This window comes from Podarcis tiliguerta, assembly GCF_965153285.1.
Source record: "Podarcis tiliguerta genome assembly, chromosome: 1".
Classification (NCBI taxonomy): domain Eukaryota; kingdom Metazoa; phylum Chordata; class Lepidosauria; order Squamata; family Lacertidae; genus Podarcis; species Podarcis tiliguerta.
In genome coordinates, this window is record NC_139534.1 from 33,165,355 (window position 1) to 33,237,443 (window position 72,089).

Below are 72,089 nucleotides of genomic sequence, written 5' to 3' on the forward strand. Positions count from 1 at the left end.
AATATGAGAACAGAACTGGTGGGAACGGTTCCCCCACTAGATCCATTTCTATGCAAGATCCATAGGTTCCACTGGTGTGTAAATTCATAGCAAGGGCTGGTTTTAAGCCTGAAGGTCTTCCACTAGGTAGCTCCTTCTTGTTGTTGAAACCATGTGACAAACATAAACATCATTGGCAGAGCAAATGCCCCTCCCCCCGTGTTAATACAATGTCTTCTTCCTTCGGAGGCTACTTGAGACCATTTAAATGCTAACACTATTAAATGTGAGCCAAAACCCAAACATTCAGCCTAAGTCATTAACATTTAATTATAAAGGGGCAGCTGAGCCCAATATGAGGTTTTGATTCAGGAACCACAAAGGAGAGAATACAAACACATAAAACTGAAATTGCCCCGCCAAACCTGGAACCAGCTATCCATGACAACCCAGTCAGTTGCATAGTCATTGAAATAATATTTTCAGAAATGCAAGATACCCATCCCCCCAGCATCCGAAATTCTTTAAACCAAATGTGTGGGCTTTTTTTAAAAACACACACACAAAGAAAAGTGTCATACAAAGAAGTCTCAGTTTAAAATTGTAATGAAAGCTGTGAAAAACACAAGGGTGAAATGGACACCCTGGTTGTGTGTGTCTGCCTTTAAACAGAATGCTATTTAGCCAGCCTGCAACGTATAGACTTCCTCTATAGAAACATATCACTGTTTCTGTCTCTTTCCTTGAATATTAGTGCTGAAATCAGAATGATTTTTTCAAAGATTGGTCTCTTTCCTCAAATCCTCCCCTCCTCACCCCACCCCACCCCGGTGTTAATATTAAGATGCTTGATTGGCAGGAAAATATAAGACCCTTCTGAGATCTCCTTTACTATAGTTGAGCCTTGATTTTACATTATGTACCCCTTTAAAAAAAATGCCTCTGTCTAACAATCTTGTACGCTGCAAGATGCTACCTTCCCAGAGAATGAAGACAGAAATATATTTTACATTTCTTGTCAGATTGAACTTTAAGACATCTTGACTGCTTTCTCTATAATTTAAACATCACAGCCCAAATGGCAACATGCTTTGTTCAGTTCCAGTTGTGTGAAGTTTTAGTGCTTCATTGATTCCAAGGGAGCCTATAGCTGGCACGTCCGGGAGGGCGCCGGAATAGTGCTTTCCCGCTGCAGCATGTCAAACCATTATAGGAGGGACCAGAATGTCACCATGGTCTCAATGGTTCGTCAGCTGAAGGATACGGCTAACAAATGTAAAAACCAAACTTCAGAGGAGCTGCTTTTCTGTGCTAAGTGATCTGTATTCCCTCTGAATTTACTTTCCCCTAACCCCGTGAAATTAACAGTACTTTCTGACATTCGACCCCCTGACCTCACATATAATAAGAATTTAAAAAGCACCATGCATGAGTGTGCTTGTGTAATGCAAAACTGGAAAAAATGACCATGTCACAGTTTTTATTATACAAAAAAACCTTCTCCATCTCCATTGCATGCTTCAGATGGTGAGTGCTCGGTTTAAAGTTATTATAAAGGGGAAAACACAGTTTTAACTGTAATAATTCACTCCTTGTGACTTTTATAGACAATAAATTGTAGCAAATACATATTGCTAACCCCCCCTCTCCTCGCAGACCCCCCTTTCTCCCCCACCCCCAAAAGGCTTTGCATGCCATTAAGGCAGATGTTTACCAAGATAAGTGTTAAAATAGGCTAGGGAGGGCAGGCTAGGAGACGGTTCAAAAGGAAGTCGCTTCTAGGGAGCCGGTTGCCAAGGGTGCAAGGGTATTCACAATGCGAAGGTCTCGGGGTTTAAGAGGCAGAGGCAGGGAAGTGTTAGGTGGAAATGATTTTGCAGTTATCAGGCTCAGGGGATGACAGCGTACAAGAGTAAGAACAAGGTGCTGTGTGGCTTTTTCTTCACTGTGAAGTAAAGATTGGCAGCTGGAAGTAAGGCTTACAGGCAGACCTGCACACAGGACCTCTTCACCCAGGACTCATAATCACTACTCAAAGGAAAATGCATTTACCAGTAAAAAGCGGCTGTAGCCATCAGAAGTGTGCTTAAAACACCACTTAAATATCACTTTATACGCTATTACTTGCAAACTGTGGCTTGGTATTAAATTATACTTGCATAGGCTTTTGCTTAGGTGCTGATAATGCTTTCGAGGTTGCATTGGTGAGGAAGCATTTAGGCTGCTTTACAAGAGACGTGACTGGAATATCCCACCGCGCTGACAGTGACAGGGTGAAAAATTGCAGAACTGTACTTTCTTTCCCCATATAGATTGTAATTTTAATTGTCATTGTGGCCCTTCTGTTTTAATTATGGGACTTCTTTGATATATACCAGGACATCGTATTGAATGAAAATATGGTGCTATAATAGTCTCTTTATAATTAATGACCACATGTAGATCTTCATGCATAAAAGGAAAGGAATAAATGAACAATTTATTTAACTAGGTTTTGGATTTCTTTCTGTCTTCCAGTGAATATAAAATGATCCTAGTGCTTCTGAGGCTGTTTGATGCAAGGGCTGCACACACACACAAAAATGAATAAAATTACACCGGAGCAGATTACAGAACATTATGTGATATATGCAAATATTCCACTGACAATTGGAAACATTTATTTATTTGTGAGGGTCTATGAAATAATCATACTTGTATTTGTTGCAATCTTTAAAAAATATATATATATTGGGGAAAAACGACCATTAAAAATATTTTATTCCTTACATACTGCAAAGCAATAACCTGGCACTTTCTAACATCTCTTCTTAATTTGTTGTCCCCCCCCCCCTTTTTCTTTTTCTTTTTTTTGGCAAACTACAAATAAGAATTTGTCTCCTTCACTTTTGCATTCTGAATGTGATGGATTTATATTATATTAGTCTCCTGTGTAAAGGAAAAAAAAAACCCTCCTCCTCTTCATTCTTAAACAGGGACATTTGCAGAGCCAGTCAATTAAAAACATAAAGGGGAACTAATTTGAATCGTCTGTGCAGCACAGGACAAAACATTTTTTTAAAAAAGCACACTGCAGTTTTAACATTACCCTGGAACTGCTATTTTTGTTTTTTTGTTTTTAAAAAACCATATCGGAATAACACTGACCTGCAAATACGGTAGGATCGTAAGTGTTTCAGGAGAGTATAAACCTCTGTGGATTTCTGAAAAGCAGACATATTTGTCCAGTGTCTGTCACAGTAAAACTAGAAAATATACCCTGACAAGCTTCTGCTAATTTTATTGTGGCGTGGAGTAGTGTGCATACATCGTGGGTTGTATGACTGCAGTTCAATTGCAGAGCAAGATAAAATTGGATCGGCAGAGACAAGGACTACCCTGGGGTCAGCTGCGACCATGCCACTTCGATGTGATGTCTAGTTGGGGTGATGGTGTGTAAATAAACGTAGAGAATTGCAAATCTTGTCATGGCCACGCAGAACAGCTCAAGCATTTAAAGATGGTTGCCCGCAAACCTAACTGGAAGGTGGTTGCTCTGTGTGGTGGCTCAGGGAGGGGGGGGGGGCGGGCGAAAGGCTCAATCCTTTTGCTGTAGTCTTCTCCTTCTTGACATATCTGAGATCATTGACCCAGCAATTTACTGCTGAAGGGATTAATCACCAAATTGTTTTTCATTTTAGTGGAAAGTAAAGCAACTAACTAACCACATTCTAATATTGTTCTTTTAAAGCTCAGCTGCCCTGATGTGCACAGATGCCTTTCTATTTATATTATCCGTGATTTATTTGTGTGTGCATGTATTTTTAAAGAGGGTGATGAATTTTACTACCCTTGCCGCGGTAATGAATTAAAATACACAAAAAGTTCCACGAGGTCTTTTCGGCGAATAGTGAACTTTCCTAATGGTGGAAAATAAAATATTATAGAATTCACATTTTCGACTTATGAATCTAATTTTATTTCAGCACAGCCTGTAGTGCTCATTAAAGTATGCTTACAGCTTTCCTACTTTTGACCAATAAGGCGCATTTTTAACCAGTTTGTGTGCTTACACATATCTGTTTTTCTGTTCTTTTCCCTCGCGCGCGCGCACACACACACACGACAATTACATTTCATTACAAATTTATAAAATCATTTACATTTTAGCAGTTTAAATGTTTCTGCTGACATTTTGTAACTATTACCCTCTTGTAGAATGGCATATGTTCAGGCAGTTAATAAAAAATTAAATGGAATAGCACTAGACAAGGTGAAGCTCTGTAGCGGGGTGTTCCGCACATCTCTGAAAATACCATCTTTGTGTTGCAAACTGTGAAGTGAGGTTAGGGCGATGCCAGTATATGTATTTGTCATAACTGTCACAGGGTCCATGAACTAGCCAATCATTCTGCTCCTAATTAGACAGTTACTTTTCTCTCTCTTTTTCCCTTTTGCTTTTTTTAGAAAGCATTCCCCATGTAAGATGATATCTAAGGTTCCAGAAAGGCATTTTGTGCATAAAGGAAACAGGCAGACTTTTTAACTGCTTGTGTGTCTAATTAGTGAATGCATATGCATTCTATATTATCGAGGACAACCTCTTCAAATTAGATCAGAGAGAATATTGTAGAAACTCAAGTGAACAAGGGTTTTGCCAAGTAACCACTTAGATTCACAACGTTTACTTCTGTTTTTCCTGGATATTTTAAAGGAATGAGGCTACTCATAAACATTTCCAGCAGTATAAAACTAAGCATGCTTAGTTGGAAGAAAGCACCTCTGACTTATTTGATAATAAGTGTTCTTGAGATTGCCGTTTCAGAGTTTATTAGCTAATCGCTGATTGTACTTCAGGTATTGGCATATCTGAAAAGGATGTGTTTTCAAATAAAACCCTTGACAATCTGTCACAGCCTGATTTTAGTTCTCGAATCTATAGCACATTCTTTTTTTAATACCTGCAGGCACTCTAAGCGGAAAAGGGTTAAATGATCCTATTCCTATCATCTTATTTGTTTATGCATCTATCAGCTTATAGTAGAATACTCGGAATATGTGGTTGCCTTTATTTTATTATTAAATAATAATAAAGAGTTTCATTGTGAGTGAGCCTAAATTAAAATATTGCATTATGGCATCCTAACAAATTTGATTAATCAGGCCTAGAAGAAGGCAAGCTGACATAAGTCTTGTTTAATAAGGACCATCTTCCCATGCAGATCTCACAGTATCAGCACAAAATATTCACCACAAGAATGTAGTGAATTTCATAGGTCACAGCTTCTTATTAATCCAGAGGTTTTGGCTTCAGTCCCATACACACTTGTCCACGAGTAAGCCCCATTGAACTTAATGGGACTTACTTCCGAGTAGACACATATATGATTGCTGTTAGAGGAACCTCAAAGCATCTCCTTTTAGTGTGACTGCTTCAGTTATGCTAGGAATTTCTAATCATTTAAGATTCTAAAACTCATGTGATAATTCACTGGCAATGGCCTGTTGATACCTCTGATGGTTAAATGACAGGCTCATCCCAGAATAAACAATTCTTTGTGAAGTTAGCGAAACAGCTGTTTAGCTAGATCTGAGATCTCCATTTGATTTTAAATAAAGCGAAGTGTTGGGTCTCTTTTGAGTGAAGGGAAGACAAAAGAGAGATTTGGAGCAACTTGGTTGCTTCAGTCCTGTTTTTGATTCTTCATTCAGTAAGCGCATCCCAGAACTTTTAACAGTCATAGCAGATTAACCTTGCCTGTGCTTTTGGAAGCTAGTCATCTGATGAATTTACACGCAGCCGGATGAAAATGCTATTTGGAGAGAGATTGAGAGTTTATTTGATTAAATCCCTTTCTCCACTACCTTGACCTCTTTCTTGTGAAATAATCAGAACTGTTTAGCAAGAATATTCAGACATTAATAATGAATTGCTTTTGAGCTGGGTTCTCTTTTGCACTGCAGCTAACCTATTGGTGTGCACCTCTCCTTGTATTTATTTATTTATTTATTTGTTTATCCCTCCATCCATCCACCCATCCATTCATCCTGGGCCTGGAATGTTGGCGGAAAAAAAGACAACAGCTGGTTTGTATGGTGATGGGAAGATTTTGTTTCAGGCAGAAGTGGACATTTTAAGAGACACAACTGCTCAGGATCTCTTTGTTCTCTCCTCCTTATCATGTCTGATACAGCACAACAAATGATGTGATGTTTGTCTGCTTTGTTTTCTGCTACTCCTGCCCTGCTGGTGATGTGAGGCAGGATGTATGGAAAAGCATCACATGATGTCATCTCTTACACTGCGTTGTATTCGATGCCACATGGAAGTGAGGTGAACAGTGGCATTTGATTTCTAAAAAAAAATGTACCAGTTTTTATGTTTCAAACAAATATGCAGCACGGACTAATTAATCTGATTTACAAGTTAAAGCAATGATGGTGATTTTTTTATATATATATACCTTGCCCATTTGACTGGGTTGCCCCAGCCACTCTGGGCAGCTTCCAACAGGGTATACAAAAACACAATAACAACAGCCCAATAGAACATTGCACATTTAAAGCATCCCTATACAGGACTGCCTTCAGATGGCTACGGAAGGTTGTATAATTGTTTATCTCTTTGACATCTGAGCATTCCACAGGGAGGGCACGACTACTGAGAAGGCCCTCTGCCTGGTTCCCTGTAACTTCACTTCTCACAATGAGGAAACAGCTAGAAGACCCTCGGAGCTGGACCTCAGTGTCCGGGCTGAACGATGGGGGTAGAGATGCTCCTTCAGGTATACATTTAGGTAAAAAATGACTTCGTTTGGCTGGGTGAAAATTCTGTGTTCAGGCCCACCAGGGCCAGTCAGAGGCAAACAAGCATGGATTTAAAAAGTTGGTGCTCAGAGTCGACAACAGGAAGAAAAGGATCAGGCAAGGACCCAAGATGGATGATGTCTAAGGTGGGATGCAGATCAAATTCTGGAGAAAAAGCAAGACAATTCTGTCGCAGATGAGTTGCTCAGACTGAGGTACCAAGTTTAAAAAAGCAACAGTTATACAGAGCTGGCAAAGCACCTATTGGTTCCTGGGGGGACCAGATTTGGCAGGAGTAAGAATTCCCTAGAACTGTCTCTAACCATTATAGGGTGGCAGCTGCAGCTCAGCAAATATATTTTCTATGCCTGAGACCTACACCTGGTGCCATACATTCTGCAATATTGCATAAACCAGGGATTTAGGGCAATTATGTTGGCCACTTTCAACCAGTCCTACTCATAACTGTGCCTAAACCTCAGTATGCATTATTATAATACTAATCAGCTAAATTTTCGTTGTTTTGTACATTGTGGTTGTTTGTCATGATTACTCAAGCGTATTTGAAATGCAAGTGATTTTAAAGAATTTACTTGACTCTGTAATGGGATCACTTTTAGGAAACGAAGGGCTCAATTCCATCACTTAAGCCTCTTTCTATGAGGTATACATCCATTGGTGTAATAGAACAAGAAGACAGCATATTATGTTGTCACCTATGATAGGGCTCCAGTATTGTGTCTCCCAACTAAATTAAGCCTTGTTGTGATTTGTTTCTTAATAGCACTTCATTGTAACATGTAAAATGCTTGCCTTAACTCTACTGGAAAGCTGTACAGTATCTCATTTGCATTTGGCAATTACACTACAATATATTAAGTTGAACAAGACCCAATCTAGAATTGTAATCCACAGTACTTTATAACAAGCATGCAAAAGAGGTTACAATTACTTATTTATTTCCTACATAAGACAGAGAAAATTATTTACTTGTAGTCTTTTTTTAAGGGGTTTCCAGTTCCTAATGTACTGATTTGCTTATCTTAGAGATGCAGAAAAGGAGCCTAGGTTTTCACTCTCAAAATATACTCTTCTCTGATGTAATGAAGGAGGCAGCGACTGTTGTACTAACTCTTGTGATTCAACATTGATACTGCCACTCAGTCACCCACAGCAATTAAATCCTAGAGTAGCGAATCAGGATCAATCTTTAAGAGGAGTTTCTGCAGGTTGTGACCTAGCACTTGATGAATTATTCTTTGTGCTATGTGTGATACACAGTGCCTAACAATGCTTATTTGGGAAGTTAATTTTGCATTCTCGGTTTACGAGGATACGGAACACATGGAAATGGAATATACGCACCCTCTTCAAATGTCTATGCAGTCTAAACCATGATCACAGTTTTCTCAAAGATTGTGGCAGCTTATTTAGTTCTAGGAACACAGGTGTTATAGTTATATTTCAGAACTAGAAAAGCGTCTCTGAGGGAATCTGTATTTATTAGAGACACGTGAGCCCCATAATGGGCAAATCATTCCTGCATTGCAGGCGGTTGGACAAGAGAACATTCATGGTCCCTTCCAACTCTACTGTTCTGTGATTCTGTGTGTTCCACCAGAGAACTCAAAGATGGCCTCATGGTGTTATTCTGTTTGTCTTCAAAGCAACCATGCACAGCTGATTAAGTTAAGGTGGTGATGGGAAACCTGCACCCCTCCCCCAGATACTGTTGCACTATAGTTTTCGGAGGCGGAGTCCAACAACATCTGAAGGGCTGCAGGTTTCCCATGCCTGTCTTCACCTAATCAGACAGTGCATGGTTGCTCTGAAGATAAAACAGCATAACACAATTAGATCACCTTTGAGTTCTTTGGTGGCATACATGGGTGTCTCCACCACTCCATTGGCAGCAATCAAAGGCAAGTTGGCCACTGAGTTGCAGCTCCCATTTAAGACTTGGTTTGAGGATGGCTGCTGCTGAAGCACCATCCGAACTCTGCTTTCATGGAGACGCTAGGCTGAGCCTTCATTGAGATGTCCTTTATACCTTTGCCTCAGCTGAAATCAGCACTCAACACAGAACAGTGATGTTCAAGAGTTTACTTGGTCTGAGGCCAAAGTTGGCTGCTGCTGAAGTGCTGCGCCAGCAGAGACAATCTGTTGATACCACAGCTTTTTATCCACCCGCTTGGGACTTACGGAGTCCTTTCAAGAAGAAGGCCCCTTTCACTTTTCTGCTCTGTGGATCAGTTTCCTTCCCATTCCTGCAAGATGGGTGGAATTTGCTGCCACGCCAGGTTCAAAGTTCTTGTATTGATTTACAAAGCCCTGAACAACTTGGGTCCAGGATAAGTGTAGGGATGCCATATTTTGAAGAGCACATTTGCTGACTTCTGATTTTAACTATGGATTACTATGACGACTCTGCCCATGAAAAACAGGACATGTCCTGGAAAAAGAGGACATATGGCAACCCTACCACAGGGATTGTCTGAGGTATTCCAGTGTATATTCTAGCTCAGTCACTGAGACCATCTGTTGGCGCCTTGGTTCATTCCCCAAGTTGGTGAGGCTCATTTGACAACAAGGAGAAACCAAGCCTTTCATGTTATCGGCTCAGTCCTGCGGAACACCCTCTCAATAGAGATTCAGAGGGTGTTTTCTGTGCCAACATTTAAACTTTTCTATTCCACCAGGCCTATGCAGGCAATTAAAGAGTACATTCTCCCCAATAGCCTATTTATGTTTGTTTTCAATTTCTTTTGCTTTTAACTTGTTTTAAACTTTTTACGCTTTTATTGTCTGGGTTTATATTTTTATATTCCTGTGATTTTTTTGTGATACAGCAGTATATAAATATTTTGTATGAATAGATGGATAAATAAATTAATACATTTAATTCCAATCGTTTGATGATGAAACATCAAGCTATAACTATTCCTTCTGGGTGAGGGACCATAGCTCAGGGATGGAACATATGCTTATCGTGCAGAAGGCTTCAAGTTCAATCTTTGGCATCTCTAGTTACTTGTGTCATCCAATGAGCAGCTGTAGTCCAGCTAGAGCTGGCCCAAGGCATTTTTCTGCCTTGAGGCAGAGCTCCAAATGGTGTGTCCCCTCTCTGCCAATATATGTGGCATCCAACGCCAGGCAAGTTATTTAAGCATCTGAGGCTGAGATTCCCATAAGCCTCTCTTCCACTCCACCCCAGCTGTAACTCCCCAAACCAAAACTAAGCAACCCAGTAATACCAAATTAAACAATGAAGAGCTTCTTGCCCTTTTACGACAACCAAAACCTGCTGTCTGAGATGGTTGCCTCACTCTGCCTAATGGTAGAGCTTGCCTCTAGGTTCAGCCTTTATTCCTCATGGAGCCACCATGAAATGAAATCTGAAAGGATTCTTCTGGGTAGCTCACCAAATAGCTCACTCCTTTAACTTCCTTTTAAATGATAGAGTGAAGCAGAGTCAGGGCACATGGAGAGAAGCAGTTCAAGGAAGCGGCTGCAGGAAATTTGAACATGTAGACTGTAGATTACTACGCTACACTATGTTTTGTGAGGTGGAGAGAGGGGGTGCAGGATAAGAACATATGCATATTAGGGTTGCCATATTTTGAAAAGCAAAAAGGGGGCCACATTTTCTGACTTCTACTTTTAACGATGGATCGCTTTGACGACTCTCGTTTTACATGCCCATGGAAAAGAGGACGTGTTCTGGAAAATGAGGACTAACAAATGAAGAGAGAGTATGTGGAGAGGGAGAAGCAGGGCTGGACCTGTATGCCTGTTGCCTCTGCCTCATCTCTGCACATTCATCCTTAGTTCTGAAGGTGGGCACTATGAATACACAGTGGGAAATCCATAGGCTCCGTCATCCAAGCAGGTGAGGGGTTTACCTGGAGGAACCTACAACTCTCTTTCAGAACTATTGCTAAATTCAGGAAGATTTGGGGCAGAACTGGCAGGGACACAAATGTTGGGGTGAGGGCCACGCACTTTGCACTTTCTGAACATGTTCATGACTGACGAGAACATTAGTTAAGTATGCAAACAACTTAGAATAAGGCACCTTAATACCATAGATCATGGCTGCGGGCCTGATCAGGTCCAATTGCCTTCTGGATCCGGCCTGCGGATGCTCCAGGAATTGCCACGTGGATCGGCAGTTCTTTCCCTCTCCCTCATACGGTGGCGGTGCCGGTGGCTCCCTCCTCCTGGCTTCTCCCTGCCCTGCCTAGAGGAGGAAGGGGGCTGGGCTTTGCTGGTGCCAGCAGCAGCTGCACTCAAGCAGCTGCCATTTTAAGCAGCCCCTCTCCGTAGCCCTTTCACGCATAGACCACTGGCTTTCTTGGAAAACATGCCTGCTTGCCGTGTTATCATTGTGGATGTCCTCCTGCTTTTTGTATAGCCTGGCAAGTGAAAATTTCTTGTTCAGAGCATGTATTTAGTTATTTTATCCTATGACTGTGTCCCCTCCAGCTCCAGTTCTTTATCTCCCTTCGTTAAAGGTAGAGCTCACCATGTATGAACCCTTTTCTACATGTGAATGGAACAGTGTGGACATAAAACAGGGAATAACTAATTCAGAATGGAAACATGCCTGTATTTAGGAAGTCAATCTGTCTGTATATCCGTACTTTCTTCCTCCTGCTTCCACTGCACTCCTCCCCCCCCCCCACAGACCCCCAAGACAGTAAACTATATAGTGATGAATTTACCTGTCTTAAAAGAACGAAAGGCTGTGCCTTCCCAACTGGGACTTGAACCTGTGATTCCAGAGAAAGTAGATATTTCAAACTTGATGCCTTAGACCACTAAGCTTTCCCTTATGACTTTTACCAGCATAGCAGCGCTGGGATTTCTAAATGCCACCTTAACATTCCTACTGAATCATGTACCGGCATATTAATTGAGATAAACCTAGTCAAATTTAAATGACCATGGGAGCAAAATTCCTTTTCTGTGTAGCATCTCTTTGGGGAAAGTATATATATTTTTTTCTGCACAGTTTCATGACAGAAAAACACACACACAAAATCTGACTAATTGGGAAGAGGGATTTAATGAACAAATCAGGGCAACACTTAGAACCACACAGAATCATATCGATGAATCATATCTTTTAGAGAGGCTTTGCTGTAGTGGAGTTAACTGCCATTCATTGCCAATTTTAAATTGGAATGCTTTAACCTTATGTTTTCTTTCCTGCATTTTATTTTATGCTTTATCCCCAGTCCATGCAGTGATGAGTTCTGATTCACGAGGGGGGTTTCACTTGAAGGATTGAGCATCTTTAAAATGTCTCCCTTTATTCTTCCTAGTCCTTACACATGTAATTTCCCCTTTAATTTGACATCATTTAACGGCACATTACACGTCAATGATGTGATCTGTGAATATTTACAATGTTCATGTCATTTTTATTTTCTAATCCAATTTAAGTGGCTCTGCTTTTTTTATGACATCATGAATTCTTCAGCCTTTTTAGTCTTTTTTTAGGACTAATTATTCCATTAGTTTCTTTGAACTGCTTCAGTTTTTGTCAGTCATTTTCTTGCCTTTCCTGCCTTCCTTTGCATGGAACCAGAGTAAGAACAAAATGTAGCAATCCTCCCCCCCCCTTTTTTTTTACTGGCAAAATAAAATTATTAATATGCCTTTAAAACCCCACAACTTATATACTGTAACTTTCCCCTTCTTCACACTGAGTACAAGAAGGCGAGTGCCCGGAAGTCACACAGGAAAGAAATATTTGTTCAGGCTTCTATGCATATGTTACAAAAAGTTCTTTTTAAAAAGAAGTATGGTAAAGTGTAAGTAGACATTATTGCACTGCCATATGGCCTGGTACATGACTCATATTTTGTGCTTCTTATTTTTGAAACCTGGGATTTATACATTGAGAGAATGAGCTAGCTTAACTTTTTTAAGTGGGTCTGGTTGCTCTTAACTCTTTTGATTACTAATATAGAAAGGATTAAATTTATGATAAGCAAGCATTTGTTGCATTCTAGAAAATTCCCTACTCTGGCTAAACTATTAGGCTACACCCGCTTTGTAGAAATATATACCCTTGCCTGTGCTGTCTGTTGCTGCCCTCTGTAGTGGTGTTGTAGAGACCACAACTTTTCTCCTATGCAATACAATTCAAAACGTGCTTATTTTGTACAGACTTCACCCACATTTTCTTAATGCTTCTCTCTCCCCCCCCCAACTTTCTGTCTTATATAACTTATATGGTTGAGGAGAAGCATCCTCAAATCTGTTCCCTGCTTTTCTTCCAAGTAACAAGAGAATATTATTTAAAGTACTCTTTCTGAGGTAAAACAACAGCAACTACTACTGCTACTCAGAAAAAGGGCTAGGCAACCTAAGACCCGGGGGCCAGATGCGGCCCAATCACCTTCTCCCACGGACAGTCCAGGAATCAGCATGTTTTTACATGAGTAGAATGTGTCCTTTTATTTAAAATGCATCTCTGGGTTATTTGTGGGGCATAGGAATTTGTTCATTTTTTTTTCTTTTCAAAATGTGGTCCGCCCCCCTCCCAAGGTCTGAGGGACAGTGGACCGGCCCCCTGCTGAAAAAGTTTGCTGACCACAGGCTAGATTTTAGGAGAGAGTGGAATATGCATTACAACTGTTCTACATAAAATCTGTGCCTAGGGAGAAGAAACCAAAAACAAAGGAAACAGTGAGCTATTGACACATCTGTAGTTATTTGGGAGCATGACTATAGCTGTTGCAGATCAAGACATTCTGCAGGATCGGGCTTTGTAAAGGGATATTGTTTCAGGCAGATCTTGCCAGAGCTGAAAACAGAGGCAAGCACATAGTTTGGCTGGCATGCAAAGGACCAGGTTGTCTGTATGGAGGAAGACTGAACCCAAGGAAGGCCAAGGAATAGCTCCCAGAAATAACAGTGCTCATTCCCTCCAACTTTTCTCTGATGAAAATTGTTGTCGTTTAGTCGTGTCCGACTCTTCGTGACCCATGGACCAGAGCATGCCAGGCACTCCTGTCTTCGTGAAAATAGGGACGTCCTAAGGAAAAGCAGGACATTCCAGGATCAGATCAGAAACGGGGATGGCTTCTGGAAATCCAGGATTGTCCCTGGAAAATAGGACCACTTGGAGGGTCTGCAGTGCTACATAGTGCCATTGGGGCAGCACTTTGGGGCAGAAATCCAGGGACCCGTTCAGCAGAATGAACAGGAGAGCCCCTAAACACAGGAGAACTTGTCAAATTATTTTGAAGTCAAGAAATACATATTGCCACCTAACCCTCCCTGGCTCATGAACATTAAATCCACTGCCTAAAATTACTTGACTGCACCACTGAAAGTGCTGGTTTTCTGTGTGTGCTGAAAGCTTTTCCTGCTTCTTCTTTTGTGTAAGAAGAGAATGAAAGATAAAGCCCATGAAGAGAGCACGTGTCTGGGAGCATTTTGAACTTCGATCTAGTAGGAGTTCAACTGAACAGTCAAAAAGCAAGTCCTGAGAATTCCAGTGTGTAGGAATAGCTTGTGCTAAGCAGTGTGGGCCAGTGACGTAGCGTGGGTTGTCAGCACCCGGGGCAAGGCAAGTAATTTGCGCCCCCTAACCCGTGGATTTACGTCGCCTAACTCATGGATTTGCGCCCCCTAACCCTAACCCCCAGATGTTGCGCCCGGTGCGGCCGGCCCCCCCTGCACCCCCCACGCTACGCCACTGGTGTGGGCTTTGCATCTAATGCAACTTGGAAAACTTTTCTCTCATGTTAGTGCAGAGACTACACCCATAGATTTTGGCAAGTATGGCCTTTTCTGTTGATTGCAACAAGGAACCGGAAATCCACCTGCAATGATTTCATGCTCGCTTCAGGACCCATGCAGACAAAATGCCTTGACATTAGGGCATCTCTCTGTGAGTGGGCCAGCTTGGGATCTCCTTTGGCTAAGCCCCATTGAAGTGCCAGCGCTTTTGGCATTTTGCCACCTGTCTCAGACCTGTTTACAGTGGTACCTTGGGTTAAGTACTTAATTTGTTCCGGAGCTCCGTTCTTAACCTGAAACTGTTCTTAACCTGAAGCACCACTTTAGCTAATGGGGCCTCCCACTGCCGCCACGCCACCTGAGCACGATTTCTGTTCTCATCCTGAAGCAAAATTCTTAACCCGAGGTACTATTTCTGGGTTAGCAGAGTCTGTAACCTGAAGCGTATATAATCTGAAGCGTATGTAAGCCGAGGTACCACTGTATTTTACCTGGGCATTTGCGCGATAGTAGTCTGCTGTTAGGTTTTATATTGGCTACCTTAACTCTGTATTTTTACCTGCTCTTATTTATTCAGTGGGATGCAGGTGGCGCTGTGGGTTAAACCACAGAGCCTAGGACTTGCCGATCAGAAGGTCGGCGGTTCAAATCCCTGCGAAGGGTGGAGCTCCCGTTGCTTGGTCTCAGCTCCTGCCAACCTAGCAGTTCGAAAGCACGTTAAAGTACAAGTAGATAAATAGGTACCGCTCCGGCGGGAAGGTAAACGGCGTTTCCGTGCACTGCTCTGGTTTGCCAGAAGCGGCTTAGTCATGCTGGCCACATGACCTGGAAGCTGTACGCTGGCCCCCTCGGCCAATAAAGTGAGATGAGCGCCGCAACCCCGGAGTCGGTCACGACTGGACCTAATGGTCAGGGGTCCTTTTACCTTTATTTATTCAGTGTGCATGTATTAATGTTTTAAAACTTTGTAATCTGTCAGAGCTTGGTTGGTTAGAGCGTGACGCTGATAAAGCCAAGGTTGCAGGATCGATTCCCATATGGAAACAGCTGCATGGCCCTGCATTTCAGGGGGTTAGACTAGATGATCCTCAAGGTTCGTTCCAACTCTATAGTTCTGTGAACATGAATGGGTTATTGGGGCAGTGGCGCTATAATGCTGTGCAATAATTAAACACGGAGTAGAGCTGAAGGGGTGGACATCATTGCCAAGACACCCATGTAGTCGAGCTTGTTACATGGCACAGGTGCAAACTTTTCTCTGTGTGTTACCACACAGATCGCCTCTCAAGGAACTTCAGTGACTAGTGAGCAACTTGTCCACCTCAGCAATTATTTCCTCTGATTTCCTGCAGTGCAAAGATGGGGAGCTGTGAAAGGGAAACTTCCCATGGATATATAGCAACTTCAGAAGCCCTGCGTAAAAAAATGTCTTTGCACAATTAGGACATCTGTTTTTGGTGTCACATAAGGACTTGAAATTTAACAGGCATTTCCATGTGTCCCTTGAAGTGCAACCTGAAGAGCTGTTGGGGACTTTTCTATAGCTCATATGGCTGATGCTGTATATATTTTTTTGCAAAATTGATGCCTTTTCTGAAATGTTAAAAATGACTAATCATAGTCATAGCAACACTATAATGGCACTAAATAAAATTCACTTTTTAGTAAGCTCTGTACTGCAAAAAAACACACACACCATGGTGATGCTTTTGCAATGGAAAGAACAAAATCTTTGCTTTATTTACCAATAAAAACGACTCTGTTTTCAATTAACAGAATGCTGTAAGTTCTTTAACAAGCCTAAACACATTTCCCCTCAAAATACAGAATGTATGAAATCCACAGCCCTGACCCTTTTCTGGAATCAGAAAATGCCTGGATCTCAGAAAAGTGAATAATTGAGTATACCTGTGGTCCAGGTCTATGTCTAATCAGTCGTCTGTATTGCCTGGTAGTGTCAAGGGCCATTCATCTGGTTCCCCTGAGATCTGTGGAAGCAAGAAGGAGGGGCAGAGCTGGGACAAAGATATATAACCGTGTTGACCACTGAAGTACATGGTTAACGGCTTAATTATCTGGGTTCAGCTATCAGTCAGCAGCCAACTGGCACCATTTAGACATTCTTTATAATTTGCTACAGAAATGGCATAATGATAAGGCCCGTGTTGCTGGAATTAGAATCTACATTAAGCCTGCTTTAATTTTTCTAATTATATTTCTAATAGATTAAATATGTGCACTGATAAAATGGTTAGCTACCTGAATTTTAAATGGCAGCTGATGCGTTTTATTTGGGAAAGCTTGAAAATTGCTATGCTTGGAGCTGGGCTTCTCCTGAACCAATCCTTAGCAACTGTGTATTCAGATGATTACTCTGAGCTGTCGGGCTAGAAACTCTGCAAAGGAGTTGGTGTGATATTTATTTACTTACTTACTTACTTACTTACTTACTTGGAATCTTCCTCAGAAATCTCTTGCTGGCTTTTGTTTTTTACTCAAAGCTAAACAACAATCCAACCAAAGCTAAGCACTTTTAACTTCATTTTTTTGGGAGGGGGAGGGGGCAAGAGACAGTAGAACTGAAATTTGCTCCTAAGGCTGGGATTCTGATACCAATTTATCTGGGAGTAAGCCCAGTAGGGGCTTACTTTTGAGCAAGAAAGTGGAGGACTGCAGGCTTCGGTGCGGTAGTGCCGCTTCCCACATTTGTTATAATAACAATTATTTGGAGAATCTCCTCATTTTTATTTGGTGTGTCTGCTCCTTTTATTATTGAGATAGTTTTCTTCGGTATTAATAGTGCTTTAGCAATATAACTAAAAGTCTCTGCCAATGAGCAGCTTTTTAAAAGCTGGTTAAAATATATGCATAAAAGCTTTTTGAGCCACATAGCTTTGGATCACCTCACAGCCTATGAAGAAGTCTGCATTCTTCTACCAATTGCTCAGTTCAGCATGCTATTAGTTCAAGGGGCATCAGCCATACTGGGCCAGTGCGGATATCTGAAATGTCAAGAAAGTGTTGTGGCCTGTAGTTCCAAATGCCAGAAGTTGGTGGAGTCTGAACCAAAAGTGAGTAGGGCCAGAGTCACTCCCTTTCTTTTGCTAGCCCACCTTTCTGTTTCTCTCTCTTCCCACCGCTGCTCTCTCTCTCTCTCTAAGGAAAAGAGGGACATTCTGGGATCAAATCAGAAACTGGGATGGCTTCTGTATATAAGGGACTGTGTCGCTGGAAAATAGGAACACTTGGAAGGGTCTGCAAAATGGTTTTTGTTTTTGTTTTAATGTAAAGCATAGATAGACTTCTCCTGAAGGATGAAAATAGCTTGGCAGGAGCACGTGAATTAATGTGAGGGATTTCCTTCCCCTCCCCTGGTGAATTGTTAGAAACTGCATGCAAATTCCAACAAGAGTGTGGATGTGAAGCTGAAGTTTAGATTAAAAACAAAACAAAACAAAACAAAAGCATGATTTCCCATTCCTGTGCATCGTTGGCTCATTGCCCATTTCTGGTTCCAAAGGGAATATATATCGTATGTAAAGCTTTTTGGCTGAAGTGCAGGTGGAGGTGTGGCCTTTGCTCCCTCCGGTCCACTTTGCTCAGATCCTTAACAATACGCTGCGGACACTTTAGTCACACTCTGCAGTCCTTTGGAAATGCTGTCACTGGCCTGCTTGTTAGGCTGGCCTATCGCTGCACTTCCGTGACAAACACTTTTATAATGCTTCATTATAATAGGCATCTCAAAGACAAGTGAGACGTGTGAGGAGAACAAGAAAATGGAATCAGTCTTTAATTACAAAATAGTCTACCTCTAAAATAGGAAAGGGGAAAAAAAACCTTAAATAATTCAGTTTGATTTGGTCTAATTAGCCTGATTTCCTAGTATTTAGCCCTAATTATGTGATACATAAGCCCTAATTATGTGGTACGTATACAGTGCGCTCTCTAAAGTTAAAGATCAGAACGGATACTGACTTAAACGATAAAATATGTTAAATTATTAATTATAATTAATCTTACAAAATAGGCATAATTAGATTAAGCACTTTGGATATTGTACTTAACAGTGTCACACTTCCACCCTCCCCCCCCTGCAAGCATCAAAGAGAGAAGTAGAAATACCAAAGGGAGAGGTGGGAGGTGGGGGGCAGAGGGAGACTATTGCTAGATGCTTCAGTTTCTCCAACCAGGGCTGAGCCTGGGCTTCAGTGTTGTCAAAGCATCTCTTCCCTCCAGTGACAAAAGGCATGTTTTCTTTAACTCATTAAATCCTGCGCTGCAAGGCAGAAGGAGGTGGTGCCTTTTTAAAACAGCCTTCTCTACTGTATAGTCTCTCGACTCTGTTATAGAGTGGTACCTCAGGTTAAGTACTTAACCTGAAACTGTTCTTAACCTGAAGCACCACTTTAGCTAATGGGGCCTCCTGCTGCTGCCGCGCCGCTGGAGCCCGATTTCTGTTCTCATCCTGAAGCAAAGTTCTTAACTTGAAGCACTATTTCTGGGTTAGCGGAGTCTGTAACCTGAAGCATATGTAACCTGAAGCGTATGTAACCTGAGGTACCACTGTAGTGTACAACCCAACAGAGACATGCGAATGCCCCCACCCCCTTTTATATTAAGCATACCAATATGATAACTTGTTTACACATTTCAGCTTAGAAGGCACCCACCTGCCCTCAGTGGCGGGGCTGTTTTGTTTCCGGTTTTTAAAGATTAGATCTCCTGCTGTCCTGAGACAACGGAGCATCTTGAAATCAGCGGAATCGAAATATATGGTCCCGTGCTCCAGTCCCATTGTAATTTAAAGAGCTACACATGCTGTTCCCTTGCCTGTGGCGCAAATAAAAAGTCCTGTGTTTAGGAAATCCTGAATTTACCCAGGACAGATAATTTTTGCTTAATACTACTTTAGTCATTTTGTATGGGCTATTTTTAACAAATTTCAAATCCGGCTGTTTATTTTGCCAGAATATTTTGTGTAAGCATTCACCAGGATGAATGAAATGTGTAGCAACCCACAAAAAGGAGCTTCTCAGGCTATGGGGAGTTTTACAAGGCATGTGGACAGTTAGCAACCACCGGTAATCCTGCACCCCCTCGGTCTGCTATCTGGTGATTATCCACAGCCTGCAAAGTGTGTTGGTGGAAATGGTCAGGTGCGTGCCTGTTGCATGTAACACTGTATGGGTTTTCCCCACCACTTTGAGATGCCCATGCTCATGTGTACCACTGACCTTTGGTATTAGGGATTTTCATAATTACTCAATCTTTACTTTGTTCTCAGATGTGAAGAGAAAGGTGCTTAGCAAACTGTTGAAAACTATTGAAAGGCATGATCATGGTTTTCTTCCAAGTTTCTTCAGAAATTGGAGCACCTAGGAAACCTGGTTTCTGCTCCATTTCTAGACTATCTATCATCTATCTATCTATCTATCTATCATCTATCTATCTATCTATCTATCTATCATCTATCTATATCATCTATCTATCTATTATCTATCTATCTATCTATCTATCTATCTATCTATCTATCATCTATCATCTATCTATCTATCTATCTATCATCTATCTATCTATCTATCTATCTATCATCTATCTATCTATCTATCATCTATCGATCATCTATCTATCTATCTATCTATCTATCTATCTATCTATCATCTATCTATCATCTATCTATTATCTATCTATCATCTATCTATATCTATCTATCTATCATCTATCTATCTATATCTATCTATCATCTATCTATATCTATCTATCTATCTATCTATCTATCTATCTATCTATCTATCATCTATCTATCATCTATCATCTATCTATCTATCTATTATCTATCTATCTATCATCTATCTATCTATCTATCTATCTATCATCTATCTATCATCTATCTATCATCTATCTATCATCTATCTATCTATCTATCTATCTATCTATCATCTATCTCTATCATCTATCTATCTATCTCTATCTATCTATCTATGTATCTATGTATCTATCTATCTATCTATCTATCTATCATCTATCTATCTATCATCTATCTATCATCTCTCACTATATCAATCTATCATCTATCTATCTCTATCATCTATATCTATCTATCATCTATCTATCAATCATCTTGCTATCTTGCTAGCTAACAAGCTAACTAGCTATTTTCATTTTTAAAAACCCCTCAAAGTGGTTTACAAAAGATAAAACAGCAAAATAAGAAGAATTCGCATACAATAATTAAAAGAGATTAAAAGAGAGATTGCTAAAAGAGATTAAAATTAAAGTACTGGTTTTTCTCTTTAAAGCCCTATGCTTCTGGGGACCTGGGTATCTGAAAGAGTGCCTACTCCGGGGTTTTTCTTTTCTTTTCTGGAGGTCCTCAAGGTTATGCAGCACCGGCACCTTTTTCTCTCGAAGAAAAGCACTGGCCTGTTCCTTGTGCATAGGATGTTGCCATCTGAAGAGAGGTGGGTAGGATCTTGCCTTTATGGTTGCATGAAATTTTACAAATGCCTTCTGCTGAATAGCTACAGTGCTCCGTGTACATGGTCTCTGTTCGTGGAGGAGTGTAAGACTGTGTATGAACCCCTCCGACCCCAGACCTTCATGCGCTGAGTGGGGAGGTGTGAAGGGGCATTTGAAGTATATTTGACTACTTTCTCCTCACAGTCAGGAGCCCTGTGCAGTTGACCGAAAGCCTACTCAGCCAGGCACACTTAAATTCCTCATTGCAAACATCACGCACCTGCCCCCCCCCCCCCAGGTAGAATTTAAGGGTGGCAGCATTGGGTTCTGGTTGTTTGAACTACGTCTCACCTCAGCCTTAGACCACCTGGAAAGTGGTCAAAACTTGTGGAAGTTGTTGTTCAGAAACATCTGGAGGGTCAAATTTTTATTTGCACGGTCACACACACACACACCGCTCCTGAGAGGTTCCTCCCAGGACAAGGGCAGAGAGAGGGAGGAGGGAGACAGGATGCTGTGCCTAAGTTAAGGGAGAGTGCATAGTTAACTGTTTTTGCCTGAATAAGGTACTAAAGGATTTTGCACTGTTGTGTCCTCAGTATTTCTGTAGCTTAGCAAGCAAGAAGTCAGGCCAGGTTGCAAACATAACAAACAAATCCCTAAGCATTGTTCTGTATACTAAGGAAACAGAAATACCAAGGATTAAACACACAGAGGAAACTCTGACAGTACTTATTTGTAATATTTATATATCACTTTAAAAAAAACACCACCACCACTTTATATAATTAAAGATACTTGTGGGGGTTTTTTTAGTGCAAACTGAAAGATTGTTGAGCTGTTCTATATTCCGTGTAATCACATCAAAGACAGAAAATGCATTCCATTGTCCGTGCTATATTTTCTTTCTTTGTAGTGATTATGCGCTTGAATAATGGAAGAGACACCTTAAATGATAATGTCTTCAAATATTATGTAAACCAATGGGATTTGCCATACCAGATTAGACAGCTAGTCCATCTAATCCCATGTTCTGCCTCCAGCAGTAGCCACTAACTGATACTACAGACTAGGGTTTTTCCTTTTCAACTACTTTTAGCACTGTAACACTGCTTCGTAAAGCAATATTTGAAGATAATTACCTTGGGGTTGGATACATAACGGTGTGTGAGAGAACGTATATCTGTATCTATATACACCTTTACAGAAGTATGTATGTATTAATATATATAATGGTTTAGTCATGCTGGCCACATGACCCAGAAAGCTGTCTGTGGACAAACGCCAGCTTCCACGGACTGAAGCGAGATGAGCACTGCACCCGATAGTCACCTTTGGCTGGACTTAACCGTCCAGGGGTCCTTTACCTTTACCTATATCACATATAGCATATTGCATAATATATAGCACAAATACACAGTGAGTCTATATAAATACAAAGTGTGTGTATACGTACAGTGGTACCTTGGGTTACATACGCTTCAGGTTACATACGCTTCAGGTTACAGACTCCGCTAACCCAGAAATAGTGCTTCAGGTTAAGAACTTTGCTTCAGGATGAGAACAGAAATCGGGCTCTGGCGGCGTGGCGGCCCCATTAGCTAAAGTGGCCCCATTAGCTAAAGTGGTGCTTCAGGTTAAGAACAGTTTCAGGTTAAGTACGGACCTCCGGAACGAATTAAGTACTTAACCCAAGGTACCACTGTACATGCAATTGTGTGTGTGTGTGTAGATCTGTGTATCGTATTATGAGAAGCAGGGCTTTGTTGCAGCTGGAACTCACTGGAACTCAGTTCCGGTACCTCTCAGGTGGGCACCATTGCCTTTATAAGAGAACAAGGGAGGTGTTCATGGTGAATTCTGGCCCTTCTTTTTCTCGAAAATAGCACTGATGAGAAACCATATAACACACATTTGCAAATATGTGAACACACCTCACAAAGTAGCATATACTCGTCCTGCTCCCCATTTATGTATTTATGTATTTAAAGGATTTTTATCCCACTTTTTTGACCAAAATGTTTTTCCAGATTGGCTTACGGATGTCAACTGATGTGGCAGTCCCTGCCCTCAGGCTTACAACCTAAAGACACGACACATAAGGAAAAGGGACTGGGAGGGGGAGGGGGAAAGAAAAAAGAAAGCTTAGGCACAATTTTTAATTTCCCTTTTTACCCTGACATGATGATGATCAATAGAGCCCGTGCTATCAAGCCATTTTTCGAGCTTCCTATTAAATAAAGCTGACTAAGGTAGTCAAAAGGTACCATGTTACTTTTCTTACACTTATATTACACTGGGTTTCTTAAATTACTTGGAATAGGAAAGAATACCTTCCCAATTTTCCAATTGATATAAAAGCTTGTATCAGTTTATTTGTGTATGTTGTTTCCAGGAAGAAAATGTTTTCAGATCTCCCAGTATTAATTGATAAGTAGTGAAGAGTGAATCTCAAAGTATTTGCAAGTTCACCTCCATTCTACTTACATCAGCTGTCTTACTCTAAAGAACATGCCAACCCAAGCCCAGTTTGCAAACCAGAGGATCTCCAGCCATCCAGAAATTATCTACTGAAATCAGAAAGTTCTGTCTTCAATGTGGAAAATTAGCAGCCAATATTTTACAGGATTATCTGCTTGTGCAGGCCTAAAAACTGCAAAGTGATTCATCGTTTATTATTTCTAGAGCACTTAACATGTACTTAACATGTACATGATGAAAGGCAATTATTCTTAGGGCTTTCTAATTCCAAAACATTTCTGTGCAAATAGATGAATATTCCCTGGCTTTACAAGATGCAAAATTCTGGATGTTTTCTAGGCATAAAACGGCTCCTAATCAGGGTGTTCAAAATTTGAGTGCCACTGGCACCTAAGCGAGAAAACTACTATTCATACCAGTGGTGTGCAGCAATTTCTTTCCTTAAGGGAACACTTTGTGCCAGGGGTACCAGCTTGCGAGGGTGGTGGGGCAAGGGGTCAGATTGCACATGTGTTGTCTTGATGTCCCGTGCATGAGCATCATGTCTCGTCTCCCTCCTTAAGCTGGACAGAAGCTTCCTGGGCTTTGGGAAGGAGACACCAGGCTATAATACTCTGATTTACCAGGAACATGTAAGGAACTAGCCACGTCCCCCTAGTCCACTGGAAAAATTTCACAGCATACCACTGCCTTCTGCATTATTGGGTGTGAATGTTGTGCACTTTGTTGCCTGTATTTATTTAGGTAACACAATATATGGGATGGCAAACATGTGGCCCTCTGGTTGTTGTTTGACTACAACTCCCATCAGCCCCAGCCAGCATGGCCAATGGTCAGTGATGATGGGAATTGTGGTTCAAAAAACATATGGAGGTACACAGGTTCCCCATTCCTGAATCAGCAGGTGAAATCAGCAAGGGAGCCACATCTATTGAATTCAGTGAGTCTGCTCTGAAACTGCCTTGGTTGGATACTCCCCTGGATGCTTAACAAAGTCCAGCTAAGCATATCTTCTTTGTTCTGGGGATGCACAACCAAAAGGACTTCAGTAAATGCACAAAGGACTTTGAAAATCATCTTTTTTAAAAAATCTACATTGCACTGCTAAAAAATAAATAAATTTCTCCCTCTGTCTGACTAATGTTGGTTTGATGATTATCTTGATATTAACTGCTTTACTTGAGTAAGCAAAGAAGAAGTAAAATACCAGTCAGACCAGCTGTTAATTCACTGAGTGTTGTACTATGGTTATTAAAAACACCCAAAAGATATACCTTTGTGGTTCAGTCTTTTGAATTGGAATCAGAATATTAATTTAGGCCCGAAGCATGATTAAACATTGAAAGGCCCCTTAAGAATTTTCACCAAATTTTCTTGGATTTCTCTTTATTGGGTCTTCCCGGACTCTGTTTAGCACTATAATTGCTTTGTTCCATTGTTGATAGGTTAAACCACAATGTGATTTTCTCCATGTCATAATATTAAGAGGACGGCTCAATGTTCCATTCATGATGTGCAGCTGAGATGTGGGGGGAACATAAAGGAAAAAATTCTTTATCTATAGCTTGGAGAAAAATAGGGATTTTTATACTCTGTTTAGTTTGATAGCATTATTCTTCATCTTCTTCATGCCTGCAACAAAATGAACTTAGAACCAAAATTAGGTTATACCAATTAATGTAATTATAATCTCTAGCATATCATGAGATGTTCACTATACACCAGAAATATGCACAAATCATGTTAAAAGCTTAGTCGCTGAATAGCTGAAGGATGCTGTTTAGGAGTCCTGCATAAGAAAGTTGTTTGTAGGTGTGAGGTCCGGGAATACAAATTTAGGTTGTGGGGTAGGATGCTGAAAGCCAGAACCTCCAAGGTAGCCATCTTTGAGATGATACTGGTTCCACCCACAGGGCCAGCTAGACAGGCACAGATTTCTGGTATCAATGGATGCCATGAATGTGTCATTAGGAAGGGTTTTGAATTTATTCGACACAGGGGAACATTCTGGGCAAGCTGGGCCTGTATAAAAGGAAGGGGCTCCACCTGAACCAGGATGGAACAAGACTGTTGGTGCTTAGTATAAAAAAGATGGCAGAGCAGCTTTTAAATTGATTGACGGGGGAAGGCTGACAGCAATTGAGGAGGCTCTGGTTCAGGGTGAATGTCCTCCTAGGATGACAATGATAAAAATGATGAATGCCACGTGCCACAGTGGATGCCACGCTCTGCATTTATTGCTGTGCAAGCCTGGAGTGGAGGTGGCATTGCCAAAGTAGAACCTAGCATTTCCGATTTCCTAGAGAGAGGCAAGGACTCACTAAACCAGGAATAGCCAGTGTCAGGCATAGGCAAACTCGGCCCTCCAGATGTTTTGGGACTACAGTCCCCATCATCCCTGACCACTGGTCCTGTTAGCTAGGGATGATGAGAGTTGTAGTCCCAAAACATCTGGAGGGCCGAGTTTGCCTATACCTGGCCAGTGTGGTGCTCTCCAGAAGTGACTGGACTACAGCTCCCATCAGCTCCAGCTATTATGGCCAATGGTCTGGGATAATGTGAGCTGTAGTTCAGCAATATCTAGAGGACCACAGGATAGCCATTGATGGACAATGTGTGTCACCCTCAGTGCCTCCATTGTTTTGGCAGCAAGGCTAAGACACTACACCACTGGAACATAGTGGGTACGGTTTTAAGCTGTCTCTTTTATTGCTGTTATTTTAATGGTTTTTTTGTGATGAGAGAATTGCGATTCTAGTTGTGCTATAGTTTATGAAGGTTATTAGCCATCCTGGCTGGGCTCCCTTGGAAGAAATGGTAGGGTGCAAGAAAAATAAATAACTATTTTTGCCTGGAACATTTTTTTTTAAAAAATGAAATCTAGATAACAGTGAAAGTCAGAATGATCTTTATGTCCAACTTCTGTTACTTTCCAAATATCTTGACAGTGCCACCATGCAACCCTAAATGCCAATTCTGCCTTTACTTTCAGCAGCTTTCAGACTATTATCGTCGTCATTATTATTATTATTATTATTATTATTATTATTATTATTATTATTTGTATACCGCCATATACCAGTGGATTTCAGGGTTGTTCACAATATAAAATTGCAATACTGTTGACAGAGTGAAAATCTTGTGGTGTGGTGTGGTGTGTATCTGAGTCTGCCAATGGCTATTGTGACCTTAGACTGTCAGAGGAATTTGCTGCTAATTTAACGGCATTCTTTAATTTGAATTTTAATTGGTATAGACTGTAATTCCATAATGATCACACAAGCTCACACTTCATACCTTCTGTTCTATTATCGCTCATTTCATTAAAGACCAAGAGAGTGACAGAGAAGATAGTAAAAGGCCCTGCATACATATAAAAAAAATCTAAATGCAACAATATTGTTATACAGTATTTTAATGCATGGGTGCCATTATTTATTTAACTAGCCACATTAATTATCAAACACTTGATCCCGTGGGGCGCTTGCAATTATGTGCCGAAGCGAAGATGGTCCTCGAAGATAAAGGAAATGGAGAGCGCCAAATCTTCTTGGAAACCAACAACTTGAGGACTTTTGCCAACTGCAAAATTAACGCTGAGCGTTGTGAATATGTTATTAATACAAATGATTCGGGAGGCTCACTATTTTCTCCTTCCTATGTTATCATTTCCCCATATGTGAACTGGAAAATTGTTGTGAATGTGTCGGAGCAGATAAATACGCCAAGCCTGGGTATCTTCTTGAGATTATTTGCAAAATGCGCAGATTTTCATCTCTGGGATCTAATTGACTCGCAACAGTGTGCGGCATCAGTATGATTATTTGGCGAGTTATCTGTATGAGACTTCCTGCAAAGAAGACAGGAGGCTATAGATTGATGGTGATGTCCCTGCCACTTCAATTATGACCCAATGGCTTACTTAGGATGTATCTGCACTTTCATATTCTTATTTGAACGGGCGCCAGCACAGCATGGCAGTGGTCAAATAAGACAGAGAAACTCCGAGCAGGGCCTACTCAGCAGGGGAAAGTCCTACAAGCCCAGTGGCACAGGTCTCCTGCTGGTAAAGGTGTCAGGGTGAGGTTCACTCAGAGCACCTGAGCTGTCACTCAGAAGCCTTTCCAAAGGTGGCAACACTTAGCTGTGGTGCAAACCGAAGCAGAGCCATTCCATTATCATCACTATTATTTTTAAGGATAAGAGTTTTAAATTAATTAAGAGAAAGAGAGAGAGAGAGAGAGAGAGAGAGAGAGAGAGGGAAATCTGGGAAACATGATCTTTAAGTTGCTCTCATGTTGTGCTTCCGATCCAGAGACGCCACACTGAGATGGGCTTTTAAGCAGCAGCTCAATAAGGATGTGCTTAAAATGTGCCCAGAGTTAAGCAGAAGCCTAGCAGCTTTGCTGAAGACATTGATCCAATCAATATCTGTAAACCAAACGCCGTGTCTGCTGCGCTGACGGCCCATTTCTTGGTTCTCCGAGTTGCTGTGCTCTGTGTACAGCAAAATGTTTGATCACTTTAAAGGTACAATGATGCAATAGCGAACAAGATTATATTTAAATATATCTGTATCCAATGCACGCATAAATTTTTCTTGCTAAAATGGAGAGAAGGGGATGAAAAAGTCCTCTTAGTCAAGCGCCCTTCTGTCTGTGTTACTTGGGGTCCAAGCCTCTGGCCTACTTGTCACATGACTCCAAACCATGGTTTATTAAACTATAGTTTATTAAATCATGGCTTAGCATTATGTGTGAACCTTGCCCAACAACTTAACTATGGTGAGTTTACTGCCACAAACCACAATCTAAAGTCATGGTTTGTTGTTGACTTGCAAACCTTGGTTTGCGTTAACTGTGGCTTGGTGTTATGTGCTAATGCAGTACCTACATCTAAAGCTAGCCCTCTGAAGACCGATTCATTGATTGAGCCCTTGAATCGAGGGCCAGCTCTACCATTGGGCAGAGTGAGGTGTCTGCCTCAAGTGGCAGATGCAGAGCAGAAAGCAATGGCTAGGTGCACAGAACTGAGTGCCACTTGTTCTTTGACTTTTAAATTACACTGCTGCCCTGGGTAAGATGGAGGTTGTTGTCCGATTGATAGTATTAAAGTAAGATTCAGCAGCCAGTCTAGTCAGCTCCTGAACATGAAACGGGGTGGATACCATTTTGTATTTTACCTCAGGCCGAAAACTGTCTACGATCAGCCCTGCCTGAATCCCTGATCACACTCTATTCTTTATCAACACGGCCACTGGAATCTCCCAAATAATTACACCACAGCAGACTTCCCTGTCCGGACAGTTCCTTACCTTGTGCCATAGCTCACTTTCTTAATCTGGCTTCCCAGGTTGAAGCCCAATAAACTAAGAATTCAAATGCATAAATATTTACCCACTCGACATTAGCTATACAGGTAGGAACACTAAATACAGATTCCTTTATGCCAAAGTGATAAGATTCTTGTAAGTGTTGAATAATGTACCTTATTACTATAGATATCTCCTTTTGGAGAAAACAAATTAAATCAGATTTTAGATATATATTTATTTAGACTAATTGCAGTCTGGGAAATAAAGTTTATCCTTTGCCTTCTTCACGCTGTTCAAATTGCTTTTTGTATCTCTGGTATAAACACAGATTTAAGAAAATCGTGAGTGGAATTTACTAGGTATGCTCTGGACTCAAGAGCAAAGCATAGTTGACACTTATTCCGTGTTACCCATGGGCTCCAGTTTTGATTGGAGACTCTGTAGATTTTATTTCTGTCAGCACTCATGTCACAGGTAAAGTTTACCTTTTTTCCTGCATTCTTCATGTGCATTTGAAATACAAATGAATTCAGTTATTGGGTAGGAGTTCTAGCAGGTGGGACTGGTCAAAGTTGTCTTCAGATGTGTGAGGGTGTTTAAATCAGTGCAAAGCACTGGCATGATTCTCCAGTGGAAGAACACTTACTAGGTTGCCATGCTGCTCACGTAAGAGAAAAATCTCCAATGGTCACTGGGAAGACAATGGAGGCAGTGCCAGTTTTGTACACCTTTTTTGCAAGAAACCTCCCTTAATATAACATATTTTATATGCTGTTTTCACTAATATGTGCACTTTAACGCATGCTTTCTCCTAATATATGCACTTTGTACACTTTTTTGGGGTGGAGGTGGGAAACCGTGATGCATAATTCAGAGAAGTTTGAATTTCAAATGATAGCTGTGTTTCATTCACCTGCAAATTAGATGATTTCTTGTTAAAATGCAATCAGATTTATCCCCCACCTCCATGTGCCTTCCCAGCACCTAGCAGGAGCCCTGCTGCTCAGGGCTTCAACCTCACACCAACACAGAACACTTTGTAGTGCCTATGTGTCCTAGGAGTTTTACTGAGCATGCAGAAACCATTGAAATATAGTTGGGTAGTCTCATTTCCCTTCCAGACCGATGGGCACGGACTTCCAAAATTCAGTATTTAGGGACATGGCAACAGGCTCGAGCCCTGAACCATAGCTTAGTTGATAGAGCATGACTCAGGGGTGTGGATAAGGCTAACCAGGGTTCTGCCCGAAATCTGGAGCCAGGCTTGTCGTGCAGGTAGCCTGACATGGTAACATCCAGGAAGAAGAGTAGCTGGGGGAAAGCGTGATTTTGAACAACTGAATGGTGGGAGCTGAAATAGGTAAGCAGGCCCTCTCTGTTGCTGCTCTGCAATTTCAAAGCACAGCCTCCCAAGGCTGCTTTTCATTTAAAGCAAAAAAACCCTTAAGGAGGAAGAGAATTTTGACATCTCGTTTGGCCCCAGCTGATCAACCCGGGTTTGCTGTTGACTTGCGCCATCTCTCAATGGTCCTTAGTGTTGATGACCTGATCCAGTTCTTTTGCTGTTGTTGTTGTTGTTTAGTCAATTAGTTGTGTCCGACTTTTCGTGACCCCATGGACCAGAGCAGGCCAGCCACTCCTGTCTTCCACTGCCTCCCGCAGTTTGGTCAAACTCATGCTGGTAGCTTCGAGAACACTGTCCAACCATCTCGTCCTCTGTCATCCCCTTCTCCTTGTGTCCTCCATCTTTCCCAACATCAGGGTCTTTTCCAGGGAGTCTTCTCTTCTCATGAGGTGGCCAAAGTATTGGAGCCTCAGCTTCACAATCTGTCCTTTCAGTGAGCACTCAGTGAGCACTTTTGCTGTTAGCATGTGCTAAAAGAATATCCCATAGCCTCTTTCATGTTTAAAAGACTTTTAAAACTCCCAGAGCTCTTTGGGTGCCAGTTGTCCTGGCTTTGAATTTTACAGTAAAAGTGTATTCTGATCGTAAATTCTCAAGAAGGTTAAACATAAATTAGTCATAAAGCTGGCGAAACTGGAAGGTTGTGAGATGATCTCAAATTTTCCAACGGTTTTTTTTTTTTAATCCTTTCCGTGTTTGTTTAATTAAAGAAGGTAGAGGGTGGGGGTAGGGGGGAAGGAAAAGAGCTAATTTCTTTTAGAAAAATGTGCCTCTTACTTATAACCTCAAACTTTCATGTGCAGAGCACTATGGAACGCTGCAGATCTGAGCTCCATTTAAGACAACAAAGTGGTATTTGATAGTCTGGCTCTTCTGTAGAACAGCTCTCCTTCCTGTCTTTGATGTGAGGATGGTTTATTTAATCAATTATTAATCAAAGTTATGGCATTCTTCTTATATATTTAGGTAAAACTAAAAGATGCTAGCTTCTCCTTGCTTTCTTGTTTAAATAAATGTTTAATCAGATTTTAGAAATACTGGTTTTTGATTATATATATATATATATATATATATCTCGGCAAAAGAATTTCAGAACTCCCCCCTCTCTCAATATTTTTTTCAAAGTTTGGAATGTGTGTGCTTTAGAATAAAAATGTTCCATTAATTGTACGATGAGGTGCAGAAGTGAGCTTTTTCTTTCCTTATTTTTTTTAAACTTTATCGAAAACTGTAATGAAAATAGAGGACAGGTTGTTTTATTAGTAACTCCTTTGCACAGGTGTTTGAGTTTGGAGGCAGCCACTTGAATGGCAACACTGTAGAAGGACAGATTGATCTTTCGTGCAGGGAGAATTTTGATCAGTTGGTAACATTTGCCGGTTTAATCCTGGGTGGTGGGGGTGGGGCATGACTGCAAGAAAAAAACCTCAACTGCAGCTAATTAGTAGCAATGAACTGTGGGTAAGGACAGTCCATTTTAACGTGAGAAGAAATTTTACAGTAACCACCATTTGAGAGGAGGGGGGGGGGAGTGTATAGAAGGAAACGCTCCCTAGCTGACCCTTGTGGCAATCTCTGTTTCATGTTGCAATAATCCTGTAAATTACTATGCTTTCTTATACAGTAACTTGGAGTTAATTAGTAATTTAACATGCCTCTACACTACTAAATGTCTTCCTTGCATTATATTATGTTGTTTCATGGTCCTACCTTAACACTAATGGGGTTTTGTTATATTTCCTCAAAACACTAACAGTAAAACAAAAGTGAGCGGGAAAATTAATTAGTTTCCCTTTTACCTTTGATTTACCTGTTATTAACAATTAAAGTGGTGGTGCGCTTCTCCCCCCCACCGCACCCGCCTGCCCCGAGTGCCGTACGAGGCTACGGAGGAGATTTCAAAGCTATAAATGATGTAGGTGGGTGCAGCTGTGATTCAGAGAAAGGGGCAGAAAGATGACTGGAGAGGCAGCCTCTGGGATCGATGCTGCAACCTTGAGATTGGACACACGAATACCGTACCAAGCTGAATCGCTGGGGGACGGCCAAGCCTGCTTTCACAAGGCTACAGTTTTGTTTACTTTCAAAAGTTTGTCGGTGCCTTCTCATCTATGCCCAGTTTCCTAAAGAAGGAATGGAAGGTACTACGAGCATTGTGATATTGTGTTATACCCAGTCGGACTGGTAGTGCAATCGATTCTGTTCTGCCTCCCTGGACAGGAAGAGGTCTCTATCAAACATCTGCATGAGCTTCTTCAGCAGGAGAAGTCTGGGAATAGACTGGGGACTTTCTGCATATGTATTGAAGCTGGACTATTTTTCAGGTGGACTCTGATCTTTTGCAGCTAGAATAAACATTAAGAAATACAGTGGTACCTCAGGTTAAGTACTTAAATCGTTCCGGAGGTCCGTTCTTAACCTGAAACTGTACTTAACCTGAAGCACCACTTTAGCTAATGGAGTCTCCTGCTGACGCCTCACAGCCAGAGCACGATTTCTGTTCTCATTCTGAAGCAAAGTTCTTAACCTGAAGCACTATTTCTGGGTTAGCCAAGTCTGTAACCTGAAGCGTATGTAACCTGAAGCATATGTAACCTGAGGTACCACTGTGTGTGTGTGTGTGTGTGTGTGTATATATATATATATATATATATATATATGCAGGTTTTGGTGTCCTCGGGTGTCTTCCCGTGTAAAAGTTGGGGTGTCTAGGCGACGTTTCGACGAGGTCTCACTCGTCATCTTCAGGCTGGTGCTTTCGGCTTCTTGTTACTGGAACAGAGCAGGATCTCAGTGTTTGAGTTCCTATAAATACTGTTGAGGAGGTGTGGTGTATAGCCTCCAATGTTCTGGGCAGAGAGGAGGTTCCCAGGCTAGTGTGCCTTTTCTTCTTTTGTTCCTTAATTACTTGAGGGATATCTTGAGTGATTTCTTGAGTGATTTCCTGAATCCCACTTAGGTGGGTCATTAGGTGTGGATTAGTTGCTAAAGCCTTCGTGTCTTGAACTCTTGAACTTTGTGAAGAGTTTTTCTGAGAAGATGGCTGTACTGCACTTGGTTGTGCTCTGGCTTGGCTTCGTGTATAGGGGCGAGCTGTGGTTTTGTGGCCTGTGCCAGCCAGATCTGTGTAGGGATTGCAGGGGGGTGCAGCATCCGGAGGTGCCACCCTGGTTTGGCTACTGGATGGTGTCTGTAATTTATCTGTGGAGAGGGTCTGGGTTTGGGTCTGGTGTGGTTGATTGGTGATGGCGTTCTGTGTGCCTCTGGATCTGGTGTCAGATTTTGTGGGGAGGGCTAATTTCCAGATGTCTGGCAAGCGGGATGTGTCGTCACGCTTGTTCATGTTGTGAGGGTGTTTCTCTATCTCGATGGCTTCCATGATTATTCTCTTGTGGTGATGTTCCATGTTAAAGAGCAATTTGGAATCTGCAAAATTAATTTCGTGTCCTGTTTCTTTCATGTGTTGGAAAAGAGAGGAAGTTTTTTCTTCTTTTTTGACGGCATTCTTGTGTTCTGCGATACGTGCATTTATTCGTCTGTTTGTTTGTCCAATGTACGTGGCTGGGCAGACTTTGCAGGGTATTTCATAGACCCCTTGGTTTTCCAACTGAATTTTATCCTTGGGGTTTCTGAGGATATTGGCTATTTTTTGGTTGGTGCAAAAGGCTGTTTTGATATTGTGTTTATGGAGGATTTTGCTAATTTTATCTGTAGTGCCCTTGATATAAGGAAGGAGGGCTATGCCATTGTTTTCTTCTGTGTCTTGGTTTTTGGGGGGTGTTTCTTTTTGGATTAGCTTCGTAACCCTGTTTTGCTGGTATCCATTGGCAATTAACACATTTGAGAGATTCTGTAACTCAGTTGTCAAGTGGTCTTCGTCAGCCAGGCGTTTGGTTCTGGAGATGAGAGTCTTGGCTACGGAGTTTATTTGTGCAGGGTGGTGGTGTGATTGTGCATGTAAGTAGCGGTTGGTGTGTGTTTTTTTCCGGTAGATAGTGTGTCCTAGGGAGCCATCAGGTTTTTTGTAGATTAGGACGACACATCCCGCTTGCCAGACATCTGGAAATTAGCCCTCCCCACAAAATCTGACACCAGATCCAGAGGCACACAGAACGCCATCACCAATCAACCACACCAGACCCAAACCCAGACCCTCTCCACAGATAAATTACAGACACCATCCAGTAGCCAAACCAGGGTGGCACCTCCGGATGCTGCACCCCCCTGCAATCCCTACACAGATCTGGCTGGCACAGGCCACAAAACCACAGCTCGCCCCTATACACGAAGCCAAGCCAGAGCACAACCAAGTGCAGTACAGCCATCTTCTCAGAAAAACTCTTCACAAAGTTCAAGAGTTCAAGACACGAAGGCTTTAGCAACTAATCCACACCTAATGACCCACCTAAGTGGGATTCAGGAAATCACTCAAGAAATCACTCAAGATATCCCTCAAGTAATTAAGGAACAAAAGAAGAAAAGGCACACTAGCCTGGGAACCTCCTCTCTGCCCAGAACATTGGAGGCTATACACCACACCTCCTCAACAGTATTTATAGGAACTCAAACACTGAGATCCTGCTCTGTTCCAGTAACAAGAAGCCGAAAGCACCAGCCTGAAGATGACGAGTGAGACCTCGTCGAAACGTCGCCTAGACACCCCAACTTTTACACGGGAAGACACCCGAGGACACCAAAACCTGCATTCCTGTACCCGTGAAAATCTACGAAAGCATATATATATATATATATATATATGGGAGAGGGATCAATTGGAAAACAGGTTCTAGGCTAATCCAAAATAAATAAAGCACTGGCAATTCCCTCACCAATAATCTCCTCCTTGCCAGTGATAGATTTTATTTTTGCAATGTCAAAGTTAAGGTTGACTCAAATGGTTCTATCATACAATAGGCTTTTGCCATTGTAAGAATCTTTCTTTCTTTCTTTCTTTCTTTCTTTCTCTCTCTCTCTCTGCTTATTTCTTCTTCTTTTTATATAAAAGAAACATAGCACTTTAATTTTCTGCCCTACAAGATCAGTGGTATACAATGGAGCAGGCTTCATAAAAAAAAAGCAAAAAGAAGCAGAGCCTTTCCCGGGAAAGGAAGTATTCGAAGCGGCCCTGTGAATCCAACACAAAACATTTCCCGAAGATTTTGTCTCTGGGGGCTTCGGCTAAAAGAAGTGTTGCTACCATTTAAAACCCCTATTCTTTGCAGCGGGATTTGAACATTCCATAAAAAATTCATCCTTGCTTTAAGAGATTTCTGCCTCTCTGTCCTCTCTATTGTTAGACAAATTGAAGTGTGCACTCTGAAGGAGTGTGGCAGTGAACTGAGAATTTATTTACTCATTCGATTCTAATATTGAGAGAATCTACTCTCTCCGCTCAAAGGGTAGAGCAACAATACAAGTGACACCGGGTCATCCGGCACTTCATAGCTACCTGTGAGATAGAATTGTTCTCGTGGCAGATAGGAAGTGACTGAAACCTCTTTTTCTCATCAATGTCTATTATGATTGATGGCTCTATGGTCACATTGAATATGCCCTTTTTAAATAATTCACAATGTCATCATCATAGTACTAGTTTATAACTAGCCTGTTATTTTTACCTTTGTTCATTCACTATCAGAAGGTTTGATAAATTAAATACTGTGGGTTTTTAGTGGTATTATAACACACTGAAGCGTAGGCCTTTTTTTTTTTTTAAAAAAAAAGGAGATCCCCCCCTTCCTTTTAAACAAAATTCTAACTGAGTGCAGCAGTCCCCTCTCAAGAACTTAAAAGCAACAACACACTAGTAGTTTGCAATAAAATAATTTGCTGAAGGAGCATTTCCCAAATGGAAGAGTTTCCTTGTTGAACTACGATAAATATAAAGGAAATGCAATATGCGGGATTTTTCTAGATTATGAAGCATTTAGCCGTCACGTGTTGTAAATGTAACAAGTGTCTGCTGGTGGTGGGTAGTAATAGTTTCCTTCCTAATGCCAACTGCATGTTTTAATTATTCACATCTGTGGAATCTTTAAATTCCCTGTGGAGCAGGAGGACAGTTATTTAGATCTAAGCCATTTTTAACAATGAGCTATGCCAAAATATTTAACCGAGAGAAATGGATAACTATTTATTTTAATTAATTGCATAAGAAGCATATGAGGTGACATCTTAGCTCTTTAATTTCATTTGATTGCAAAAATGATGCCAATTACTTAAGGGGGGGGGGGAGAGAATCCTGCTAAACTGTTGCCTTGTGTCACCCATACATGTAGCTGCAGTATCAATGGAACGCATTGCACTGCTAGCACCTCTTAAGAAAGAAGCCCAACCAGATCTGCGCTGTATTTTATTATCTTCAGAACCAGCTCTCCTGGACTCTTGACTCTTAATTTTTACTTTTGTTTTGTAAACTGCTCAATTATATTTGTGATATATAGCTGATCTGTTCCCTTTCATTTAGTTTTTAGGACATTTTATGGATGTTGTTTGTATTTTTGTTGTTTGTATTTCTGCTTAGAGGGGTTTGCTACATTAAGATTTTTAAATAAATGAATGGAAAATTATTCTCCATATTATTATTATTTTATGTATTGATTGATTTACTGCAATATATAACAGATTTCAGTTTCACCTTCACAAATTCACCCAGATTTACTGGATGTCTATCCCACCTTTTCCTCTAAGGAGCTCAAGGTGCATGGTTCTTCCCTTTTCCTCAATTCATGAGTTTCATGGCCAAGTGGGGATTTGAACCCTGGTTTCCCAGGTCCTAGTCTGACCCTCTCACCACTACACCATACTGGCTCTCAGTTTTCTATGTGATCGTATAGTTTGGCAGGCAAGCATATGTCGTGGAAGTAGCTTATGCTATGGGAAACAGTGGCAGCTTGAGGCACTGAGTTTAGAGCACTAGACTGTGTAACCTGTTTTTTGGGGGGGACACAAGTGTCACTGTCCCCATTTGTTGGTTAACCTGTTGTGACAGTAACAAACAGGCAGATGAGGCTCCCTCTCAGGGCTGCATCTTGGGTTTCTTACAATAAGAATGTACCGCTTGCTTTTATGGGACGTGGGTGGCGCTGTGGGTTAAACCACAGAGCCTAGGACTTGCCGATCAGAAGGTCGGCGGTTCGAATCCCCGCCATGACAGGGTGAGCTCCCGTTGCTCAGTCCCTGCTCCCGCCCACCTAGCAGTTCGAAAGCACGTCAAAGTGGAAGTAGATAAATAGGTACTGCTCCGGCGGAAAGGTAAACGGCGTTTGCATGCGCTGCTCTGGTTCGCCAGAAGCGGCTTAGTCATGCTGGCTCCCTTGGCCAATAAAGTGAGATGAGCGCCGCAACCCCAGAGTTGGCCACGACTGGACCTAATGGTCAGGGGTCCCTTTATCCCTTTACTTGCTTTTATGACATTGTTGTTTTGGTTTTTCTCTACAGCTTTACACATCTTAACTACAGCCAGGTATGGAAGGGCTATCTGCTACTCCTGAGACATTCTACCAAAAATGAAAAATAAGGGTGCTTCTACCCTGGGCATTTACTGATCTGCATGACATGGGTGGCACTGTGGGCTAAATCACAGAGCTTAGGGCTTGCCAATCAGAAGGTTGGTGGTTCGAATCCCCACGATGAGCTCCGGTTGCTCGGTCCCTGCTCCTGCCCACCTAGCAGTTCAAAAGCACGTCAAAGTGCAAGTAGATAAATAGGTACCGCTCTGGTGGGAAGGTAAACGGTGTTTCCGTGCGCTGCTCTGGTTCACCAAAAGCAGCTTAGTCATGATGGCCACATGACCCAGAAGCTGTCTGCGGACAAACTCCGGCTCCCTCGGCCTATAGAGCGATATGAGCGCACAACCCCAGAATTGTCTGCGACTGGACCTAACAGTCAGAGGTGTCTTTACCTTTATGATGTCATCACCCAAACATCCTTCTGTGTTTTCCCCATTTTTCTTTCAGGGCTCAGAATCCCCGCTTTTCTCCTTTAAGCAACGGAACAATGTGTCATCTCCTGAGTGTCAATCAACCATAGCAGAGTTGGTCTGCGTTAGCCACTCTGTTCACTTTGTATCTCTTTCGTCTGTCCCTCCTCTCTAGGAATGGACGTTCTCAAATGACCCTCCACTCCACTCATTTTACCCTCTAAATGGCATTCATTGCCTATGAGGCATTCTCCCTCCTGCCCCAAATGGGTGTTATGGGGGCCCTTGATCAGAATTGGGACCAGTGACAAGGGGGCTGTTAACTTTCCTCCTCCAATCTAGCCTGGTCCCATGCACACATCCCAACTTCAGATGTGCATACATTTTGCTTACTTTGTAATAGGAATGCTCTGGATAAAAATGGGCAAACTTCATCAGCTCAGTTTGGAGAAGTGTCACCAGTTGTGAATATTTTTGGAGGATTCTTAGAAAAATCCAAACATGTGCAGGAGCTCCTTTCTATTCCAACCCAAAAGAAAGAACAACTCATGGGACCATACTGCTTACCTTGCATTTGAAGTTAGCATTGCAAGCCGCAGGTGTTTGTATTTCTGAGCCCAGAAATGTGGGGTGTCATGGCATATTGAAACATGCCCACTAGGCCATAGCAGACCTGGACCATGCCTGCTTGGGACAGCATTTGTAGAGGGCCAGGGTTTTCCTGCTACAAATATTTCCGCTTAGGAATGAGCTGGGGAAATGAAGGACCCTACAACAGGCCAGTAACCTAGTGCTGCAAGGCTGGTGCCAGGCGAAACTGACCTGTGGGTGACTGGCAACAAACACTCTATTAGGCCAAGATTCACTGAGAACCACGTTGGAAAGGCAATTCACTTCAAATACAGTGGTACCTCGGGTTACGTACGCTTCAGGTTACATACGCTTCAGGTTACAGACTCTGCTACCCCAGAAATAGTACCTTGGGTTAAGAACTTTGCTTCAGGATGAGAACAAAAATCGTGCTCCAGCAGCGCGGAGGCAGCAGGAGGCCCCATTAGCTAAAGTGGTGCTTCAGGTTAAGAGCAGTTTCAGGTTAAGAACGGATCTCCAGAACGAATTAAGTTCTTAACCCGAGGTACCACTGTATTGGCATTAGGAATGGATGAATATGTCAGTTTGAGTTTCTAATTTTTTTCCATCTTAAATTCAGTCCTCCACATTTCCACATCTCTCTCTCTCTCTCTCTCTCTCTCTCTCTCTCTGTTTTAAAAAAATATCCTCACGAAAATTCGCCAGCATTTTAGTGCAAATTTCTCCCAATAAAGCTGTGCATCTAAATGTGAATGGATGAAACATATTGCTTTGGCTGCAGCCTTAGTAAAACTATTCAGTCTTTATGAAAAGAAAAATCCCATTATGTAATGAACTGTAAGCACTGTGAGGCCATTTGAATGCTAATTACCTGTGAGTGTTTATGTTCAGCCGCTTCTGCACCATATGTAGATTGCAGCAAGCAAGACTCAGTTCTGTATTCCATAGGATAGGATGTGTGGCATGGAGAGTTTTTATAGGATGTGGCTTGCTGCCCATATACTTCCTTGCAGCTCAATGTACCTTCATAGACAGAAGGTGCTATGTGAAGAATTATTACATGCAAGTTGTGATTTAGCTAGTAACCTGGGTCACTTCCTAACCTTTGTTCACCTGTACCAGCATATACTAGAAATACTTAAGGCAGCTCATACAGTATGTTCTGCTCATGCCCATTGCAGACATCTCTTTAAAATGTCTTTATAAGGCTCATCACTGTTTTGGAACCGTTCCCTATTCATAAGCATAGCAGGGCATTATTTGGCTCTAGCTGCTGTACTGGGGATGGAATTACATTACTGATGAGTGATCTCTTCTCAATTCAGAACTGGGCTTAGTTAATAGGAGCTGTTTTCCAAAACAATTTGAAATTGATCTGTTTCCTAGGCTAAATTCAGAGACTTCATTCTGCTTGATAGGACACCAGTGTGTGTGTGTGTGTGCACGCGCACGCACACACATACAAATTGCCCTTCTCTCCCATGGCCACCCATGAACCCTGAGCTCTGTTCTGCTGTTTCCTTCTTCTGTATCTGGAAGCAGCTGTGATGATCTAGGTCTCTGCTTCTCTCTGGTTCCAAGAATGCTGAAACAGCAGTGTGCCAGGTGAAAGGGACTCTGGGAAACACGTTGCCTGTACATCAGGAGCTCAGGGTTCCCTGTGCTTGGAACACTGCTGAGCATGCTCACAATAATATCCCAGGTGGCAAGAGCAAATACTGACCATCCTGCTGACTGTACTCAGCTGCCCTGAATGCAGTCTACTCCCAGCGCTCTTTGCTAATCTGTACATGCCTAGAAGATGGGTTTACATTCTGAACCAGTAAATAGTGATTGATTGGGCAGTGGAGTATGAGTAGAGAGAAATTGCATACCCAAATGAAGTAACTACAAGCCCACTGATGCAGCAGGGTGAGGCGCCTACCTTGCCTCTGCCACTGCCCCGCCGTCTCCGCTGGAAGTGGAGAAGCAGGGCTGGCAGTTGTTTCTGGTGAGATCTTGCGAGATCTCACAGAACACACGAGATTTTGCGAGACTTCACTGAAATCTTGGCGGCAACCGCTGCTGGTACTTTGTGGGTGCCACTGCTGCACAGTGGTATGCCGGCACAAGGGAGTGGGGTGGCAGAGGGGCAGTGCCAAACTGACTCTGAGGGGTTGCAAAAAAATCCCCAGGGAAGCGTGCAAGGGGTGGAAGGGGAGATTGTTTCATCCAGGAAGCAGAAAAGTTTGCACTTATGGAGCAAATCATCCTAGCGCTACTTTGAATCCTACCCTTTATTTACAGGCAACAACCATTTGGGGGATGTCCAATTGGGGGCGTAAAGTGCCATAACGGGCTAACACGTGCTCCACACTGGGAGCCAGTGTGGTGTAGTGGTTAAGAGCGGTAGATTCGTAATCTGGTGAACTGGGTTGGCGTCTCCGCTCCTCCACATGCAGCTGCTGGGTGACCTTGGGCCAGTCACACTTCTCTGAAGTCTCTCAGCCCCACTCACCCCACAGAGTGTTTGTTGTGGGGGAGGAAGGGAAAGGAGAATGTTAGCCGCTTTGAGACTCCTTCGGGTAGTGATAAAGCAGGGTATCAAATCCAAACCCTTCTTTTTATTCTTCTTCCACCACCGATGTGCTGGGTTATGTTCCTGGATTTATTATTACATTTATATCCTATCTTTTTCTCCAAGGAGCCCAGGGTTGTGTACATGGTTCTTTCCCTCTCCATTTATCCTCATAAAAACCCTGTGTGGTAGGCAGGTTAGGTTGACAGGCTGTGATGGGCCCAAGGTCACCTGGTGAGTTTCATGGCAGAGTGAGAATTTGAGCCTGCCTGGGTCTCCCAGGTTGTGTTCCAGCACCCAGACCACTATGCCATATGCTGTAGTCTGGAGATCTCCAAGAACACACCTGTGTGCTCAGCAGGTGTGTTTCAGCTACTCATTTGCCTTTGGTCATCTGTTCCCTTGGCCTTCCAGAAAGTCACTTGTGTGATAGCACCTTGCATGGCATGATTGGCTGAAGACGTGGCGGCTGACTTTGTGTCATTTCACACAACAGTATTTTGAGTCTTTCCTGTTTGTTTGTTTGTTTGTTTGTTTGTTTTTGCTGTGCCATGTTGTTGATTTCTGTTAGAGCAAAAACATCAGGTACGTTGTGTCTCTAAGAAACACAGACATTCCCCATCCAGGCATTTTAAATATATATGAATCAAATGCCAGTTTGTGGTGTCTGAATGGAAGTCTTTCGTTTATGAAAATTATAATTATTTAGATTTTTATTTTTTATTTTTTTGGTCCGCAGTCAGCTTGAAACGTTGCAAAAACTCTGCAGGTGCACACTGGTATAACAAAACCATTGAACAGATGGTGGAAGGTACCAGGCCAACTCAAGGGATTAAATGCAAGGCTTTTGAAATTTAAAATTAAAGCTGGGTGATCTTGGGGAAGAAAACGTGCTTGCCAAACATGCCTGCTCAAAGGAGGGGTGGGGGGAGTTCTTCAAGTTCTCAAGACAAGCTGACTTTGATTCAAGTAAGGCCCCAACGCCTATGCATTTAGGGTACTTGACAGAGCTGGAAACAAATGGAATGAAGCAAAAATAAGATATATCAAATGATTTGGTTTGTCCTTATCTTCAGTAACATTTAATGCTTCATTTTTTTGCATGGCTTGGACAGTCATAGTGCCTTAAGTGTCTATACAACGATTCCATGGTTCTCGAACTTAATCCGTTCCGGGAGTCCGTTTGACTCCCGAAATGGCTCAAAAACCAAGACGCAGCTTCCGATTGGCTGCAGGAGCTTCCTGCACTCAATTGGAAGCTGTGGAAGCCATGTTGGACATTCAGCTTCTGCAAAACGTTCGCAAACCGGAACACTCACTTCTGGGTTTGTGGCGTTTGGGAGTCAATTTGTTTAGGAGCCAAGCCGTTCGAGTACCAAGGTACCACTGTACTAGTAGAATAATTCAAGGATTTGCTATTCAATAGCATTCCTGACCTGTTAGCTCTGGGATAGCCATTGTGGCACTCTCCAGATGTTGTGGTGTTGAACTCTCATCAGGCCCAGCTTGTATTGCCAATGGTCTGAGAGATTTTGGACTGAATTGTAGTTCACAATGGGGGGGGGGGCATACGTTGGCTACTGCTGTGTAGTTGTTCACAGGCCCTTTCATGGATACAGATTCCAGATGCTGAAAACTCAGGTGCTAAAAACTTAGTTTAGCCTTAGTCATTTGTATCAGTGATCTGTAAGTGACCCAGAGTGAGAAAACTCACCTAGAGCAGTTTGGTTATCTATATGGGACAACATATGTGTGATATGAAACTCCTAGTTATCTCCTAGATAAATTTGCAGCCAGATACTTACCATTCCAGCTTACTCCCAGTACCTATTCCACGTAGCTAATCCATGAGTTAAGCAGGCTCGCCTGGCACCTTCATTGTACACCTTTAGATGACAGGTGAAAATGTTCCTCTTCAACTAGACCTTTGGCTGATTAAGACCCTATATCCTTTTAAATGTGTTTGTGGGAAGGGGAGGGGGGTTATTGGTTTGGTTTGTTTTTGCCAGCGTGGTGTAGTGGGTAAGAGCAGTGGACTCATAATCTAGTGAATCGGATTCGCTTCCCCGCTCCTCCACATGCAGCTGCTGGGTGACCTTGGGCTAGTCTCTCAGCCTCACTCACCTCACAGAGTGTTTGTTGTGGGGGAGGAAGGGAAAAGGAGATTGTTAGCCGCTTTGAGACTCCTTAAGGGGAGTGAAAGGCGGGATATCAAGTCCAAACTCCTCCCCTTCCTCCCTCCTCCTCCCTCTCCTCCGCCTCCTCTTCTTCTTCTTCTGTATTCTTCTTCTTCTGTATTTTGTGTTTTTATCTTGTATTTTTAATAAATATAATAAATAACAACAGCAACCCAATGCATACATACTTTCTTGGGAGCAATTCCCATTGAACTTAATAGGACTTACTTTTTGGTAGGCGTTAGGTGGTGCTTCACATCCAGTCCATTTAAGTAAATGGCACTGAGTTGCAGGATGCCCCCCCCCCAAAAAAGTGTGATTTCTTGGTACTTCTCTTCTTGCCTTAAATGAATATTCAGTTTCTGATTTAATTCTTGATTTCTCAATTGGAGCTGCTGCGCAAATCTCCGTTCTTTGAGATGCATCCATTCACTCATTCGGAAACAGAATGGTTTTCTCTCTCGGTCTTTCTTTCCAAACAGTAAAGGAAATTAGTTTTGGAATAACCATCATAACCCAGGGACTTTCTGTTCTAAATGTCACCTTTATGTCAGGAGCATTGTGGCCTGCTCATAGAGCTATTTCAATTTCTCTCCGAAGCTGGGCATTGTTTTCTGCAGTCCCCCCCATCTATATTATTTTTATGGTCATTCTTAATTGGGAGCCTGATGGGAGCATTTAAGCTTACAATGAAGAAAAAAAAAAGCCTACTGGGTAGAAAGCAGCAATCTCAGAAGCTTTGATGGCCTTGTTGGCCAGAATTTGTAACTCCGGTGACCTGTTTGCTTACAGCTCTATTTGAAATAGAAATGGCTGGTAATATTGTGCTGTGTTTGCTAGAGCCCTTGTTAATACATTAGATAACCTATTAATCAGAACTTTATAGTCCTATGCAAAATGTGCCTGGAGGACAATTTAATCACTTATTACAGCTGGTTTATATATTTACTTTCCCTCCCCCCCCTCCCATCATAAGCAGAATGTTCTTTAACAAAAAATAAAATAAAAATGAAGTTGTAGGGAGAAATGTAGGTTGAACATGGCAAATTCATTGTTCCACTGAAGGCTGAGACCTTCAGCTAGTTCAGAATGCAGGTGTTGCCCGGGAAAAAATACAACCTCGGCTATTGTTAATAGGTTTGGAAATAAATGAGTGAGGCTGCCATCCACAGAAACCTTTAGTAAAAGAAAACATAATTTGATTATTGCTAGAGGGTGGGGGGAAAGGGGAAAAAAAAGGCACTATAACTGAATGACTGCCTTTCATTTTGCTTTCTTACACCTGCCGGATGATTTTTTGAGGGGAGCCAAGTCATTGCTTAAAGACTTCAATTAGCAATATCAGTTATGGAGGGAAACTTCAGCGAATGTCTGCCTTCCTCCATCCAAAGCTGAAACCTTTCAATGCAAGACAGCTGATTTGGGATGCTTTAGTTGGCAGCCACAGGCTGGCAAGCTGAACAGATATAAATTAACAAGAAAAGGTTAAATCAGAGTAAACTGAGTTTGCATCAACATCTACAGGCTAAAGTACCGGTAAATTCTGAACCGAGGCCTTCGCTCTGCCCTTTCTTTTTGCTTCTGGAAAATCCAGCCATGTGCTGCTGGGGCAAACCCTCAGTAGTTTTATAGATTCTTCTCTCCCTTCCAGATCTTTTTCTCTCAAATATTAGATGCTACCCTAACATAATTGGGGATTTCCAATCCTGTTGTTGTATCAATAGAATTCAATCTTTAATTCTCAAATTGGCTGTCATGGCTTTTCTTCTCTTGTGTACGACTGGAGCAGGAGTTTTCAATTCCATGGTGTTTCTAACCCATTCACAAGGAGGTATCCGGCATGTGAGCAAGTTTGGCAGGATCATGGACAAGCTCAATCCATGACAGCATTTCCTGGGATGATGCCCATATCTTTACCACATTCAACTCAAGGGCTGGTAGCAGCATAGATCCCTCACATGGCCTGTATGGAATGATAGTTACCGTACTCCCTTAGGGGAACCATCTCCTTCCCACAGGAAAAGAAAAAAACATATTTATGCTACTATTCCATGAAGATGAAGTTAAAGACTGGGCAAACTGGGGGAGCAGACTTGTAACATTTATGGGTGCAGTACTCAAACCCAGTCTTGGTGGGACATCGTGAACTATCTGAAGATAATATATAAGACATTTCCAGACTCTTCTCTTGCTCTGGGTATCCCTCTCAATATCCTTGTGGCACCTTATTCCTTTTATAAACTGACAGAGGACTTTACACCTACAAAGGTCTTTAAGCAGTTTACAAATAGAAAAACCCAAATACAGAAGTATTAGAATATAAACATTCAATATTAAAATGCACAGTACAACAATCCCATTAAATATAAAAATGCTCCGCCTTCATCTCCCTCTATCCCTGTAGTTACACTGTGGCTGAAGACCCCATTTCCCCCTCAGTCTTTGCTCCCTGATCCCTCTCAATTCCTTTACCCTTCATCACACTTTTGTCTCTCTTACATTGTGGTCATACTTATCCCCTCCCCCCCAGTTTATTACAGTGGTACCTCGGGTTAAGAACTTAATTCGTTCTGGAGGTCCGTTCTTAACCTGAAACTGTTCTTAACCTGAGGTACCACTTTAGCTAATGGGACCTCCCACTGCCATGCGATTTCTGTTCTCATCCTGAAGTAAAGTTCTTAACCCAAGGTACTATTTCTGGGTTAGTGGAGTCTGTAACCTGAAGCGTCTGTAACCTGAGGTACCACTGTACTATTAACAGTAGTAGTAGTCATCATAATATTTCTATGTGCACAAATATAGCAGTGTAATTTAAAATGTTGTTTTTGTCTCTAGGCATTCTGATATACTTTTGTTTTACGCATTTGGGTCCACAAACTTATAAATGCTAACCACCACAAGATAATGGAAGCTTCATAAAAATATCTATAAGACAAATAACTGCAAGGCATTGTGGATTTATATTTTACCTTGCTAACCTGAAAACCTAGAGTTTTTACTTTCAACACCACAATTATTATTTTTGCTTCTTCTTTTTTTCTCTGGGATTGTTAGGGTTAATGGAAGAAAGGTTATTTCCTCATTTCTCCCATATTTGACATTACTGTATATATTATGTACACAGTGCATAAGACCTACAGCATATGAGACTATCTCATCGCATATAACAGAGAAATTGTGTTTACCATCTCGATGGGAATTTCTGATGGAAAACCGACAATATTTGCAAAATCCAAATCTCATAAATTTTGCTATGATTTGTGTATTGGTGTAATTTGCATTGCTGTGATGGAGTGTACTTGTGAAATCTCCAAGAAGTCAGAAACCTCGATAAGGTGTCAAAGTGCCATATCACAGAACTAAAGAAGTTCAGGTCTGGCAAAATGTTTTTAATTTGTTTTTATTAATCTTTAATATATTCCCAGCTCCACAGTGGTTAATGCTGAATGTTTTTTCTTCTTCCAAGGGCGTTCTGTTTGCTGTAATGTTTTATCCCATTTCAAAGATAATATTGCATGTAATCCTATGAAACGATACAGTCACTAATTTGAAAATTGCTAGGGAGTTAGTGTTTAAGACCGTAATTACTTACTACTGTTAATACCTTGCTTTCGACTTTAGTTCATCCGATTCTTACAATAGCTTTGCAAGAGGAGTGAGAGTGGAGATAATAAGAGCCTTTTAGTGTAATGCAGCAGAATATTAATATCTGGGTCTTACTTGTGTGGTGTTTTTTTTTAAAAAAAAAGATTTACAAAGTCTGAGACTGTGAAACTAAATTATGGACTAACACACAAAGAGGCCTAATTTGCCGGGAAGAATACTCACATGCAAGGAACTTGTTCTTTAAAGCTCTAGAGGAATACAGTACATTTATCAGCTTTGAGTGGGTATCATTGTGTTTATAACAGAGTGGAGGCACCATGCAATTTTGCTCTTGAAATTGGTTTATATAGATGACTGGTTGCTGTGAAGTGTATGTCAGAGTTCCATGCAGCTGTTATAAAGTAGTACAATTGTCATCGCTTCTTACATGGTTGTTGAGAAGAGCCTGAGAGCCCAGCTCAGTCAGCTGTTGAATAGATAACCCAACACAGTTAACGTGGCATACATTGTAAAGAATTACATGCCTGCTACAATGAGCTTTGGGCTTTTGGTCTAGATAATAATCCTGGTGGGTGTACCACGTGTAGTGGCTGTCTGATCACTCAGATACGACTGATGAAACATAAAGAAAAATGTCAGTCGACTCAAAGAAAAATGCTGCGGCAAGTTTGTTTAAGGTTCATGGTAAACGGCGGTGGGTTTTTAAATTTAACCCTGAGTCTACTGAAGGCTGAGCTGTCAGGCTCAATGCATAGCTGGAAGTAAGCTGGGGATGGAATCCCCTCGCAGATTACATTGGCAGTTTTGTCAGCGGTGACAAAAAGCATTGGCCATCTCTTCTGATCACAGTGGCCTTGTCGCCTCCTCTCACCGCAAACCGAGGCCTCGTGTCAGGTTACGTTTGCAATGCGTGAACCTAACAGCCCTAAGAGGGATAAGTGTTTGTGACTTCTTAAGTGCCAATGGCACCTCTCATTTCACCAGATGGCAACACACTGGAATAATCAGAGTGGCGATATGGACTGAATTCGAGAAGCAGTAATTAACAGACTTGTCACAGCTTAATAAATGGCACCATGCGGTGATCCACTCAAAGAGGCCGCAAGAACTTGAAAGTTTAGCGCGCAAGAATAAAAACATATTTTGAAGTTATTTTCCACTGGAGCCTTTTATCACAAATATTTTTAACCTAGTTCCCTGTGGTTAAGGATGTAAGATGACTATGTTGCCTGTGGAACTGCTTCTTTTCCTCTGCAGTTCATCTTCTGGCAAAAATGAAGATTCATCTGCTAAGGAGAAATTACATTGTCGTTACGTTATTCCACCACGTTCATTTCAATGCAAAAGAAACACAGTGAATATGGGGGGAAATTGCTTATTGTTTGTGGACTGAAAGCAGCGGTAAGAGTGAATATCGATTGCATTCGCTGGATTGATTTCAGTTCCAGGCATGGGATGAATAAGCAAACATCCTCAACTTCTGCTCTTGTTTCTGTTTTCACTGGAATTCTGCATCCCTACTTGCAACAAGAGCTGAGCTTAAACAATAAGTGTGTGAAAGTATATCTTAGTTCTTACAGTTTTGGGTTGTGTTTGGACCATTCTTTTCATTCTTACCTCCATTCCTGCTGACATCAGTTCATCAGTTGACAGCTGTCAGATCTTAACAGATAACTGTGAAGTGTGTTCGGATGCATAATGACTGGACGTGCACACCCCGTCCTTTTCCTTGATGCAATAGACTGGGAACAGTAGTAGGTTGATTCCAGATTATCAGTCTTCTGCATACCAGAAATTTAGGTTTGCACAGTTAAAGTGGATCATAAGGCTCTGACACCTTAGTACAGCAAATCTACTTCCCCACTGAAAAATGGACCACTTGCCGTTAGAAAAGTGACAGGGAATTGAGCAGCATGAGGTGAAAGGATAATAAAGAGGAAGACATTTAAACACCATGCAAGCAACTCAAGAGACAGGCAAGAGAAATGTTCATTATTGTGTAACCTACCTGAAAACAAATTAGAACAAATGCTGGACATGGTTTAACCTCTGTGTAAGCTTTGTGCAAGCAAATAAGGATGAATGTTCAATTAACAGGTCATCTAGAGCAGAGGCCATAACAGAGCAACAGAGTAGGCAACTCTTGAGCTTCTGAGGGTGTGCTTGATATTCTTGGAGGGTCAACATCTGGGTCAACATCTGTCTTATGTTGCAGTGAGCTCTCTAGCCGTGTCCTGTGGCACAGCTGTTTTTGGAAGGGGGGGAGGCGGTCATCCCAAGTTCATGGCATCAGAGGTGTTACTGGGAATGAACTACAAATGCAATAACACCCACTCTTCTATATCATAACCCACAGGGCAGCCTCGGGGAACGTCTAACTCATTTGAACGATTCTCCATCCCCAACGGCTAGCTTTTATTCATTATTTTTAGACTGTGCTTTTAATATTGTCACATCACAGCCACTAATAGATCCCCAAAGTATATGTATGCTGCGGGAAGCAGTGTCTACTTGAATTTAGGCTGCAGATCGCATCTCTAATGCCAGGCTTAGCTCTGCTTTCAGCTAATGTAAGTGGAGGTCTTTTTATTCCATATTTCAAGCTGTTAATGAATATTGGGGAAATGAGGCTTTGGAGTTATGTGGACTCACACTCTGAAGGCTTTAATTTTGAAAAGAATGGAATGGTTCATAGGACCTGTAGTTTGGAGCTGAACTTTGGAGGACGGTTTGTCTGAAAGGCCACGGGGTCAAATCTATGCTTTGCAACTTTTGTCATGCAGTTGTAGCCCAACACCATATGAAAGTACACGCAGAACCTATTTTCTACAAGGGATGGATGGATAGATGAACAAATCTGTTAATTTCATTTTTGCTTCATTTCTCATTTTTCCAGCCTTCAGTTTGCCCCATTTCTGCTTCAGTTTGCATTAAAAATAAAAAAAACGAAAATCACATTTTCATGCACATTTGTTCCAATATACAAGCTTACCCGTTAACATAGTACATTTCTGGGCATTTTTTCACTGATATATACATTTCCCCGAACCCTTTCCCACAACATATGGATTTTTATATGTAGTTTTCCGTTGGAGAACTGCATCACAGCATTTGGAGAAATTTGTATTTTGAAGGATAGTTGCATTTTGCTTCACATTTTCATTCATGCAGTGCTCATTAGGTAGGTTTGCATTATACATTGCTTTATAAAATTCAATTGATTTTCTAAAAAAAAACACCCCTTAATTTTAAGCTAAAGATAGACAACTCACATTTTTTCCAGTCAGTGTCACTTTCTTTGGAGTTCACCCATAAATTTATTCCATCCTGTTTCCACATTACTTATTATCATTTTTAATACAAGAGATCCATGCAACAATTAACATTTTAAATGTATTTTCTCTGCACATTTGAATGTGTGTTTTCATATGTTCTCTGTGTTGAGAACTGGGAAGTGAGAAACCTGTAGGCTAAGTGGTCCACACCTTAGTCTTTGAGGTGTGGGCCGGTTCAGCTCATATAGGAATCCCCAAAGATGAAATTCCTCACGCTATTTTCATCAGAGATTTATTTAAGGCATCACTTTCGCTAAGTGGTTGGCAGCTGTGCCACCAGCAGAATAATAATAATAATAATAATAATAATAATAATAATAATAATAATAATAATAATTTATTATTTATACCACCCGCCCCCAATCTGGCTGGGTTTCCCCAGCCACTCTGGATGACTCCCAATTGAATATTAAAAACACAGTACAGCATTAAACATTAAAAACATCCTTAAACAGGGTTTCAGATGTATTTTAAAAGTAGGATAGTTGTTTATTTCCTTGACATCTGATGGAAGGGTGTTCCACAGGGCAGGTGCCACTACCGAGAAGGCCTTCTGCCTGGTTCCCTGTAACCTCACTTCTTGCAGTGAGGAAATCGCCAAAGGCCCTCAGCACTGGATTTCAATGTCCGGGCTGAATGATGGGGGTGGAAACTTCCTCTCAGAAGCATACCCTGGTTTCTGTGTGCATGTGATGTGCATACATCATCTCAGAACCTTGTGCTCACATCTTTGGGGTGGTAGTGGGATATGGCATTTGCTTTTGACTGAGGGCCCACCTCGATGCAATAAGCCTAAGAAAGAAGGGGGAGCTTAACTCTTTCTCTGCTTGCCAATTGAGAATTCCTTTGAAATGCAAATAGCAGCTTATACATACCCTCCATACATGATGAAAATAGGAATGTCCTATTTAACGACAACGCCAACAACATCCTGCCCATCTGACTGGGTTGTCCCAGCCACTCTGGGCAGCTTGCAACATATATAAAAACATAATAAAACATTAAACTTTAAACAACTTCCCTATACATGGCTGCCTTCAGATGTTTTCTAAAGGTTTTATAGTTACTTATCTCCTTGGCTTGGGGATTGCATAACTCCATACCCTCCAATAGTTCTCCAATGAAAATAGGGATGTCCTAAGGAAAAGTGGAACATTCCAGGATCAACTCGGAAACCAGAACAGCTCCTGTAAATCAGGGACTGTCTCTGGAAAATAGGGACACTTGGAAGATCTGCCTTTAAGAGGGGATGCTTGTCAGGAGCATGTCAGGGAGAGTAAGGGATAAAATTCCTGCCCCCTGGGATTCTGAATCTGTCCAGGCTCCCTGCTCAGCTGCTATTTTACACAACTGTGCTTGTATCCATGCCATTACCATCCTGTCTCATCTGATCCTGAGCCTTGTAGGCAGAGCTGGTTAACAAAACTATATCTGGAGAACGAGGCATCGAAACATGGAACGCTGCAGAGGCAAGGTACTGTTTTAAGAGAAGAAATGCACTAAGGTATCATATTTGTGTCTTTAATGCAAGAGATGTTTCTATACATCTTCAGATCCCAGCAAGAGTGGGAAAATACTAAACCCTGGTGATAGTTATGAGGCATCCTTTTAGCCGTGTATGGATTTTACAGTTCGCTGGGCAAATGTGCGGCATTATTTATCAGCCTTTTAACATATGGAGGATACTAGATAAATTTTAGCTGCTATGAAAATAATAATCCCTCACATCTGTGCAGTACGCTGCCTTCAAATAGGTTGTTGCCTTCAAATATGGATAGCAAGCAACCCTTTGGTAGATTCAATCTGTTTCTCAGGGATGAGTTCGACAATTCAGTGCTCTGCTTTTGGAACCCACAAGATTAGGCCTAAGGGTCCCATCTCTACTCTTGCTCATCAGGTTTCCCAGGTCCCTAATGATTGTCCCTGAATTCCCCACCCCAGACTTTCTACTACTTAGCTCTACTCATTTCCAAAAGACCGGGTTTTGGATTGTGCTGCTGTTGGTCATTATAAACCTGAATTAAAATTTTCAGGTAGATAGCTTCCTCTTTGGTGAACACCTTGGACCTCCATTCCCAGAAATGTGTTACCAACAGGAATTTAGTTAAGGTTCAGATGCCCATCCCAAAGGATTTCATTTTCTCATGCTTTGAACTGATCAGTGATTTTATTTATTTATTATTTCTTTACGGCTGCTTTCAAGTTTCATAGAAGCTGTTTTCATATTATATGCTGTCTTCTACTGATTACCGTATTGTCTATATTCATTTTTAAAACAATAGTATGATAATAATAATAATAATAATAATAATAATAATAATAATAGTAATAATAATAATTTGTAATCCGCTTTGGATGTACTCTCAAACTTAAAAGCATGATACAACCTAAAAAAATAAGTCAATAATATACAGCCACCAGTTGTCTAGCACTGAGAAAGAAAAACGACAATTAGAATGATATGAAACTTTATCCGTGTTAGCATCTGGAATTCTTCATTTCCCGTGAATATAAATGGAAAGAATCCCATTGATTTCAAAAAGCATAATCTGATCAGGCTGTTCATCGCCTTGGCAATTTCTCTAATTCATTTCTTTTGTAGGTACAGATTCCAGGCGGCAAAACCAATTTGTTTCTGCGGTAATCCCATTAGATACAGAACTGATCAGCACAACTGTTTGCACTCTGCATCTGTACTGGAATTGTTTTTAAGATGCTTTAAAGATACTTTTATTGCTTTGTTACATGTTGTTTCCTGCTCTGGGCTGCCCTGGGAGGAAAGGCGGGATACAAACAAACAAACAAACATTTAAACACTTTACAGTCAGCGAGACACTGTGGATCATACCAAGCACTGAGCGGCTATTGTTCCTCATCTTATTTATTTTGTATTTGTACTTGTAGCCACTCTTCACCAACCCCCAGGCTGTGGTTGTTTTTTAAAAAATATCACAAGTAAAACAAGCACTTTTGCATTAATATAAAATGAAAGCACAAGCCAACCAACATAAAGTGTCCCTGTTTTACAGGGACAGTCCCAGATTTACAGAAACCATCCCAGTTTCTGATTTGAACCTGGAATGTCCCGCTTTTCCTTAGGACGCCCCTGTTTTCATCGGAGAAATGTTGGAGGGTATGAAACAAAAAAACAGCAGCACAGAACCCCAGAGCACAGCAGTGCAGGAGGAAGCAAGACATCTACTCAACCAAAGGCCTGGATAAAGGGCTGTGGCTTAATCAGTCATAGAACAACACAGAGTGATGGTGCAGGGCACACCTCAGAAGGGAGGTAGTTCTACAACTGTAGGGTCACCACAGAGAAGGCCCTGTCATGCATCTCCAGCCCCTGAATCACAGAGGGCGGTGGCACTGCCCAGCAAGAACTCCCCTGCACCTGGGCAGGTTATTGGTGAAGGAAGTGCTCCTTCAGCCCCAAGTTATTTAGGGCTAACACTGGCGTAACATGACTCCGGCCAGAAAGGTGGTCAAAATAATTGGCTGGATCCAGACTGTTAATGGAAGGAACTTAGTTCAATTGGACTAACTTGTCCAATTAATTTCAATCTTACACAAGTTCCATTCACTTTATCTGGCTCCAACCGAATGCATTTTATTATGTTAGTGGTGATTTAATACTCTGTTATTCTGGTTCATTTTTCTTGGTAACATTTAGTTGTTGTTGTTGTTGGAGCCACAAAGTTTCCCTCAAAATAGTTGCCTTCCCCCTCCTTCCCACCTTTAAAATTCTGAAACTGTGGTGCATCTTCCTAATAATACCATTAATATATCAAGAGTAAATAAAATGTTTGGCGGTAGGCACATTAATTATCGCCTCCATCTACTGGTCTTTAAAACGGAGAAATAATTAAATGCACTTTTTAATAAGATATGGTTCTGGGAAAGCTGGATCATTTATGAATTGCTAGAGGTGCACCGAGCCGCCTTTTACCTAGAGAGACAGAATTTATGCCAAACACCCCGCTGATTGTTCAGGAGGTAAAGAACCAATAGCTGCATGTACAGAGGTTTAATTTAAAGTGTGTTTCTCACTAGGCTGCTCACAACACTTAATTAAACTCTGCTGTTTTGGCAATGACAAATGCTATAGTGCACAAGGAACCAGAGCTGCAGTGACTGAGAAGCTATTGTAATTTCTTTCATGTGCACTGGCAGCCGGTCTCAGGTCAGGAAAGAAAAGAAAGAAAGAAAAGAAAGGAAGAAAGAAAGAAGATTTATTTGAGGCGCTTGATGGAAGTTGCCACTTTTAAGCATCTGCTTTGTGAGTGTCGCAGAACGCTTCCTGGCTTGGGGCAATAAGCAGGGCTTTTCCTCAGCCCGAACTTGCCAGAACTCAGTTCCGGCACCTCTCAGGTGGGCTTCATTGCCATTCTAAGAGAACAAGGGAGGCTTTCATGGTGAGTTCTGGCACCTCTTTTTCTAGAAAAGTAACACTGGATATGAGGACATATGAAGCTCTCTGCTGGACCAGACCAAGGGCTACGTAGTCCAGCATCCAGCTGTCACAGTGACCAGTGAGATGCCTATGGGAAGCTGGCCAGCAGGGCACGAGTACCACAGCACTTACCATTTTGTGATTCCCACTAACTAGCATTCAAAGGCATAGTGTCCCCTACAGGAGAGGCTAAACATAGTCCTTGTGGCTAGTAGCCACTGAGAACATTATTCACTACGAATTTGTCTAATCCCTTTTACATCCACCCAAGTTGGTGGCCATCACAACTACTCATGGGGGCAAATTCCATAGTTTCACCATGTGCTGTGAGAAGAAGCATCTCTTTTTCCTCTGTTCTGAGTCTAAAATCCAGGTTCACTGGATATAAGCAGAGACTGTTTGTGGCCACTGCACTCTCCACCCATGGGAAAGTGAGCAGTCAGATTCTCTTGCTTTGGAGGGAGATAGTGTTTCCTTGATATTGGTTGCTGCTGTTTATTTTTAAGCAGTAAAGGTCTGGCTCTGTGATAAAGTCAGTGCCCCTTCTGTATACAGCTATTCTTTTTCTAGCTCATATCTCTCTACAGTGGAACCTCGGTTTTCGGGTGCCTTGGAAGCCGAATGTTTTGGTTTTCAAACGCCGAAAACCCAGAAGTAATTGCTTCCGTTTCTAACGTGTCTCGGAAGTCAAACGGCTTCTGAGGTGCATTTCTCAATTTTCTCAATTGAAATTGCCGGCTGCCCATTGCACTTTGGTTGTTGAACATTTCGGTCTTCTGGAACGGATTACGTTTGACAACCGAGGTCCCACTTTATTAGTAATTGGTCAAATGTTTGTTCTGCCCTGGCACAAAATTTATCCTTTGGTTCTGCAGCATCCACTCTTTTGAACTCCCTGCGAATGGCATGACTCGACCAGTACCCACCAACATGGAAGGGGCCCACCCGTCATATCTGGAGCTGGACTTAGCCAAAAGAGAACAATAACATTCAGAACTCTTTTGGCTTCTCTAAGAAGGTGCTCAGTTAACGTCATGTCAGACCACTGTTCCATCTTGCTCTGTATCGTCCATACCAACTTGGCAGTGCCTCTTCAGAGTGTCACATGAAAGTCTTTCCCTGCCTTAGTAGGAGGTGCCAGGGATTGAACCCAGGAAATTCTGGGTGCAAAGCTGATGCTCTGCCGCGGAGTTAAAATGGCACCACTGAACACCCCCCCTCCCCGAACCTGGCAGTTTCCTTATAGTCTCTTTTTGAGTTTTCAGCTGGCACAAGCTGAACTTTATTCCACTGAAACTAATGGAGTTTTCAAAGTAGGCTTTCAATTCTTCCCATACATCCCTAGCATAATTTAATGCACCGATCATAAAGGTGGTACCTGATGAAGTTTAGGGGATGCTTTGCTGCTTTTTACACCGACGTACAGGCAGTCAAAGGGATTGTAAAAGTGAGAGCTCAGGAATGGTGGTTGTGTTGTTGTTGTTTTTAATAAAAGAAACCAGACCATTTTCTTTAGAATCGCAATTAAAATGGCCAGCGTGCTGTCCTGTAAGAATAAAAGAAAACACTGTGGAAAGATAGGATATTAAGGATGCTTGTGTTTCTCTATCAGTAAATAATACATCAAGGTGAAAGAGGAAGAGAGGCGAAGAAGAATTCTTCTATCAGTTTCATTCCAGTTGCTCATGTAGAGAGAGAGAAAGAAGATTTTGGCCACCCTGTTCTGGTCTTCAGAAAAAGCTACCTATGGGGCTAAAGTTAAGCAGGGCTGGGGCCTAAGATGATAATCCCTTTTATTTATATGGGGATTGGTAAAGAGACTGCTCAGATGAAATAGTGGTATTGATTTCCTGCGTTCTTCATGTGACGCTCCTGCTGGGCGCCTGCTATCAAGCATTTGAGCAGGGCAGAAAAGCTCATTTCTCAAATGTTGGTGTAAATCCCTTTAGAACTTCTCCAAAAGACTGTTGATCTTTCTGTAAACAGCACACCAGTTTGGGATGTTTTCTTCCCCAAGTCCAGCAGACATTGCACTTAATCTAATTTACAGTTTCCTTAACTAATTAGTTGAATCCCATTATTTCTTTATTGCACGTGCTGGCACAGATGAATTACCATAGGTTCCCCCCCACTCCTTCCAGGGAGTTGCATAGAGGATGGGTGTGCTGCGTTGTGATGTAGGAAAGCAAAGCTTTCTATCTTTTGCCTGCCTCCTTTTTGGCTGCATAGAGACTTTTGAAACTCATTGCACCTACTAACGGTATCCTTTGATCAGTTTTAAGAGCCCCTCTCGCCCCCTGGGTCTCTATCTATTTATCCCTAGTGCAACTCCATTCATAAAAGCACATTGGAATGCCCTCATTTATGCTGGCTCTATCTAAGACATCTTTCTGGCTGCAGGAACAGATAAGAATCCAGCTTATCTGCTGAGGTTGTGCATGTGCAGCCTCTACAGAAGGTTCTTCTGTGGTTGGAGCTGCATGAGGTCTACATAGGGAAACATCTCATGCACAGCAATCACAGTTACACCTACAACTGCTTCCATATGTGTGTGCAAAAGCCCCAATCTATATCACACCTCCTCAGATGCTGCTTTTAACCAAAGAAGATGCCACATCTAATTTGGCCTTATGAGTTGCATTTATACCATACAGTGCAGTAGATGAGTTACAGGTCTGTATGTAGATTTGCAATGAAATTACAGTGGTACCTCGGGTTAAGAACTTAATTCGTTCTGGAGGTCCGTTCTTAACCTGAAACTGTTCTTAACCTGAGGTACCACTTTCGCTAATGGGGCCTCCTGCTGCTGCGCCGCCGCATGATTTCTGTTCTCATCCTGAAACAAAGTTCTTCACCCGAGGTACTATTTCTGGGTTAGCGGAGTCTGTAACCTGAAGCATCTGTAACCTGAGGTACTACAGTAGACAAGTTTTAAGCTTTGCCCATCCTGCAGTTCTTAAAAGCAAATTAAGCGGTTGCGGGGGTTTTCTTTCTTAAACTATCTGGCTATATTCTCTTTCAAGCGGCTTCGTTCATTTCTCCCTATTCTGCATTAAAGCGCAATTATGTATTTAAAAAAAAAAAAAAAGCAGCCCAAACTTGTTTATGAGAAGGATGCTCAAGAACAAATTTAGTTCAGTCTTTCACCACCCTTTTTGCATAAAGGTAAAGGTACCCCTGCCCGTACGGGCCAGTCTTGCCAGACTCTAGAGTTGTGCGCCCATCTCACTATAGGCCGGGAGCCAGCGCTTTCCACAGACACTTCCGGGTCACGTGGCCAGCATGACAAACTGCATCTGGCGAGCCAGCGCAGCACACGGAACGCCGTTTACCTTCCTGCTGGTAAGCAGTCCCTATTTATCTACTTGCACTTTGACGTGCTTTCGAACTGCTAGGTTGGCAGGCGCTGCAACCGAACGACGGGAGCGCACCCCACCGCTGGGATTCGAACCGCCAACCTTCGATCAGCAAGTCCTTTTTGCATAGCATCCTGTATTTTCCCTTCTCATTGTTTCACTTCCTAGTCCTTCCGCTGAGCATTCTGGGAAGTGGAGTCCTTCCTGCGAAACTAGGGAGAAGTCCCCACCTATTTGTTTGTCCAAGGGGGAGTAGGCCATGTCCAGCTTTCAGAATCCAGCGTGAATCCAACTGGTGGCTAGACTGGAAGAGGTGGATGATGGGCAGCTTAATCCTAAGCGTTTAGGAAATGCTCCCAAATAAATGTGCATAGGACAATAGCAGCTTCAGCTTCTTTGTCTTTCAAGACTGCAATGGTTGTACTCTGTTGCGTGTACACACACACACAAAGAGAGAGAGAGAGAGAGAGAGAGAGAGAAAGAAAGAGGGATAGCCCTCCTTTCTCTCCCCTCCTCTGAGATCTTCTTTCTCTGCTAGCAACCAGCTGACTGATTCTGAAGCCAATTGGCTGTCAACGGGGCTGCACATCTTCTTCCTATTTCCGAGAAGCGCATAAACGACAGGAAAGCCAGTTTTTACACCCCTGATGCTCAGTCATGTGTATGTTCAACGTCTCATTGAAACGCTTGCTGCTTATCCACAGTGGTTACGAGGAACATTTTTTGGAACGATTAAAATAAAACTTTCATATAGTGCCTTTTGCTGGCTATATATCTGTATAGATGGAGGGGGAAAGAGAGAGAAAAAGAAAGAAAGAAAGAAAAAGTGAGTGAGTGTAATTCAGCCAGGGCCTATTTACCCTACACATTTCTTTTAAAACTCCAACAATAAAACCAGCCCATTTTAAACGGTAGATTAAAAAAAGCAGTGAAATTGATGAATGCCTTTTGGCAAGTACAGTTGAGCTGACATGGGGTTTTATACATTACTGACACTGTCAGTGATTTCTGTGATTGTGGCTACAGCTGGGGTATTATTATTGCCACGTTACAGTGCTACTGTTGGGAGGCTATTGCATAGTCACAGCGGGAAGTGTTAGTGGCATTTCATGTTCGTGACCTGTAGTAATTGTACTGTTTTATAGCAGGACTTTGGGAAATCCACGGCGAGGAAGGCAACAGAACCCAGCCTGCTGGTTTCAAGTTAGTTGGTGTGTGAGGGTGTGATCTGCCAAGTACTGGTTGTCATTTTCTGGCTGGCGCCAGCAGTTAACTCAGGTGGGAAGATGAAACTGCAACTGCCCTTTAAAAAAAGTGTATCCTTGCCTGGGCATCCATTGTTTACAGGTTGTGTTTGATCTGGATACCTGCAGACGTATGATAATAATGTTAGCTGTCCGGCCGACATTCCTGCTTTTCCTTGGTATTTATTGAATTACTTCCTTCTTCAGCCGAATGTTGCATAGGTTGTATGGTATGACTTGTACTTGTACTAAGCAGAGACAGATGAGCAAGAACAACAGAGTTCCAGATTATTGAAATACTAACAAATAAAATGCAGGAGAAAGTGTTTTTGTTGGGTTGTGGTGTTTTTTTTAGTATTGTGTAGAGATTGTATTATTGTACAGTGGTACCTTGGTTCAAGAACAGCTTAGTTTATGAACAACTTGGATTGAAAACGCTGCCAACCTGGAAGTATGTGTTTTGGTTTGTGAACTTTGCCTTGGAATAAGAACATGTTTCGCTTCCTTTTGGGTGTGTAAATTGAGTCCCTTGCTGCTATGGGAAAGCACACCTTGGCTTAAGAACTCTTTGGTTTAAGAATGGACTTCCAGAATGGATTAAGTTCATAAACCAAGGTACCACTGTATATTGTGGCACTGATGCATGCTGTTGCTGTGAGGAACAGAAATATGCTGACCCTGGGTAGCATGTGATTTAGACTGAATATGTCATACTAGAATTAAAACAAAAACAGAAATACTCTATTTCGATTTGCAAGTGCTCTGTGTGCATATAGGCGTTCCCCGACATGATTTCTTGGTTGTAAAAGTGGCTAGGAATTTAGGGCCAATTCCGAAGCAACCTTCTTCACATAATGAGCAATTGCGTGCATGTTCTTCTTTTGAAAATGAACAAGGGACTCCTTACCTTGATAGGTGGAGTGAAGGGGGCTAGGCGTTTGCCCCCACTGCAGGCCAGATCTCGTTCCTTACCATGCAATGCCTATTTGCATTGATAGAATTGTTCCAGTGGCTGTATTAGGATTTCTTCTGCCAGAAGCAGTCGCAGCGTGGCGATGGGAGAATTATCTAAACTGGGACCAAGACATGTAGTGGGATAACAGCCCATAATCTTAATTCAAGCAAAAAGATGATAGAACTGAATTTCCTGATAAATGATGAGTCAGTAGTTCCACACCGCATTTTCCATTTCTGTTTACTTTCTTCTATATTGGCTACTTTAAGGTCAATTGTAGATTGTCTTGTTGACCTTCAGCCATTCTGCAACAAAGAAACTTCAAAGGAGATTTCTGGCATGGAACTCTCAGTTTGCACTTGCCTTTTTACTCAAATCGAGATTGTGGGCTGCTAGCTCACTGTGGTATTCAGTTTTATGATGATTTTTATTGTTTTATAGTCTGATTTTCTGTGGATTGTTTTTATGTACATCACTTAGAAATGTGAATAATTAAGTGGTAAATAAATGTTTAAAATACAATAATAAAAAGTGTTAATTAGCTCAACAGTGCCAAGATATTTACGTTACCACCAACACTGCCTTGTTAATCGTTACTGTGTTTTTATAAAATTATCATTGTCAGTCCATTTAATTACCTTTTAACCTTACTCTTCATGTGTGTGTGTGTGTGTGTGTGTGTGTGTGTGTGTAATGGAAGAGAGTCCACGCTGCAAATTGTTGTTCAGCATTTGTTGTCATTTCACATCTCTCTCTCTCTCTGTCTCTCTCTGTGTGTGTTTATTGTGCATGTGTATGGCAGTTTAGGATTATACTTCTTGCATCCAATGTAGTGAATTCTTCTCCACGAAACCATATGCCACAATTAATTTAGTAGTCTTTAAAGTGGCACAAAACTGTTGTTTTCATTCCACATGCATACAGATAGGATCTGAGATGGATATTGGGATCATGGCAAGTAGCTCAACAAAAAGGTGCACATACTGTGCAGCAGTAGTGAAAAAAGGGAATTTCATGGTGGAGGTAACTGGGCAAGGGATCAAAAACAAAACTGCCCGTATTGTAATGCCTTTCTCCAAATATTTCACTGAGGGAGGCGTCTGGTGGTGGAAGGGATGCTGCCACAGATGTGGCCTTGCACCAATGGTGTGGTGCTATGCACCGGGATGTGGTTGTGGCTGTGTTAGAGGGCACTGAGGTGTTGGGACTGCTAGCTGAGCTTCACCAGAGCACTGCCCTCAACCTTTTCTGCCATGGTACGTGGCAGCAGTGCCGCCCCGGGAGGCCTGGTTTGTGACTCCGCCTGTCCTTGTTGCCTGTTTCTGTTGTTTATAATCTCTGCATCTCAAAAAGGATGCTGTAGAGCTGGAAAGGGGCACTGAAAATGGTCAGGGGTCTGGAGTAACACCCCTCTGGTTGCAGCTCCTGAGACTTTCCAGTTTAGGAAGAAGGCAGATACCTGGAGGACACATGGTAGAGGTTTGCATGTCAAGACCCCAAGGCCTCCCCCTCATGTTGAATAATAGCACATGGACACAGTATATTAGGCTAATGGGCAAATTTGGGCCACAACTTTATTGGTTACAGAATGTGAGTGGTATTGGCTTAGGCATTGTAATGGAACCGACTATATCTGACTCCTGCTCGCCATGCAGTCCTGTAAAGGTCAACCACCAATAGGGGGAGCCCTGTTGATGTACATCAACTAAGGGCTCCCCCAGGGTCCCCGATGGGAACAAAAAGGGAGATTCCCTGCCGCGTGGCTGCTTAAATGTGCTAAGCCACGCCCCCTGGCCAACTGGATTGGCTGGCCGGGGGCTGTGACGCAGCCGGGGACTTCCTGATGGTGCGGGGCCTTGGCCCAGCCCCCACTGTGTGCGGGAGGCCACATGGCCTACCCACAACTCTGCCCCACAAGGAAGTGGAGCGGTCTTATAGAATTATGCTAAGTGGGTAAGGATAAGTTTTCCTCCCTGCCTCATAATTCTAGATCCCAGGATCATTCTCATGATGCTGAAGAATTGGGGGCAGAGAAAAGGAAGCACTTCTTTTTACAAGACATAGTTGAACTTTGCTACCACAAGGAGCATTGATGGCCACCAACTCAGAGTCTTAAAATGGAGATTAAATTCAGGGAGGCTAAGTCTATCCATGGCTACTAGTTATGAAGGTCATATGCTCCAAGTTCAGAGGCACCATGCCTCTGAATTCTAGTCGCTGGAATCATGAGCAGAAGAGGGCTGTTGCCATCATGTCCTGCTGGTAGACTTCCCAACATGGGAAATAGGATGCTAGACACCATGGGCCTTTGGATGTGATCCAGCAGAGCTCGTGTTTGGCTTGCAGCAGACTGATGTGTTTGCACACCATATCATTCACTGGCTGTGTACAGGTAGAGTTGATGGTGATGATTTAACAATAAGGTAAAGGTAAAGGTACCCCTGCCCGTACGGGCCAGTCTTGACAGACTCTAGGGTTGTGTGCTCATCTCACTCTAGAGGCCGGGAGCCAGCACTGTCCGAAGACACTTCCGGGTCACGTGGCCAGCGTGACGAAGCTGCTCCGGCGAACTGGCACCAGAGCAGCACACGAAAACGCCGTTTACCTTCCCGCTAGAAAGCGGTACCTATTTATCTACTTGCACTTAATTGTGCTTTCGAACTGCTAGGTGGGCAGGAGCTGGGACCGAACGACGGGAGCTCACCCCGCCGCGGGGATTCGAACCGCCGACCATGCGATCGGCAAGTCCTAGGCGCTGAGGTTTTACCCACAGCGCCACCTGCGTCCCTGATTTAACAATATAAGTATATTAAATATAAATATATAAACAATATAAATCACGATGGTAATATTTATGAAAAAAATTACTAGACCAGCATCCTATTTTTTATTCCACTTCCCAGATGCAGAAAGGTAGTAGGACCATTTTCAGCTACAAACCTACTCTTTCCTTATCACTGATAATCAATCTGACAAGACGTTTAATCTGAAGTAACTATACTGTGATTTGCAAAAAGAAAAGAAAAAAAAACATTTCTGGGAGAGTGAGACTTAAGAAAAAATAATTTTGTGAGGCTTTTGAAGCACTCTCTCTTCTAGTTTTTAAAGCTTCGTAAATGGATTTTAAAGGATAATCTTGGTTTTTTTTTATGACTAAACACTCTTTTCCATATTAAGAGCAATACCCAGAAAGCAATGTTATGTTTCCCCTCCCCAGTAGGTATTGCTTTTGATGAGAAAATAAGTCTAGATCTATTTACATATTGGCAAAACTAAAACCACCTGATCCGGAGGAATATAGTAGTGCTCTGGAAAATGCGAATGATAATAATAAATAGAGCCTCCTGAGCAATATTTTGAAGGTGCTCCCCAGTATTGCCAAAGAAGTTAATAAAGTAGTCAAAAATCATTCTGCCACTTTTTCCCCCCCAAAGAGGATCCTACTTAATGCTCCATTTAATTTGCTCAAATGTCAAGACACATCAAACAGGGGAAATTTATTGTATTAGTCACTGAAAGAGATATAGTTGGGGCATCATGATATCTAAAGATGATTAATAAAAATAGCTATTGATTTTGCAAAGACAATAAATCCAGCTGATTACCTTATTCCATAGAGGGACACTCTTAGTTCATTTTGTATTCTGAAAATATTTCTATGCGTTTCGTTGTTAGGATTTCAGAAAACTGAGAACTGCCAAGTAGGAAGATGGCAATTTAGCCCCCAGTACAAGCTACTTTTACACCATTGGTTTGTTCGTAGTTTTTCTCCAGTGAAAAAGTGAATTGACTTCACAGTATTTCATGAGACTAGACCCTTCATGAGCTTTGAAAATCTGCTCCCCTCCAAATGTTTAAAAATATAAAGCTCGGTGTCTATCAGCATTCGTTAAAAATTGTTTCACAGTTCTTGGCTTTATTTTTGGCATTAAGTCACTTCCATTTTGTCTGAAAGCTTAAGAATGACCTAGAGACAAGGAAAGCCTCTTGAATAATCAGCAGCCAAAGAGCCTTTCAATAGGTTTCCCTTTTTGGAGAGGCAGGAGTAATCCTTTTCTTTCATGTGTAGGCAACAGAGTTGGGCAAACATCTCAGCACACTTGTCTGATTCAGTGAAAGGTCTGTAACACCTGGAACTCCAATTGGAGTCTGAAGCAACAAAGGTCTGCAAAGATGTCACGCCTAAGTATTCCAAATTAAAGATGATGGATCAATTGAAAAACTGTGCAGTCAATACGGTACTTGCCTGGTTTCAGGCAGGCTGATAATCTGGGCAGGGAAGCAGGTTTCCACACGCAGATTCCCTTGGATCTGAGCATGTGGTACACATAATATAATAATAACAACATGGCTTTCTTTGAATAATAAGGACCACAATGCAATGCACTGAAGGTCTGCTGCATCAGTCACTACAGACCACAGCCATGATAATCTCTTTGGAGGGGAAGAGGTTTCTATGAGGCCTCCGTATACAGTGGCACCTCTGGTTATGAACTTAATTCGTTCCGGTGGTCCGTTCTTAAGCTGAAACGTCACAACCCCAGAGTCGTCCACGGCTGGACCTAATGGTCAGGGGTCCTTTTACCTTTACTAGACAGTGATACAAAACTAGAGTCCATATAATTGTTGTTTATAGTGTGTCCCTTCCTTATGCTTCCTGGTAATTCCTTGTACTAACCAGGGCTTTCTGAAGGTATTAGCCATATTCAAGGGTTCAGAGAGGGCATGAGAGCAGACACAGTCCTCAGCATCACAGAACACACTGCATTTCAAACCTTTGCATGTTCAGCAGAAAGGTTCAAAGGGAGATTCGAATTGCAGTCAAGGTTGGAAGGACTGCAATGGAGCCAGGGCATTCTTGGATGCTGCTTGCCTATTTGAAATTAATGATGTAATCATTTTAATTTAGTGGGGCATGTATCTCTCTCTCTCTCTCTCTCTCTCTCTCTCAAAGTTCCTTTGGTTTGGGCATCTGGAGATATATTCATAAAACATACGCTATTGCCATGTTCTGGCTTCTTTATTTCAATTGTGTCAGGGGAATGTCTAGCCCTCAGGCTCAGATTATAGAATGTCTCTTGTGACATGATCATGCCAATATAAGAACAGCGATAATGTTCCATTGCAATTTCATGAATTGTATGTATAGCCTCAGGCTATACATACAAGAAATGTATCTAAAAGAGATTTCTCTGAGACAATGCACACACACACACACACACACACACACACACACACGGTTAGAAAGGGGATGGGAAAGAAACAGGATTTGTAGAGCTAATGCAAGTAATTCCAAGAAGGGAGGTATTCTTGTCCTTCCTATTTCCGTGGCAGATTCGCCCCTCCCCACAGAAATGATTCTCTCTATTACGCTTTCCCCAATCTACAGTATATAAAACTCCCTTAAGGTATCTTTTAAATGCAAATGTATGAAATATTGTGCAATAACATTGTTGTTGGTCTTTATTTCCTTTATTACAATTTAAGGCTGGAAATATCTAGCATTCGGTTCTGCTGTAGGCCTGAGGTGGATGTTTTTAGAACCCACCTTATTTTTATGGTTCAAAGTTGTTTAAAATTGTTTTTAATGCCCTGGGACATTACGGGGGAAGGGTGGGCAATAGATAAATAGATAATCGTAACCAGCACCTAATTACCATACACATATGCAATTTTTCCAGCATTTTGCATTCATCTTATTTCCTTCATGTACATGATTTAAGGGGAATGTAAATTGAGTGATAAGTGTGCATAACAGCCAGCCATTGTGCACATTCCCCAGGCCTCATGCAGAATGTGTACATTTCCAGCCTAAACAGATAATCCCTGTTGGGAAATATTTAACTTCATTTTGTACATTCTTTGGCCATTGTGCATAATTCCCAGCAGGCTTTCGAGAATGTGCATATCTCACCTGAATTTTGTGCATTCCTTGGTCATTATGCATGATCTGGTCAGTATGCATAGTATCCAATCCCCCCCACTAGCTGAGAAGAAGTGTACATGCAATCTGCACCCCCCCAACATCCCTTCGGATGCTTGCAGCCTGCAGCATAATCTTACATGGCCCACAACATACCCTCCCGCTGATCAGCAGGAGGAAGGGATGGGGCTCTGGAAAAGGATGAACTTCTTCTGCAGTTCAGTCTCCTTTCCACCACTCTCGGCTGAAGGTCCCCCCAGAAATGGCAGCTGATGTTAGAATTCCTGCTCCATGATTGCAGTCATGGGATTTTTGTCTATCACATGACGGTGTATGTTTTGACTCCACAGAGTGGGAAGTGACAGAGACAGGATGTTTGTGTTACTGTGTTCCATGAAGTGGGACTATTCTCCTTTGTTCTTTCTCTTTGCTGTCTGATGCTAGAGAGAGAGGGAGCCATGCTGCAGTGCTCCGTGTGTGTTTATATGTAAATAAAGTAGATTAGCCAAAATGCTGAGTTGCTGAGGTCTGTTACACAAGCTGTGAAGACTCTGCAGATCCCTAAGTGTGTTGGTGTCAGTTGGCATCGGTCGCTGTGCTGTTCAGGCTGAAGGAAGCTTTTGAAGCTCCCGAACGAAAGACCAGGAGGGAGAGAACATGCCAGTCAGGCATGTGTCTCTGCCAGGGTCTTACTCGGGAGTAGGACGAGCTCCTGACAGTTGAGTGGGGCTAGAGGTACTTCAGTCTCTCCCTTTTCTCTGCCGGGTAACCCTCAGATGGTTAACTCACCCCTCCCCAACGATTCTAATGATGATTAGCCCCCCCTCCATGCTGCTATTTAGCTTCCCCCCAAAATTAAGGAAGAGGAAGTGAAATTTTAAAACTTCCATTTTTCCTGTGATCCACCTTGTGCCGGTCAGCTGACTCAACTACAACTCTTAGCGTCCTTCACCGGTGGCCTTACCAGCTAGTGCTGATAGGAGTTGGAATGCAACAATATTTGAAAGGTCATAGGCTTCCCATCTCTGACTTACAGTAGCTTTTTTGTACTCTGTAGATCACACACACACACACACACACACACACACATCCCACCTTCATTCACACAACTTGCATTCTTTTAATTTCACTTCTTTGCATTTCCAGCTTCTTCCACAATAAGCTTCAGCACCTAATTATATCGCTGTCTGTACAATCTCTTCCTTCAACATATTTATTAGTTGTTCCAAGGCAGCAGTTTTCTAAGGTTTGCTTTTCCATTTCTCCCAGATCTGGAGCAGTTCTCAGATCTTCTTGTATTTTATACCCACCCCCATTTAACGGTACTTGAGGAGTTGAAAAAGAAATCATCCCTCTTGGCCACAGCCTTCTTATTTCAATAAGAGATTAAGATCTCGTTAAAATCACAGAGAGTATTAGTCACTGAAAGACAAGCTCATTTAATGAGCTTATTGCATGTCACCAACTATTATCATTATCATTATTATTATTATTATTATTATTAAATTTCTACACTGCCCTTCAACAGAGGATCACAATATAAAAACACAAAAATACATAGCAACAAACAAAAACAATACAGTATCCCCTTCCCCAGTTTAAAAGGCCACAGATTGTTTAATTAGCCAAAGGTCTGGGAGAAGATGACTGTTTTAGCCTTGTGTCTATCAACCATTTGAACTGATTGTGGAACATACACATATACACATACAAACATGGCAGGTCAAGTGGGTTTAACCTTGGGAACTGTAGTTTTATTAGGGAGAAAAAGCACTTTTATCTGAGGGAAATTGTGCTGTGAAATCAAAACCAAAATGGCCACCATTCTCTCGTGATAAAATAAATGGGAGACTTGCAGGGTATGAGCCACTGTACGATAGCATAAGATAAAATTTGCCATGTTGGTGCAGTAGGAGAAAGAGTCCCCACCTATTCTATGGCTCTCCTCGGAAGAAAACAGGAAGGAAAATGCAGCTCCAATTATGATTGCACATGGTTATTCCTTAGAGTGAAATTTCTGAAAAGAGAAATTAAAAGGGTATTCATCAAAAACCATTTGAATAGTGAATAAATGCAAGGAGATTTAAGTCTGCTTGTGGTTACACAACAAGCAGAAAGGAAAGCTAAATTCATGGAATGAATTATCCACTCAGCTGTACAAACATGCGCATTTCCTTCAAGGCATGTGGGCACCGAGGAAATAATGTCATATCACTTTTAGAAATGTTTCTGGAATGGGTTGCTGGATGATCAAACTCATACCCAAAAGCTTCAGATTATCTAAGAGCTCTTCTTCATTGGTTCCATACAGATTAGAGTCATGAGTATGCAATGCCTGCTCCTAAGGGCCTCTGAATGTGAGAAAGGCAAAGGGGCAGGGCAGGCAGCAGGGAGGGAAGAGAGAAGGCTGTTGGAGCAGGGATGAGAGATGGAAATATCTGGGAGGAGAGACAAGAGGGAGCAGCTGAGGAGACAGGCCTGAGGAGGAGGAGAAGAGAGGAAAGAGGGCCGATCAGAGAGCAGCACACTCTGGTAGACCGAAACACTCACGGCGGAGGGACCAGTGGTGGAATCTGCCATTCAGCTGGCAGCAGAACTGGCATTAGGGATGGATTGATCGGCCAGTTTCAGTTTTTTTTAGTGTCCTCTTTTTCTAATTTTAAATTCAGTTCTCCACATTTGTGGTTCTTAAGGAAAACAAACCCTAGAAAAATTCTCAGCCTTTTTAGCCCGAATTAGTCCTAATAAACACATTTTGCATATTTGTTGTTGTTTAGTCATTTAGTTGTGTCCGACTCTTCGTGACCCCATGGACCAGAGCACGCCAGGCCCTCCTGTCTTTCACTGCCTCCCGCAGTTTGGTCAAACTCATGTTTGTATCTTCGAGAACACTGTCCAACCATCTTGTCCTCTGTCATCCCCCTCTCCTTGTGCCCTCCATCTTTCCCAACATCAGGGTCTTATCCAGGGAGTCTTCTCTTCTCATGAGGTGGCCAAAGTACTGGAGCCTCAGCTTCAGGATCTGTCCTTCCAGTGAGCACTCAGGGCTGATTTCCTTAAGAATGGATAGGTCTGACCTTCTTGCAGTCCATGGGACTCTCAAGAGTCTCCTCCAGCACCATAATTCAAAAGCATCAATTCTTTGGCGATCATTTGATTTTTGATTTTGATCTTTGATTTTGCATATAGTTTTGACTAATACACACACTATTGTTTCATTTCCATGAATATATGCATTTTAATGCATATTTTCTCATAAAAGATGCATTCTTGTATCTGTTGCTCTTTGAATCTCTTGGTATATACGCTGGCTTAATGTATGAATATCTTATAGAATGAATGTATATTCACTGACTGTAAAAAAGGGGAAAAATGGCACATGGTTTTCTCCATTTGGCTCCATCTTGACTTTTTTCAAACTGCACGTTCATGTCCTGCTTTAAAATGTTTTCCTGTGCTTTCCCATTCACAGAAATAATTAAGCTCACTAATTGGGCACATGAAACTAACCACAATTACCTTGAATTTCTGCTTAACCCTCAAGAAAGAAGGGCATTTTCGCTGGCCAGGTTTAATTCAAATCCATCAAACCTCCTTTGGGGAAGGTTGTCAGGCGGGGTAGAAGGAGAAAGAACTTGCCCATGTGAAGACCACCTGGTGGAAACCCTCACACACATGGTTCTTAATTGTAAACTATATGCTGTTCTCCATCAGCAATTTCTAGATCAACTCTGCATCCCCAAATGGAAACCAGAGTTGGAGGTCATACATTTTCTATTACAGTGGTGCCCCGCAAGACGAATGCCTCGCAAGACAGAAAACCTGCTAGACGAAAGGGTTTTCCGTTTTGGAGGTGCTTCGCAGGACGAATTTCTCTATGGGCTTGCTTCGCAAGACGAAAATGTCTTGCGATTCCTGGGGGTTTTTTTCCGATCCCCACCCCCTTTTTCTAAGGCACCAAGCTGCTAATAGCCTTTTAGCAGCTAATCCGCTAATCCCTTAAGCCTTTAATAGCCGCTAATAGCCGCTAAACAGCTAATAGCGCTAATCCGCTAATGGGCTTGCTTCGCAAGACGAAAAAACCGCTAGACGAAGAGACTCACGGAACGGATTCTTTTCGTCTTGTGAGGCACCACTGTACTGGGGAATATCAGGAGCTCACCAAGTTAGTGGCTAAATATCTCTATTTGGTTTTTTGTTGTGGAAATACACTGCAGATGCCTAATCTCCCTGGAGACCTAGAGATGTGACGACAGACTGCTCTGCCTCCTTTCTTTTAGCAAATGTTTTGTGCCACTGGGGAAGTGGTAATTCTGTATTGATCTGTTTTAGATGTTTGGATGTGATGCCAATAAAAGGTTTGATGATGATGATGAGTTTCAATTTATTGGCTCTAGTCCAGTCCATTAGTGAGGTAAAACAATAGTCCAACAGATCCACTTCCACACTTGTGGACGTAAAGGAGAAGCAGAGTTATGTGTCATCAACATGTTACTGACAGCGTGCTCCAAAACTCTTCCCTCTGTGTGTGCTTGCGTCTGTCATGGCCCTGGAGTCAGAATACTCTTCTTCAGGGGAAGAGGTAATGGATTCTGAATCAGAAGGTGAATGGCAGGCCGGCCAAGCGCCAGAAGCACTCTTTTGCTTGGAATGTTTTCTGAACAGTCTCCTCTGAAGAGACTTGACCTAGTAAAAGGCTGCTGCCCTTGAATGGAAGTAGGGAGATGGGATGGAGAAGAGGCTCTCGTAGCCGACAGACTTGACCCCTGAACTTGCACAGTGATCGGAACTTGTTGCTCTCAGTCGGATGATGCACCTGCCTGGATTTCACAATGTGGCTTCTGTGCACGAAATATATATGTCGGTGTACAGTTTCTATGCACAAAATGTGTACACGGGAATACATATTTTGTTATTTAGAATGCATACAAATGCATGCAAAATGTGTACTTATGGAAAAAGTGCTGGAAAGTATGTGTTTTGCATGGAAAGGTAAATCAAAAATGAACATTTTAAATGTCGACAAACTGGGGCGGAATAGACCTGTAATGGAGTGCCAGTGAAACTGAAAGGGGGTGGAATTAGATGGCTCGGTCCCTCCCTAATGGAGAGTATAGCTTACATTCAAGGTGTTAGAAGTAGTTGCTACTGAGTGAATATACACAAATAAGGAACCCCATAGTGCTTCTTTCGTTAGCTGTCATGGATCGTTCACAAATCATAGGAATTAACATAGGAAACTGCCTCATGCCAAGTCAGACTGTTGAGCCATGTAGCTCAGTATTGTCTGCTTTGATTGTCAGTGGCTATCTTATCTTGGAGTTGCCAAGAATTGGACCTGGGGCATTCTGCATGCAAAGCAGCTGTTTTGGCACTGAGATGTGAATCTCCCTTCCTCTTCCCAGCTAAGAATCTCCAGTTAAGATCAAAGTACTTCTGAGCTGGCTTACCTGGGTGAATAGGCTCAACTTGTTCCTTCCCAACCATCTCTGGAAATAGGGATAAGATGGGATATATTGCACGAACTGATGCCTACGAATGTATTTTTAATATTTTCCTATTCACAGAAATTGTACTGGAAGTCTACTTGTACAATACTGAGTCAATATAATAGAGCAAACAAGGAGAAGTGAAGCAGAGAGGCCTCTGTCGAGAGACCAGCTGCACCCCTCCCAATGTACACATGCATCAACTGTCACCTAGTGGCAGCCACTAGATGGGTGGGGTATAATAATAAATAATAATAATAATAATAATAATAATAATAATAATAATAATAATTTAAT